This window comes from Grammomys surdaster, unplaced genomic scaffold, assembly GCF_004785775.1.
Source record: "Grammomys surdaster isolate TR1022 unplaced genomic scaffold, NIH_TR_1.0 67, whole genome shotgun sequence".
In the NCBI taxonomy this organism is placed as follows: Eukaryota; Metazoa; Chordata; class Mammalia; order Rodentia; family Muridae; genus Grammomys; species Grammomys surdaster.
The window spans coordinates 19,147,445-19,219,533 of record NW_021604569.1 but is presented as its reverse complement, the minus strand read 5'-3'; the positions used below and the strand labels follow the sequence as shown (position 1 = coordinate 19,219,533).

The 72,089-nt window shown below is 42.3% G+C and overlaps 1 protein-coding gene across 2 annotated transcripts; it reads left to right on the top strand.

Moving 5' to 3' along the window:
• Positions 1-18,878: 18,878 nt before the first annotated feature.
• Positions 18,879-38,710, top strand: Upp1 (uridine phosphorylase 1). Of its 2 annotated transcripts, none has more exons than XM_028777937.1 (9): positions 18,879-19,209; positions 20,401-20,476; positions 28,205-28,269; positions 32,126-32,243; positions 33,852-34,010; positions 35,575-35,689; positions 37,063-37,272; positions 37,517-37,663; positions 38,347-38,710. In XM_028777937.1, exons 3-9 carry the CDS (start codon positions 28,223-28,225, stop codon positions 38,484-38,486), a joined length of 936 nt encoding a protein of 311 aa, XP_028633770.1. In that variant the 5' UTR covers positions 18,879-19,209; positions 20,401-20,476; positions 28,205-28,222; the 3' UTR covers positions 38,487-38,710. The 2 variants fall into 2 exon arrangements, with proteins under 2 accessions (XP_028633770.1, XP_028633780.1); XM_028777947.1 differs by lacking the exon at positions 18,879-19,209 and adding an exon at positions 19,415-19,567.
• Positions 38,711-72,089: the final 33,379 nt, after the last annotated feature.

Below are 72,089 nucleotides of genomic sequence, written 5' to 3'. Positions count from 1 at the left end.
CCCTGTATCAAAAATATAAAGTGTAGAAATGATTGAGAAAGACATGTTGCCTTCTGGCCTCCACGTACACTTACATTTCTACTTTCTATTTCTTTGAAAGTTTACATTCCATTTTAGTATCTTTCTACACCTTGATTCAGAAAGTGTAGATGTACCATTGTTCTTAAAGTGTATCTTGGACACTTTCTAGACATTGCAATGATGGTAACTAGCTAACGCTGAATCTTTTCACATCTCACTTGAAATTTGAACATACCCAGCTAACAAACTGAGCTTAAGGATCGCTTAAGGTAAAGGGAGACCTCCTAAGACTGATCTTCGAACACAATTATATAAGCACACTATAAACTTCAAGTTGTCTGCTGGTACACAAAACACACATTTTTTCCAGACCACTCATTTCTAGAGTTTATTCCACACACTCTACTGAGGGTTGAGGGAACTTCCAGGAAGACTCAGACCAAGAAGAGCTTAATGCAAAACAATCTGAGTTTGAGAAAGTCCATTCAGCGTGAGAAACTAACATGTGTGGGAACAGCGACTGGGAAGTGGGGGGAAAGCAGAGACAGAGTCTACGATGACGCAGGGCATGTAGACTCTGGAGAGCAGCCTCATGAGCTTGTACATAGCTTTTTAGCCAGTTAAGGTATGTTTATGTATTCAAGGGAAAATCAGGATGCAACGGGTGTTGTTCAGCAGAATCTGACTCGCCTGTTCATGAACCTCTGTAGATGAGAAGCAATCCTTCGTGGAGATTTCCGTGAAGACAGGGGAAGCAGCCACTGGCCCTGGGCTTGGATCCTTTGGGTTGTCTCACGGGTATGCCGGGAGCCATGGTGGATCATACACTGTGCATCCATACAGTGGATCAGGATTCTTTAAGGAGTCGCAGAAGCCTATGGCGCCTCGCTCTCCCTCTCACATCTTCTTCCAGCAGGTTTATCGCCACATCCCCCACAGACAAGGACTGGGATAAGAAGGAAACCTGTAGGGCAGAGCAGTGAGAAGGATGCAAGTGTCTGTTCTACTCAGGAGGACTCTAGATGAGTCTCTAAGGACGACCAGCATGAAAGAAGAGAGGTACCCTTGAAGACAGAGAAGGGAAAAAGAGGATGCAGAGAGTTCTGTAGAATAAAAGCAACAAAAAAGGATAGTGACCTCATCCCCACCCCCACTCCCCACTATTATAGTGGTTCTGTGAAGAAACTGTGGATTGTCCTGCACATGAAGACACATCTCAAGCCCACATGATAGGCATAGTGAGGCGCACGGAAGCCTTGAAGGCAGAACACTGAGTCAGAAGGCAGCCCTCTACAGACTAGCTAAGTCAGAAACTAAGTCTGTTCAGGCATTTCTCTTTCCCACTTTTAGAAAATTAAAAATGCATGCAAGCTATATAACTAAAATCAGAAATGACACTTCACCCCACCAAGTGAAGGAAATATTTGGAATTAATGTTTGGAATAAAAAGAGTCGAAAATCATTTAAGAACTAAAGACTATGTTTAAAGATCCACAGGGAAATCAGATTCTAATGAAAATTTAATACTGGGCATTGAACAAGGCAGCAAAACAAGGAGCTGGGAAATGAAATGGAAGACGAGCAAAGGAGAGTGGATTGAACATGTAATTAGATTCCCTGCAGAACAAAAGCCATGGGGGAGGGAAAGAAACAGAACTAATATTTAGCAATTGTAACCTAAAAATTAATCCTTCAGAAATGAAAGACTTGGATCTACACATTTAAAAGGACTCATCATGTACTGGGGAAACTAACCTAACATTTTCATGACATTTTAATTAAATAATAGTATTTTATCATAAAAATTGTGGTTAGTCTCTCTAGGTCAAAATGATCTAATAACTTAAAAGGTCAAAGAAAGTGTTGTGTTATAAGACTCACTAAAAGTAAAACAGGAGCTGCAGAGATGGCTCAGTAGTTAATGTTGTGTTTTATTAAATAAATAAATAAATAAATAGAGAGAGAGAGAGAAAGAGAGAGAGAGAGAAGGAAAAAAGGAAAGAGAGAAAGAAAGAAAGAGAGAAAGCAAGCAAGCAAGCGGGCTGGAGAGATGGCTCAACGCTTAAGAGCATTGGCTGTTTTTCCAGAGGTCCTGAGTTCAGTTCCCAGCAACCACATGGTTCATAACCATCTATAATGCATTCACATATATAAAATAAATATCTTAAAAAATTATTTAAAAAGAAAGAAAGAATCAGGATATGTTTGGTAGAAGCATTGTACGGTGAGGTGGGAGGGGTGCCTCTGTGGGCCCATGATGAGGTATCCCTTCCTTCTGAGGTACCAGTTATAAGACTGGTATAGTTTGGAATAGAGTTTATTTAGGTCATGGGAGGGAGTAGAGACAGAGAAAGGAAGGGAGGGAGAGAAGGATGAAGGGAGAGAGAGTGGCAGAGAGAGAGAGGAAAGGAGAGAGGAGAGGTCCACTAGGAACAGATGGAGAGAGAGAAGGGAGAGGGGATTGGGGAGAGAAGGGACAGAGAAGGTAAGAGAGTGAGTAAGAGAGTAAGAGAGCGAGGAGGAGATAAACAGCCCCTTTTATAGGGGATCAGGCATACCTGGCTGTTGCCAGGTAACTGTGGGCGGAGCCTAGAAGGAATCTCAATGTTCTTGCAGGAGATGCAGTTCAGTTTTCAGCACCTATGTCAGGCAGCTCACAACTACCATAACTCCAGCTTCAGGGAACTCACTGCCCTGTTCTGAACCCTGCAGGCACCTGCACTCATATGCACATACCCACACAGATCTACACATATGCACACATAATTCATTTTTAAAAGGAACAAAAATAGTTATTTAAAAGTAAAAATGGGGGGGAGGGACTGGGCACAATAGCACACACCTTTAATCCCATCACTCAGAAAGTAGAAACAGATGAATCTCTGTGAATTCGAGTCCAGCCTCATTTATATAGTGAGTCCCAGATGACATAGTGAGATCCTGTCAACAACAATAACAACAGCAACAGTAAATACAGAGGATGGGGTGGGGGTTGGGGGAGGCTTGGTCAGTAAAATGTTTGCTGTGTAAGCATGAGGACTTGATGATTGTTTTTGAATAAAATAAATTCATCTTAAAACAAAACAAACAAAAACAAAGAGAGACATTGGAAAAAATAATCCAGGTTCAGTAGTATGCCCTTGTGGGCACAGTCCAGAAAAAGGAGAGACAAGTGTCACTTACTGCCACTTAGCCATTCCTAATCAGGAAGCCTCCAGTTAATGAAAGACCTCATCTCAAAAATCAAGTTGATAAACCAGATGGTGGTGGCACATGCCTTTAATCTCAGCACTGGGAGGCAGAGGCAGGCAGACCCACAGACCTAGTTCTAGGGCAGTGGAGTCACACAGAGAAACCCTGTCTTGAAAAACCCAACAACAGCAACAACAACAACAAACAACAACAACAATGACAACAACAAATCAAGTTGATAGTTCCTGGGTAAAGACATCTGAAGTTGTCCTTTGGCCTCCACATGCACATGAGATACATGTGTGTGTACCCAGGTATATGCATGCATTTATAGACATGTACATATGAATGGTACCAATGGAATAACAGTCATAAGAAACTAATAAAAAGAATATATGATCCAGGAATAAATTCTGCCAAACTGACACTGAGGAATCAGGAGTACAGAAGATCAGCTCCAAACACCTAAAAACAGCCCTTTGTGAAATATCAGAGAACAGAGGGATTTCTAGGTAAGATGATATATTGGAAGCTGCATCTGTATGCTTGGATGAAAAAGGGACAAAAATAGTTCATATTCCTATTTGAGAAAGAACAAAAAAATACAGATGAGTGTACATGGGAGTTTCTTTGCAAAAATGAACAAATAAACAAACACCAAGTAGCAGCCATACAGCACAGCTCAGACAGAGTCAGGGTCATCTGCAAATAAATGCTTGCATGGGTAAATAGAGAGCTGGAGAGAGAAGATCCAGTCTGTGGAAATGCAAGTGGAGCAGGAGGCAGAATAAGAGCTAACTAGAAATGGCTCATGGTTTTTGAAACCTCAAAATCTACACCAAGTGACAAATCTCTTCCAGCAAGACCATACCTCCTAATCCTTCCCAAACAGTTCCACGCACTGGAGACCAAACATTCAAATATATGAACTCATGAGGACCATTCTCATTTAAACCTCCAGAATGGGAGATAATAGTCTCAGGGTCTATTCTTTAGTGAAGTACTCCATCACCTTAGCTCACTGTGTGGGGTTATAGGACGTGCATTGCAGAATCCATGGAGTAAGGTAGCTTGACAGATATAATGGATAAATGACCTCCAGGAAAAAGGGTAAACAAACGCAGGAGGGCCAGCCTTCTTCACACCCTCAAACCTAACACCAGAGACAGGCTTGTAATATGCAGGGTTGTTGAGGAAGGAAGTTGAAATGGTACCTCAAACCAGGCAATTACATCAGAAAGGAGATTTCAGTCAGACACTGTTTTCATCTGGAAGGAAACTGACAGCAGCCCTTCCCACCCATGGAGACTGATGACAATGAAGAGAACTGTGGTGGCTATGCACTTGATTAAAGTCAGATGCTTTCTCAGAAAAGAAATGTAAAAGCATGGGAAAATTCTGAAAGGAAGTTGAAACTCTGAAAACTAAACAGGAATTCTAGAAATGAAAGAACCAGGCAATTAAAGTAAAATCACAACAGAAAGTATTGTCAACAGGTAAGTCCAGGTGGGAAGTGGCGGACAAAAGATGAGAACACTTTCAGACATACATATGGAGTAACTTGGTAAACATGACTGAAGTCTTTGAGTTACTTGCTCATAGCTGAAACAATTGGTAAAAACAAAGGCTGGATATTCCTGCTGAGCCCAAGTGATCCTTGAGGACCAGATACTCAACTGGCCTTAGTAGAAGGGGAGAGGGAGGCAGGGGAGGAAGAATGGAAGAAAGGGAGAAGAGTTAATTTTGGCTAACATCAAGGTCTTAAACACCCAACAGGAAGTAAGAGAAGAATGAAATGACTGGAGTGTTTCTCTAACAATCCAAGAGATTCTCTCTCATATATCAGACCTAAATCTTTATGAGATATTATTTAGACAACTATTTCTCACTAATGATTTTTTTCCATGAGAAAAATACTGCCTAGATAAAAGATTTCAGATGTTGGCTCATTGCAGCTACTGTCTACAGAGAAGAGAAGCAGGACCACTATTGTTTTAACCTACGAATTAAGTGATGACTAAATTTTTTCTTTCTCCCTCTCTAGAAGCCAGCTATGAGGGACCTCATGCTGATTCTACTCACTGCAATAGCTCTCAAAGGGCTTGTAATCAGATCTTGAGTTTATCTGGATACCAGCCATGAAGGTCAAATGAAAACTGAGGGGGAGCCCAGTGGATGGATGCTCTTCTGAGTACATAAAGAAATTCTAATGGATGTTGATCTCACCATTTAAAAAGTATCCTATATGCTGGTTTCTCCTGGTTTCTCTCCTAGAACTCAGCATACTAATAACTCTTGCCTTTATTTCTCCCTCACATCTCTTCCCAGAAACCAGTTAGAACTTCCTTTCTTTTCTATACCCAGCTATTATATAAGTAAAATTGCTGATGTACTCTTGAGGTCTCTTAGACAGGCAGACTGGAGGGATACCCAACTGCCATAGCTGATACCTCAATTAAACTTGCAGTAGTAAGATCAGTCATCACTTAAAGTCCATAACAGCAGTTAGAGTTATCCTCTTTGGGGTTGTGGATGGGGAATAAAAAAATATGAAAATAGGAGATAAAAACTGGAGAGGCAGTTTAGGGTAAAAAGATTGCAATGAAAAGTAACCTGTCTGTTCATATATCTCAGGGTTTCATTGCTGTAAAGAGACACCATGACCATAGCAACTCTTACAAAAGAAAACATTTCATTGGGGCTGACTTACAGTTTCTGAGATTTATTATTATCCATTATAATCCATTATTGTCCATTATTATCTTGACAGGAAACATGGTGGCACACAGACAAATATGGTATAGAGAGCAGAGAGTTCTACATCCTGTTCTGCAGGCAGGAGAAATGGACTATCCCAACCCTGGGCACAGATATAAGACCTCAAAGTCCACCACCACAATGACAAACTTCCTTCAACAAAGCCACACCTACTCCCACAAGGCCATACCTCCTAATAGTACCATTTTCAATGGGCTAAGCACTCAAGCTCATGAATCTATGGAGTCTATACCCATTCAAACCATAATATTCTGCTCCCTGGCCTCCCCCAGAGGCTTGTAGTCATAACATAATGCAAAATGCCTTTAGTCCAACTTCAAAAGTCCCCATAGTCTATTACTGTCTCAACAATATTTAAAAGTCCAAACCTCAAAGTCTCTTCTGAGATGCATGCAATCTCTTAACTATAATTCTCTATGAAATCAAAACTAAAAAGCAGATCATATACTTCCAACATATCAAGGTCCAGCATATACATTATCATTTCAAAATGTAGAGGAGGGAGCACAGTGAGGAAATACTGGACCAAAGCAAGACCAAATACAGCTAGGCAAACTCCAAACTCTGCATCCTTATTGTAGTAATAATTAATCTCAACTGGGGGTGTTTATCCTGCCTTTGATCATTTGGTTCCCAGATAAAAGACACAAAACCTTTACATTTATGATAAGCCTTTAAAGCACTACAGCTGGGCTGATATCTACCCTTTAAGCTATTAGAATCTACTTCCCTATCAATAACTCTGAATTATAATTTGCCATGCTCCATCTGGGCTGCTACTACTCCAACTGGCCAGTCCTCATGGCCATGTTTTCAAGATTCATCTATCCCATGGCATTTTCTCTCTCCACCTTCTCTTTCTCAGACCCCAAGCCAGGTAACTGAAACTCCACCTATTTCTCTTCTGCCCAGCTCTAAGCTATAGGCATCTTTACTGACCAGTCAGGGATAACTTGAGGGGAGGGGGGCATAGAATACTTGGTGTACATGTAGATTTCCTCTTCCTTAAGGCAACCAGGGCCAGTATTTAGCATTGTAATATGTAACAACAGACCAAACCTTAACAATCTCCATGTTTGATCTCAAATTGCTCTTCAGATCTCCAACTCCTTTTAGTGTTGTTGACTGCGACACACTATTTTCTCTTGGGAAGATTCTACTCCCTGTTAGCAACTTTCCTTGACAGGTATTCCATGGCTCTTGCATCTCTAACTTCTTAGGATCTCCAAGCCAATCTAGGCTTCACCTTTACAGCTTCACACAATGCCCTCTCTGGTCCCCCATGCAAGGACACCTCTGCCACATATATGGCATCAGCAACTTTCCTTAGTTGCAGAGGGAAATTTCATATTCTATCCTTGACTCTAAAGTCAGAACCATGTGGCCGAAGCTGCCAAGTTCTGCTGCTTGCTGGGGCTGGACATGGCTACCTTGTTCAATTACAGCTTCAACAGCCTTCTATTTTCAATGGGTTTCTTTACTGCCTAAGCTTGGCTGTCATGAAACTTTGTCTGCAGACCAGGCCAGCTTTAAACTCAGAGGATTGCATGCCTCTGTTGCCTGAGTGCTGGGATTTAAGGCATTGCACTACCATCTCTAGACCTGAGCTTTTTTAAAATTCTTTTTTACAAGATGGAAGCTTAGCTGTGTGGGATCCTGTCCTGATATAACCACTACCTTAATTCCATTTAATATATTTAATCTATTTGTCTCCTTGAACACAGAATTTAGCTCTATTCCACTTCCTGGTGCCCCTTTAAGCCTTGAACCATACATTTTGTGTTTTTCCATTCAAAGTTTGCTGTGTTTCATCAAAACACTCTTCATAAGCGTGAACCACATGACAGAGTTTATACTATGTTGTTTTGAGATTTCCTTTGCCAATGCAATTAATCTAAATCTCTTCACTTTAGCCTTAGGCAGATTCTTTGGACAAGGGCAAGAAACAGCCACATTCTTCACCAAAATATTACTAGAATGATTCCTAGGCAACATACTGAAATTCTCCTCTGAAACCTCTTGAGTCAGACCCCCACAGTTCAAATCATCCTCTACAACACTCTTCCATGTTCCTACTAGTGTGGCCCATTAAGCCCCAGTAAAAACATCCCACTGCTTTCTTAATCCAAAGCCCCAAAATCTGTTCTTCCAAAGAAAAGTATGGTTAGGCCTATCACAGCAATACCCCACTCCTGGTATCAATTTTTATCTTAGTTAGGGTTTCATTGTTGTAAAGAGACACCCTGATCATGGCAACTCTTACAAAAGAAAACATTTAATTGAAGCTGGCTAGTTTCAGAGGTTTAGTCTATTATCATCATGGCAGAAATCATGGTAGCATGCAGGTATAATGTAGAGACAGCTGAGAGTTCTACATCTTGAATCTCAGGCAGCAGAAGGGAACCGTCTCAACATTGTACATATTTTGAGCGTATATATGAGACCTTAAAGCCAGCCTCCACAGTGACACACTTCTTCCCACAAGGCCAGACTTCCTAAGAGTGCCACTCATTGAAATATGTGAGTCTAGGGAGGCCATATCTATCTATCTATCTTTGGCTAAAACCTAGAAATGTCATGGGTTTCTCATCATCTTCATCTTTGTCAGAGACCAGAGATGTCAGAAGTGCTCGGTTGATCTGATCTTTGATCTGTTTTCTCAGTGATTTCTAAGTGACCTGTCTTCAGGTGGGAGTGTTAGACTAGCAGCAATAGCCTAATATGACAAAACTCCATTTGGTCAAGAGAATAGAATCTCTGGACAGAGTGGAGATGTAACATTCCAGTTGGGCCTGAGTAAGGAACATTTCCTTTATGGCATGGTAAAGAGATAGCTTATTGTGTTAGAGACCTTATCCAGAGGCTCATTGAGACTACTCTCACCAAATACTTAGAATATGTGCTCTAGCATTCCTCATAACAGTAATTTACCATCATCTTCAGATAGTGTGTACTGCTTAGTTTGAAAAAAAAAAAAAGAAAACATTTAACAAAGATAAGAAAATTTTGAGAAAAAAAACAGGCTAGCCTGCTATCTTAGTTAGGGTTTTACTGCTGTGAACAAGCACCATAACCAAGGCAATTCTTTTTTTTTTTTTCTTAGTAAATACTTCTTTTTTTTTTGAACATGAAATGCTTTTTTATAGCATGTTTTACAAGGGGAGGGGGTAAGAGGGGCCAGGTGGTGGAAAAGTACAGAATCTTCTTGGCCTGTGCCTTGAAACATTTCATGGTCTATACGGTACACTGCCTTGAATTATGATCTACCTGCTATTCTTCAGAAGATATGGTACACTGCTTGAGTTATGGTCTCCCTGCTATTCTTCAGAAGATATAGTACACTGCTTTGAGTCTATCTGCAGTTGCCAAGCAGGATCTTGCAGTTGCCAAGCTTCAGGGGACATTGTGCAGGTGGGGAAAGGTAGGGGGTGAGGGTAAGGGCGAGGGTCCTGGCTTCTGGCACATCTGGATTAGAACTTCTAACAGCAGGCATCACGCGTGATTCATTTTTACCTGGAAAGAAAAAAGAAGGGGATTCTCAGGGAGATTTCTCTTCCCTGGATGTAAATTGTTATTCATCGTATTTATGGTTGGGCCTGGCTTCAAGGCAATTCTTAATTGGGGCTGGTTTACAGGTTCAGAGGTTCAGTCCATCATCATCAAGGCAGGAGCATGGTAGCACCCAGGTAGGAATGGTACAGAAAGAGCTGAGAGTTCTATATCTTCATCTGAAGACTGCTAGAAGAAGACTCGCTTCTAGGCAGCTAGGACAAGGGTCTTAAAGTCCCTACCCACAATGACACACTTCCTCTAAGAAGGCCATACATACTCCAACAAGGCCATACCTCCTAATAGTGCCACTCCCTGGGCCAAGCATATTCAAATCACCACACATGCCAAAGACCAAAGTTCCATAAATCTCCCTCAGAATTTTAAAATCCTTGTTTTCATGCCTAGCTGTTCAACCCCCGTCAGAAAGGCTAGCATCAAGAAAACAAGACTGTAAATGCTAATGCAGACAAGAGAAAAGAGAAACTATTCATTGCTGAGGGTAGGGGGGGTGATCTGGGGTAATCATGAAACCTAGGGAAGTTCCTCAAAAAAACTAAAAATAGAACTAACTGTCCAACAAAATTACCTATGATGTCCATAACTAAAAGTCAACTGATTCTAGACTAATCAGATCTCCAAAAGATCTTCTTAGAAATATCCAAGTCGTTGACTGGAGTATCAGGTGAACAGGGCAAGAGGGTTGGTTGATGAGCATAATAATCAGCAGATGGATGTGCTTTCCTGTCTGCCTGGACTATGGCCCTTCCCAGAGAGTGGTCAGATGACTAGGAGGAGAGACAGCAGGAGGCCCAGGGAGATAAAAGAAAAGCAGATGCTACAAAGGAACACAATAATAAAGTAGTAGAACCACTACTCTTTTACTTATCATTAGCATTGTTGTTGTGTGCTGTCTGATACTGTTTGAATTCTGGTGTTAATTCTGCTTCCTCAAGAGGGGAAGCCATAGATCACATATTCAAGTGATCTCATGTGAACCTTCTCCCCATTTTAACTAGTCAATACATGTTAGAGCCTGTGACTGGGCGGTGGAGGGAAAAGGTGAGACAGGAGATCTTTGAGACTGGGGGCATGTAGGCAGAGGAAGACAAGAAAGAAGAGGGAGAGGACAGAAAAAGAGGAGGAGGGAGCCATGATGGAGCAGAACCACATGGCCAGGAAAAACTGCAAGTAGCAAAGGGTCTCATAGTTGGGGAATAAGTTAATATAGTGCTAGATCTGCCCAATCTAGGCACATAGCTTATAAATATAATAACTGGATTGTGTGTTCTCTATATGGATTTATTTGGGGTTGGAAATTACTGCAACACATTCTGATAATTATAGTTTAGATCAAGAGATAGATTATTAGAATGAACTAAAACACACACACTAGCTAGGCATGGTGGCACATGGCATTAATCTCAGCACTTGGGAGGCAAAGCAGACAAATCTCTGAGTTTGAGGCCAGCCTGATCTACAGAGTGAGTTCCTGGACAGCCAGGGCTACACAGAGAAATCCTGTCTTGAATAACCAACACATGCATGCATGCATGCATGCATGCACACAAATCTAACAATCCAAATATTTGGTGTTTTTAAGAAACTCCAAATTCAGTAGGAAAATATACAGTGGTCAAATGTGCAGACATAGCTAAAGTAATATTAAAAGTGAAATTCATAGAACTTATTTCCTACATTAGAAACTAAGAAAAGTCTTACATAATTAAGTTTCAATCTTAAGAAACTGCACTAGGATAGTGTAATAAACAGAGTGGGGGAAAAGGGAGGAAATAATAAAAATCAGAGAAGCCAGGCACAGTCTAGTGCTTTTGAGGCTAAGGTAGGAGGACCAAGAATTTGAGGCTCACTTGGGTCCTGTCTTTACAAACATAAAAATCGGATCTTAAGTTAACAAAATTAAAAATAATAACAATAGACAAAATGAAATGTTTGCTTTTCAAAAAATAAGTTAATAAAATTAACAACTATTTAGCAAGACTGGTTAAGAATGAAGAACAAGAAGATGCACATAGCCAATGTAAGCCAAGGGTAAGCCAATGACATACCCTTAAAGAATAAAAAGACCCTAGTTTACTTATGGTTGAAATATTGCTTTTCTGGAAACCAGGCGTCTTACACATGGGCCTTTGGGAGAAATTTATCTAAATTATAGCAAGACTAGTACATAGACATAAATTACTTGAATATAACAATGAACACAGGGAAACAAATTTAAAACAGTACCATTTATAATCAACTTAAGATAATGGACCATTTAGGCATATACACAACAAAACACTTACTGGTTGTGTCTGTTGAAAATTACCAAAGGGAAGTGGAAGAGGGTACAAAAGAGATTTGTATGAAAAGACAGACAAGGTACATTTGCTGTCAGTATAGCAAACGTGTCATTTGTTAACATATTACTCATGATGCTTGTTACAAAGTGTAAAGAGACTATCAAAATTATTATAATTGATGTACAAACCTGTTCCATAAGGTTTTTACAGAGATAAAGAAAGACTAGGAGAGCATAAATTTATAACCAAGGCATAAGCTAGGGGCTCAGGATAGAAAATAAGAGAAAACTGTCAAGACTAAGAGAATTCTGACTAAACTGGATCAAAAGGATTTGAAGTAAAAGAAAGTCCAAAGGGACAAGGCATCAAGGTGAGAGATGAGAATCTAATCAGATATCAAGGGGTTCTTTGGCTGAACTAACTGCATTTGTACATTTTGTGCTACTGTAGCAATACTTAGAGCTGAACACTTTGTAAATAAAAAAGATTTGCCTTTTTCAAGTTTCCATAAGCGTATGGTATCTTTGCTTGGCTTCTCTGAAGTTCTCATGCTGGATGCTATCACAATAGTAGGAAAGCATGAAGAAGAGCAATCATAGTGAAAGAGACACAAGAGACCGTGGTGGACCAGTGAGCTTTGGAGTAGCTTGTTCTTTGCAGACCAAACTGCTCTGTAGACCAGCATCATCCCTCCTGAGGGCATGGCCTTATCCACTTAGGCTCTACATCTCAAAAGTTCCACTACCTTAATATCACTACACTAGAGACTAAGCTTACAGAACATGGACACAAATCATCTCTAAACATAACATCAGTTTGACAGGATTCTTGCTCAAACTGAATGTTGAGGGTAGCTCTGGATCTGCTCATAAAGAGCACTCAAGAAAGCAGAGGTGTTAGGCACCACTGAAACTGACCTATTTGACACAGCTCTTATCAAAACCCTAGTATAGGTTTTGACACTTTGACAATGTCATTATAAAATTTACATGGCTCATGCACTAGAGGAGATTAAAAACAAACTTTAAGGAAGAACTCTTAATCCCACTGGTTGAGAATAAGACCACCATCACATTTTTTGACCCAAATTTGAAGAAAGCTTTAATTAAATAATGGCCAGGATGATGGACAATGAGTCACATTTTGTAGAGTCATATAAAGGCAAACCTATAAGGCTATGTATTTCCCACCAGGTCCAATCAGGGACAATTCTGATGTACTTCTTGCCTGAACACCTCTCCCCTGTATCTAATCAGGGGTAAGCATACATCCTGACCTATTTCTTGCCTATGTACTTCTCACCTACATGTGATCAAGCACATCCAGTGCATTTAGATCAAACAAACTTGTTTAGGGGAATGAATCCTGGTGGCTTGTTATCTCACATTTTTGTGTTATGCATTTCTTAGGCACAGTAATTACAACTTAAAGTACAACTTTGGTTCTCCCAGAGCCAGCTAGGAAAGCCATTCCTCAGAATTAAGGTCTACTGAAAGGGAGGGGGATTGAAAGAATGCAGTATTGAGAATGAGAAGGTAGATAATTTCACTATTGTAGAAAAATCTGCCCCCCATACACATATACATATATAGCTGCATACAAGTGTGCTTATCTAAATTCTGAGTTAGATGCCAAAGAATTCAACAGAGAAAGAACAGCTTTTACCAGCAAATGGTGCTGGATTGTTGCAGGCAAAATAGACAGACAGACTGCAATTTTTAAGCCAGCACACTTAAAAATGGACCATGAACCTAAATGTAAAATATACATCTATTAAAGTCTCAAAAGAATATATGTGGCAAAATTCTCAGAGTTAGGAAAAGCATTCTTAGATTTGATAATGAAAATATAATGAGACAATACAAAATTAGCTCAATACTGCCAGAATGTTTTGCTTTGTTGAAAGTTTGTAAAAAGAGGATACCAAAAAGAAAGAAAGAAAGGAAGAAAGAAAGAAAGAAAGAAAGAAAGAAAGAAAGAAGGAAAGAAAGAAAGAAAGAAAGAGAAGCCACTCACTGGGAGGAAATATTTACAAACAATAGATTAAATGTTGACTTCACATCTAGACTATAGAAAGTATCCCAGAAGGAATAAGGACAACATCTAAAACATGCAATTAGAAAGTGGGAAATAGTGGGAACAAATATTTCACTAGTGGGGAAAACCAAGATGCTATTGAGGATGCCAGGAGATGCCCAGTGTCTGTTCTCTGTTATGGAAGTGCAGACTGAACCCAGGAGAAGACATTGTGGCACAGCCATCAAACGGGATAAAATGGTAATGACCACATGGAATGCTGCTCAGAGGTGGACATGCTGGATGGTTCAGACTTTATTGGTGGGGATGAACCAGCCTGGAACCCCACTGTTAGACTGCGCATGCACTCACTCTAAAAGGCAGCAACCACAATTCTCATTTATCCAAGCACAGTGAGAGTTTATATTCAGACACAAAGCAGGGGTGTAGAGTGTTATGCCAGCATTATGCTTTGTTTGATACAGGGTCTATCTATACAGCCCTGGCTGTTCTGGAACTTACTGTCCATGTAGACCAGGCTGGTCTTGAACTCATTGAGATCTGCCTGCTCTGCCTAAAGAGTGCTGGGTTAAATGTGTGTGCCATTATGCCCTGCTGGCCAGCTTTGCTCTTAATGGTTTAAAACTGAAAACTAACAAAGCTTTTCTTTAACAGCAAGGTACTGGCAACATCCCAATGTGGTTCCTTACACTGTGGAATACTGCTCCCAACTGAAGAGGAAGCTGAGCTCCGTGGGCTCAGCTCTGAAGACAAGCTCTAGTGAATTAAGACACAAGGAAAAAGTCCATTCTAACAAGTTAGGTACACTTCCGTGTATATGTCATTTTCTTTTTAAAGTGACAAGAATTGTCGGGATGTAGGACTGGCAAGTGAACACAGGGTTTAGGTTTGTGGTAGAGGGAGGGGGACTTGGAAGGAAATGGACTGTCGATTAAAGAATGGCTTGAGGGATTCTTTGTAAATGGAACTGAAGACCTCTGCAGAAGGGAGACCCTCACTCAAGTCTCAGAAAGTTGCGACCACCCAGTAATCTGCTTGAGACACCATGAACCGGAGCAATAGCGAGGTTTATTCAGGCATGTGACAGCTAGCTGCTGGTCAATTCGTATGCCCACGCAGGAGCTGAATTGACCCCGACAATTCAGTTTGAGAAACCCCAGTTTGAGAGGGGTTTTTAAGGGGAAAAACCACAAATCAAGGAATGGGGAGGGGGATGAGGGGTTGTTAAGGTGGCATAACGTAAAAATAGCAGAACATTCCAAAGGAACCCAACCTATGTGAGTCAGGATCAGGTGAAAACTCTCTGTACGCTTATCTTTCTCAAGAATGTGGTCCTGCCCTGTTACTTCGGCCTTGCCCTGTCACTGTGGTTCTCAGCTTGGTTCCCAGCTGGCTAACTTGCATTCTAGCCAGTTCCTGTAACTAGCCTGACCACATTCTTAACTTGCTTCATGGCTCTGTTTCTCAGAAAAATTTCCATGTCCTTATAAAGAAAGCCTAAAGAATATTTTATATGTCTAAAAAGGATTCTATATACCCAGTATCTATAATTTTTCACTCTACAGAACTCTTTAGTATCTTGACTGGTGGCATCCCAGATGTGACAAAATTGGGTAGTGTGAAATCTCAGGAAAATTTCAACAAACTGGGTTGGTGTTACTGTCCTGTGACAACTCCTTAAGGTTTGAGAAGTGTTTTTACTAAGAGAAATCAGAGGGAGGCTGAAAGAGATCCCTCTGCATATTATGTCACAATCAAAGGAACTCTAAGAGTTTGAATTTCAAGGGTGGGCAGTGGGCTAAATCCATGTAGGGAAGGCTCTTAGAAGTGACCTTTTAGAATGACTTCTATGAAGTTTTCTAAGCAGGTTTTAGAGAGTTCAGATGGCAATGACAAGCAAACAGAGGCATGTGAGAGCACCTGACCCTGCCACAGGTTGCCTGTCAGTTTACATAGCAAATTTGTTTCCTAAGCTGTTCTCTGAAGCCGGTGAAATGAACAAATTGAAGCCAGATTAGATTATGTTAAAGGCAGGTTTATTTGGAAGCTGCTCTAGGGTGGTCGAGTTCACTGAGCCCTAGGACCAAGACCATGAGAACAAGAGGGGAGATAGAGGAGGGGGGGGGCTTGTGCACAGAGACAGAAGAGAAGAAGAAAAAGAAGAGGATGAGGAAGAGGAGGAGTAGGAAGAAGAGGAGGAGGAAGAGGAGGAGGAAGAGGAGGAGGAAGAGGATGAAGAGGAGGGGGAGGAGGAGGAGGGAGAGAAGGAGGAGGAGGGGAAGGAGGGGGAGGAGGAGGAGACTGAAATGTCTGGATTATATAAGGAGGAGCTCTGGGAAAGGGCAGACAAGCTCCAGGACTACAAAGTTTAGGGTTGGGGGCAGGTAAGGACTGATGGATGCCGGGAGAACCTGGAGGCCAGTTCTGCTTTGATATGTAAAATACACATCTCAATTTCCTGTCCTGGGGTCGCAAACCGAATGCTAACAGAAAATCATCACCAATTCCTCAGTTTAGATCAATATACCTTTGAAAATTTTCTATGATAGAATTGGTGGGAAATTTAACTAACTTGCATTTTAATTTTGCTGTTGTCTTTTGAGACAGGGTTTCTCCAGATAACCTTCACTGTCCTGGAACTCGGTTTAATTGAATTTTAAAGGGCCAGTCATTGCAGGAACAGGAGACTGGGAATTTCAAGTCTCAAGAAGTTGGTAAAAAGCTCCTTCAGGCTTGAGCTCTGAGCCTCTCTGAGCTGGGGGAAGGGACAGGGTGTGACCTCTGAGTGATAAGGTCATCTTACCTCCAGCTGTGGACAGCTGAAGTTACTTGGTGTGACACACACCTACGTGCCCTTCTGCACACAAAGCAGAGGGGCTTTTCCTTTGGCTTCTCAATAACCATAAAAACGCAGGCTGTTACCCATTGTGGCCCCACTGAATGTGGCCAGCTGGCTGTTTGAAAATCAGCTTTCTTCTATTTCTGCCCTCAGTGAAGGGAATTTTAGAAAGTAGCTCATAGGGAGGGGAGGTTTGACCCTGGAATAGTGCTCTAGAAAGCTGCATAGCTACTAGTATCGTCAGAATTTCTAGTTCACTGTATGCTACTTTAGTGATAAGCACGAAGACAGAAATCTGCTTTTTTTTCTTTTAAAGGAAATGTTTTAAAACTGAACATTTAAAAATCTTTTAAAATTTGAACCAGGACTGGATAGAGGGGAGAAGCAAGCCTTTTTTTTCTTCAGTTTTGGCTTCAGACCCCGAGACAGGGGACTGAGGTGCTTATTTTAAGTTTCAAAACAGACATGGCCTCCAGGTTCTCCCCATATCCCTCAGTCCCTATCTGGCACACTCTATCCCAAAGGGTTTTCCCAGACATTTAATAATCCAAACATTTTTTGATTCCCCCTCCCTTCTCTCTCTTCTCTCTCTGTGCTTGCTCAATTTCTCTTTCTTTCCATCCCCCATGGTGACTTCCCTGGCCTTTGTCCTTGGGTGAACTCACCTGAGAGCAGCTTCCCCCAATAAACCTGCATTGAATATTATCTAACCTGTCTTGAGTTGGCTCAAAGTAACTTATCACTTTCTATTTTGCTGGCACTAGAATTACAATGAACAAGAACCGGAATACAGGAGCCTGTAAAATGTGCATATGTAGATTTAGTGGTGGGACTTGAAAACAAAGGGCTCAGAATCTTCTCACACCCATCTTTACACTCAAGGGAGGGACAGCTGCCACCAGCACCTGGCCCAGGAATATGAAAAGAGCAGCAGCTAAGGAAAGACACCCGGTTATTCTCTAAACTAGTATTAGCTTTAGGTGACTATGACATAGTTGGAAGTTGCTCTCCGGTTTTGTTACTTGACAGTAATGGGGCCTTATTCTCTGGTGCTTCTTTGCCTTGGATAAGCCCCCTCCCTTGTTTATGTCAAAATGAAAGACCTTCCCCCCCCCCCCACTCAAGCCAAGAGAACTCAGGCCACCCAAAAGACTCAGAGACACCGATCTTGATGCAACAGCAAGAGGTATATTTCAATCAGTGTGCTGAGGCCAAGACCCCATAACCCACGCAGGGGCAGAGGAGCTTGACCCCCAGCTTGGGGAGAGTAGGGTATTTAAAGGAAAAAAAACACAACCCATGGGGAGTGGGGAGGGGTAACAGTGGAAAGTGCCAGGGTTCAGGGAACAATCATGGGGAAAGTGCCAGCATATGACAGGGTTCGAGGAACAATCATGGGGAAGGATAGGGTTTTTTCCTCAAGGCTCAATCTTATTCAGCCATATCATTCACATCATCTACTCTGTGATTAGCCAAGTTCTTGTTCTTGTAACACAAAGCCCTAGAACTAGCCGAGCTGCTCTCCTGGCTCTTCTTACTGTTAGTCTGCTAGAAGTGAGATTTCTATTAATCCTTCAAAAGCTTAATGGAGGTCCACCAAGACCAAGGCCCTGGAATACCTTGGCTCACAATCTTGAGCCTTGGGTTTTGTTTGTTTGTTTTTTTCTGCCTCACAGAGAGCTGCTGAGGAGGCTCTGTTGTGTGCTAGTTTTGATGAAGGGGGTTTCAGGAGTGGCACAGAATCTAGCAGATACAATTTCGTGTCTACTCTGAGTCTTTTGCAGAGTTTCACGACTGGGAAGCTAGTCTTTGGTACTCTGAGTCTGGTTTCACTTGTAGAGTCTTCGACATAAATGGGAGTGATCTCAGTCTCTTTAGGAGCAGGCTCATAGGCTGCTCCGCCGAGCTCATTCTCAGGATCCCAGGTCCTTGTGAGAGGCAAACAGTGATTGTTGCCCGGCTGTACTCTGCTCCTCCCCCCTCATTCCCAAGCTTTTTTTGTCCTTTCGACAGAGTGCCAGCTCGCTGGGGAAGCCAACTAGGAATTGTGTGAGAAGGGGAGGCCACTGGCAGGCCCGGATGACAGCTGGGGGCGGGGAGTCACAGTGCAGGGCTGGGCAGAGGTGCTTTCTGCCAGATAGCTGTGACTGTATGAATGAGTCATTTCCCCTACTGGGCAAGCGCTCCCCTGGCCTTCCAACAACTTCAGAGGATATCCCTGGATCAGGAAGGACCCAGAAGGGAAGAAAATCAAAACAAAACAGAAACTGGCCTGACATATTGAAAGGACACAGTTTACAACAGCCTAGCTCTGCATTCTTGATCACGTTCACACGGCCATTCATCTCTGGTACATTCCTTCATCATTTCCAGACAAATGGACCTGGACCCTGACACTAGAGGTGACCTTGGGTAGCCATACAGCAGCTTCCAGATCCTATTTTTCGCCAGTGGAACAGAGATAGCAGCTTGGGTGTGATTTCATCTGTGGTAAGGAAGGCTATGGCATTCCAGGGATGGCTCTGGATAACTTAAAATTGTCAGTTATCCCCAAAGGAAAGGAAAGTAGAAGGTGGAGGCTCCCGGGCAACTTTTCCGGGTTTGAGTAGAGGGAATGGAAGCTAGAGAAGGTGTGGACCGGGCGTGTCCGGGCGAGCAGGTCTTTGTGTTATCTGCTGAGCCCTCCCGCGGAGCCAAAGCCAGGCGGTGACCCCTGGGCGGGGCTGCGGGTGACAGACCAAGGGAGGCAAGAGTGCGGTCAGCTAGGTTCTCTTTTCTGGTCCGCTCCCTCCTTTAAAAGGTCTGGCGGGCTGCTTCTCTCTCACAGGTCTCCAACGGGGACTGAGCGGTGAGTGGTCTGCTTTGCAGACTCCTCTCTGGTTTTTCCGACTATAGGTGGGGACTGAAGCTCGGGTCGACTTCGGTGATCGCTACTAAGACCCCGCAGAGAGTGGCTGGAGAGAGGTGAAAGTTGGTAGAGCACAAAGCTCTGGGAGCATCACGCTCGGGATGCTCTGCTAGGTGTGGGCCGGTGACCTCTCTCAGCAGATGAGGTAGCTGGAGCCACACAGGGGGAACATGAAGTCCCCATGTGGTGTGTGTGTGTGTGCGCGCCTGTGTATGTGTGTATGTGCATTTGTGTATGTGAATGAGTGTGTGTGTGTTTGTGTGTATGTCGGAGTGCAAGGCAGTGAGGGTCGCCAAGGTGTGGGTCGGGCTGGTGACAGGTGAGGGGACATAGGTGAGGGATGAGCAAGTGAGGGATGGGCAGGTGAATGGCTCGCAGGCTTTTCTGGTGCTTCCAGCATATCCAATCCCACTCGGAGAAGGGAGAACCAAAACCCTTGCAGAGCCCTGATCATCCAAAGAATGGGAGCTGGAGGCGTTGGGGTCACACTTGTGTCTTTTCACGAAGGACCGAACAAAGTTTCATTTTGATCACTCACACGGATTTCCTTGTAATTGATTTACCAAATGTTATCGCATAAAATATTGGCCCGGAGTTGTTTGGCTGCAGATCAACTGGGAAACTCCCCTCGGGTGTATTAAATGTCACTGATTTGCACGGGTCCTGCCTCACTTTACTGCTCCTTTTCTGTGACAACCTTCGTGCAGACCTGGCAGGGTGATCCCAGGACTCTTCCTGTCCTCCTTCTCACTCTCATCTCTCTCTCACCCCAGGTCTTGGCGAAGTGATTCATTGGTGGTCCCTGACACTCTGGAAGCCTTCCCGTGACTTGGACATCGGTCTCTGACAGTGAGTAACCCACGAAGGCTGAATCTGAGGTAGAAAGAAAGGCTTCCTAGAAAGGCAGTGAAGGGTATTTTAGATGTTGGTTCACACTCCCTCCTCCCAACTTTTCTCCCCCTTTCTCTTTTCTATCCCTTCCTGTCCTTTCTTCCCTTCTTGCTTCAAGTTTGTAGTTCTCTTCGCTGCCTCATTTGTCTCTTGCTGGTGTTATCGGGAAAACAAAATCGAAAACAAAACATTGGGTCCATTCGTAGGCTGTAACCCAGCCCTTTAAAAAAAACGAACAAACAACCATGGTGACTTCCTTGAATGGAGGGCTGTCTTAAGCTGTCTTTGCCTGTAGAGCGATTCCCAGGGTCTGCTGTTGTTGCGCTCTCTCTCAGCTTATGCAGATTGTGCCCCATCTGCATTTTGGGCTAAACCACCGCCCCCTTCTCAGCCAGTTAGCTATTGTTCCTTTTCCCTTCTTCAGTGGCCAAGCAGACCTTCTGGTCTCAGCAAAACCCTCATTACCCCACGTATCTTTAATTCTGCATGCACAAATTAAAATCTTGGTACTGCTATGCTTTCAGCACTGGTAAGCATTCGGTGCTTTATGTTTTCTTTACCTTGGCAGTTTGTAAAAGTATGCTTCTTATAGTAAAAAAGCAAAATAAAAGTCATTTGTAGCAAAAAGAAGACACTTAAGGGTTTCCTTTCTTCTTACAGATAAGCACTGGATAGTTACTTTGCAACCTCTATCTCTTCCCCTTCCCCCTCCATCATACACTAACACACGCATTTGATTTTACATACATTCCATTCCAAGAATTCTAAATCTTTATGGATTGAACTAAATATTCTATTTTTCTGACTTTAATATCTTTTTATTAGGATTTTGTTCTTATTTTATGTGCATTAGTAGTTTACCTGCACGTATGTTTGTGTGAGGGTGTCACATCCCCTGGAACTAAGCTTGTAGACAGTTGTGAGCTGTCATATGGGTGCTGGGAATTGAACCCCGATCCTCTGGAAGAACAGCCAGTGCTCTTAACCACCTGGCGATCTCTCCAGCCTCATGACTAATGTAACATCTTAAAGATTAAACGTTAAAATTTAAAATCTCTTAATGAGTCAGTCTGGCCACAGCAAATAGAGGAATGAGGTGGTATAGAAAGGGAGAGGGCTGCCTTCTGGTGTTCTGTGTAGGCCCCACAGGGCAAGCTAAACAAGCAGGTCCTATCAGTGTGTGGAGCATCGGGTGTCTTGAAGAGGCCGGGTGAATGTCTCCCTCTAAAGATGAAGCTGGAGTGTTACTGTTGGAGGAAATGCTTTCTGAGGTTAGCTTCAGTGTGACATCTTCCTGAGGCACAGAGGTCGAAGTTCACCCATTGAGTAGCTGGTCCAGCCATCTGTTCTGGCAACAACTCTGGGTCAGGACTAAGGCATAGGGACGGCCCCACCCCCACACAATGCCTAGTGCTGCTGCTTCCTCTTAGACTGCCTTTTAAAATTTTTAATTTTTATTTATGTGCACATGTGCGTCTGTCACTTGTGTATGTGCCTGCAGAAGCCTGAAGAAAGCATCAGATAGGTCCACTGGAGCCAGAGTTACAGGTAATCGTGAGCTGCCTGACTTTGGTGCTAGGAACTGAACCTGGGTTCGTTAGCATCATAGGAAGCATTCTTAACCTGAGCCATCTCTCCAGTTCCTTGGATCTTTCTGTATTCCACAGTGGACTTCGATATGGCCAGTCTCTCTCCTGGACATTGACCTTGGTCTTCATCACGGGCTTTTCCTAAATGTTAATTCCCACGTTGTAGACCCCAATTCCCACCTATCCTGTTACGGAGCAAGTATTAGCTAATGTGCAAAGTAGCTAATGCTATGGCAAGAAGACCAAGAACTCTAAGCTCAAATCTGACTCTCAATGGGCTGGTGGTGGAGGAGTCATAAGACTAGAGAGACAAACAGACTGCTCATTATGTGGCAAGGGGTGAGTGTTCCCTTTGAGAGGAGTTGTGTCCTCTGTATGTGGTTTTGAGCTTATGACATCATTAACTGGGCCACCTGGTTTCCTCCAGTTCCACCCATTCTTAAAATAGTTACAAATCCTGAGAACTATTAGCTTAGTGAATGTTCTAGAGGTGTTGTGGCAGGCCACCTGAGTTAAAAAAAAGTTACCTTGGGTGTGTTCAGTCCTCATGTTTCCCAATGCCAACTTTCTTTCCTGTCTCAAGATTCTGTAGGGTCATATCTACAAGTTCTGAGTTCCTGAGTCATGTTACTTCAGATGTGCCATCATTAGCCCCATACATGGGAAACAACACTGTCCTTCGGTCATCATTGCTAGAGATCAGTTAGCCCTTAGGATGCCATCCTTGCCCTGGCTGAACTTAGCATCCTGCTCTCCCTGAGTGTGCTTTTCCTGTGACTGTCCTTTTGTGATTCTTGTTGCTTATCACCCTCATATCCATGTTGGAGTGAAGTGTCAGAAAGAAAACTACATCCTTTTAAACCTAGCTACCCAAAGCCTGCAAATGAGATGAGAAAAGACAGGCTGACAAGAGGGCATAGACTGCTGCTCTCCATGCAAATAATGGAGGAATCAAAGGAGATGGTGACACAGGAGGTGGTTAGAATTTGAAGACTCTACAATTTTAACAGGGATAGAAAGGACCAAGAGGAAGAGGGCTTCCGAGAGGATAACAAAAAGATGCTTTTGGAGAAACAATGTATTTCAACTGTTATGGTTTGGTCCCGGTTTTAGTGAGTTTTGTTGTTGCTGTTTTGTTTTGTTAGACATGAGCTTGCCGCCTCCCCCACACAGGTCTTGGTGTGATTTTGTGAGTTTTGTTGTTGTTGGTTGCTATTCTGTTATTCTGTTCAATATGCTGTTGCCCCCTCCCTCACCCAGGTCTTGGCTTTGCATCATAGCCCAGGTTGACCTTGACTTCATTTTGTCCTCTAGGCTGCTCCCAGACATGAGTAATCTTCCTGCCTCAGCCTCCTGAGTGCTGGGATGACGGTTTCTGTCACTTCCTACCCGGCTCCAAATGGTTTCCAAATGATAATAAAAGCTAACTGGGATTTCAGGAAAAAGACCAGTGGCTGTTTGGATGCAGCCGGGGGAGGTTTTGCTTTTAAACAGAAGGGATTTCAAAAACTCAGGCGCTCAGAATTTTTATGCCACCTTGTAAGTCAGCTGTCTGTTGCTATGACAAAATCCCAAGGTAAATCCAATTGAAAGGAGAAATGGTTTATTTTGGCTTGCTGTTTTAGAAGGTTTTGTCTGTGGTTGTTGTGGCCTGCTGTTTGGGCCTGTGGTGGTACAATCCATCTTGGTGGGAAGACATAATAAAAGCGGCTAGCCAGTTCCTGTCTTGGTGGCCAGGAAACAATAGGGTGGAGAGACCTGGGGGTGGGGTGGGGTGGGGTGGGGTGGGGCAATATCCCCAATGGCCTGACTTCCTTGAACAAGACTCTCACTTAGATTTCTACCACCGTTCACTAGTGCGAAATCAAAGCAACTACTGTAGTAGTTTACTGTTGAACGTCTTCATACGAGTGTAACGTGCAGCTTTCTGACCGCCATTTCCGTTTACAAATAGGACCTTCTCCCTGCCACCTCCAGGAGCTCGAGGGGACATAAATGTCTGAAGATGAGCTCTTGTCTGTGTCTTGGTTGCCTCTTGTGTTGCTAAGCTGTTGGCTGTCTGTAGCAGAGGATCTCTTTTCTGTGGTCTCATGGGGCTTTGTGTTTTGTGTTTCAAGAGTTCTTTCTCTGACACAGACAGCTGGCCTGACAGCATGGCAATGGTAGGGATGAGACCAAATCATATTAGGGACAAGAAAGGTCACAGCCCTAGCTGACTGGCTTTGGCTCCAGCCCACACATCGACAGGACAGAGATGAGCCTTCAGTGTTCTGCCCACGTGAGAAGCAGCTCTCTTCTGGGCTGGGCTAGAGTTTGGTAATTGTCTGTTGGTCAGGGGTGTGGTTTCAAAAGATGTTTTCTTTCTTGGGCTCCAGCATCTTGCCTTGAGGTTTACAAGCTAATGAGTGGTAAATTAATCCAGGAACTGCTGAGGTACTGTCTTGCATAAATGTCCTGTCCTTGTGATTCTGTCTGGGCCTCATGATAAGGCTGAGGGACTATGGGTACCCAGCTGCCCAGAAAGCATAACCCAGGGTAGATTGTGCTAGTCAGCAATAGGCCTATGTTAAGTCCCAATAGGCCTATGTTAAGTCCCAGGATGAAAAAAACACTTGTAACATGTGTCCATGTGTCAAGTTTAGAAGAATTTGATCCAAGAGTTAAGGGAGCTGAAGGGACCGACACAAATATGGGTTCCATGGCTTTTATTTTGAAGTGTGTTTATAGTAGAATGGGCTTTGAGTGTTTCCAAAGTAAATTAGACAAATGTTAGCCCATATATCACTGATCTCTAGCAAGCTAGAGAGAAGCTAAGAATACCTTGCTTGTCTGTGTGACCCCTATCCCACCCTGGGGTGGGGACTGGTAAATTCCAGTTTAACTTAGAACGCATACTGTGTTCTTGTGTTGACAGGTTGTCTGATACCTGTGTGATTCCGGAGACTTCTGAGGGCATTTTATGAATGTTCCTAAGTAACAGTACTTCACCCCTTGTCATTCCTTTGAACTCCACTCTCTTGGTTTGGTTGTGAGTGTTCCCTCTTCTGTAAGCTTTTCTGACCACGTGGCCTGATTGGTGTTTTCTAGCTGTTATTGGTGTGATTTCTATAGGACTGATGGCTAATCTTCGTTATGGATTGTTTTTCAAATCATCTAGGAGAATGGAGAGGCACAGCATCCATTTGGTGTTTCCTGAGAGGATTACTGAGACCACCTTGAGCATGGGTGGCACCATCCCATTGACTTGGAGTCTAGAAGAGGGAAAAGCTGTAGCATCCCCTTTCTCTGCTTCCTGTCTTTACTTGATGTAAACATCTATGCTGTGACCCTTTGCTACCAGAATGCATGGTCTGCATCCTCTCAATTGTGAGCCAAAATGAGTGCTTCCTCCTGAATCAGGCATTTTGGCTGCAGTGATGTAAAGCAGTTGGTAACAGCTTAGGGGCCCGAAGATGATTTGCTGATCTGTTTGCATGTTTCATCCCTACCACCTCTTCTGTAGGCTGGCTGCTAACTAGGATGCATTAAGAATGCATCATATCCCAAGGGCATGCTAATTTACAAATCCCTCTAGCGTCTATATTCTTTTGTACTTCCTCCTTCAAAGAGGTTGGCCTCTGGTCATGCCCTCTTGGCTCTCACCCTTCTCTGCCCTGCACTAGAGCCATTGCCTAGCTTGCTTGGGCAGCCATACATGCTTCAGGTTCACAGTGTCTTGGGTTTTCTTCTTTTCTTAGTCCCTTCCCAGCCATACATGCTCTACAGGGGAAGGAAAATTACTCTTTATGCCTCCTCAAAAAACCAACAAAGATTAAACACGAGAAAAAGGCATGGTGCTTTATTAATATGCAGAAAGATAAGACTGCAGTGAGAAAAATAAATCACAAGCTTGTGTTGACCCAACTGCTTCTTACCATTACCCCAAGGGTAGGAACCTAAGGCAGTTGTGAGAGATTGTGAGTGGTTATGGGAGGGAGGCGCTGAGACAAGCTATTTGGATTGGAAGGAATCTAGGGATAGACATTTCTTCTGAGTTTCACTCAGTTTTATTTTATTTTTTTCTTTTCTGGGACAGGACGACAGTCAGGCTAGAGTAGGGAGGCACCCAGTTCCATTGTGTAGTGAGGGATTCCAGCGAGGCTTTCTGGTTTTCCTTCAGATCAGATTGTGTGTGTTTAAACCACATCACTTTGTTCTCTGAATCCCAGCAGTATTTATTACCCAGTATACTTCTCTGTTGTTATGATAAAACACCATGACCCAGGTAGCTAACTTAAGAGTTTAAAGTTCTAGGGGGTGTAAGAAAACACAATGGCAGGAACACAGGCCAGCCAGCAGGCTTTGAGTAGGCTAGGAGACTGAGAGTTTATATCTTTAACTGCAAACATGAAGCAGATAGAGGGTGAACATGGCATGAGGCTTTTAGTCTCCAAGCCTGTCCCCAATGACATACTTCTTTTGTCTGGGTTTCAGTACCTAGACCACCCCAATCAGCTCCACAAACTAGGGACCAAGTGTTCAAATGCTTGAGACTATGGGGGACGTTTTTCATTAAAGCCACCACACTAGAGATGCTTTTACACTGGACACAGGCTGGATTCCACAGACCCATACACGGCAAGGGTCCAGGCACTAATTGCTGACTGAATTGGTTTACAGAGTTTCACATCCCTCAATTCAGGCTACTCTATTGTGCTTTCTGGGATCTCCCATTCTTACTATCTTACATGCTAATCACGTTACCAAAAGCACCCAGGCAAACACTACCATTAAAATAATAGCTGGGACCAGCACAGTGGCTCGCAAGGAAAGCACTGTTGCTGCCAAACCTGACAACCTGAGACTAACCCCCAAATACATGATGGAAGGAGATCACTTATTCCTACAAGTTGTCCTCTGACACTAACATATAGAATGTCGCATGCCCATCCCCAGTAAATGAAAATAAAAAAATTAAAAGAGTCAATTTTGACCCAGCATCCTGTCCTGAGGGGCAACACAAGGACCACTTCTATCACTACCCACCAGCTCTGTCCTTCATGCATCACTTCTACGAAAAGCTCCCTGCCACACCTTTCTGCCAGTTATAAGTACTCTTTCCCTCCACTGTGCTTGACTTGGGGATGTTGGTATTTTAGGGTGAGGGATGGCACTTTATTCCCAGCATAGGGAAGCAGCTCAGTGATGGAGCACCTGCCTGGCACAGATAACTCCCTGGGTTCCACCTCCAGTATCACCACACCAAAACCAACAGAACTGGCTCCCTTCCTTGGCTCCCCTGGTTGGACAGCAGCAAGCTGGCATTTACTTTACTGAGAATGATCAGTATGTTATGATATGATAGTTATAAATATATTTAGAAGAAAAGGGATCTTTCCGCTTGGGTTCAGAAAATGTCTACGTACAGCCTGCAGTTTTCCTGAGTGGCCTGTGACCCATAGCTCTTCTGAAAGCTCCACTTTCCTAACCTCTCAGATGAGCCCCACGGAAACAACTGTGGCTGTGTATGATGTTTTCCCCTGCAGGCTCAACAGCCAGTCTTGCAGCATCTGCCGCATCAGCTTCAAGTGTTTGCCCTCTGAATAGCCTCCTCTGGAGCTAGTAGCTCTTCCACCTCTGTTCCAATCCCCGTAATCTCTGGTGTCCTTAAACAGGAAGAGGATGTTCAAGATTCCAGAAGGGCAAAGTGGAGGGGTGTGGTTGGTAGGGCCAAAGACATCCTGACTGTTGCTGGAATCGGACCCTAGGAAACTTGATCTTTATTCCTAAACAACTTAAGTGTGAGGTCTACCCTGTGGACTATACACCTCCCTTCCTCTCTCCCTCTCCCTCTCCCTCTCCCCTCTCCCTTTTCCACCCCCCTCCCTTCCCACATCTCCTGACCCTCCCTCTCACCCTCTCCCACTCCCTCTCCCTCTCCCTCTCCCTCTCCCTCTCTCTCACACACACACACAGAGCAAGTATACGTTTCCATAGTATACATGATGTAATTGTGAAGGATTCTGTTTTTATTTTACAGACTTTTCTCATGAGTGATACCTCACCATCCTTGTTCCTTTTGGGTTGATGCTGTTTTGTGTGATGCTTTTCCCCCTAGGTTCTGCTATAGGAGAACATGGCAGCTACAGGAACTGAAACAAAGGACCTTGAAAACCATCACAAGTAAGACTGACCTGGGCTGGGCTGACTTGACTATGCTGTGCTGGTTTTGTTAAGCATCCTCTGATCAACTCACTTTTCCAAGTTCTTTACATGTGTTAATGTGTGATCCTCAGAATAGTGCGTGAGGGCTTTGGAGGGCTTACAAATTCAAGTCTAGGAGCTTCTGTCCTCAACCCTCAGGACATGTGACTCACAAGAGCAGACAGTTTAGTGCTTAGCTATGTGTCTTAACAGCTTTTCCTCTATATATGGCATTTTTCTTTAAGACAAAATCCACTCTGTATCTCCTAGCTCAATCTTTCTTCTGAATCTTGAATGGTTTTCTCCCTTCTTTGTTGTTTTTCATAGTTGAAGTGTGTGCTTTTCATGAGTTCTCTTAGGTTTAGACTTTATTAAAGAGCTAAACATGAATGTCTTTCTCTGACTCTAGTATGTACGTATATGTTCATGCACATCCAATCCAGGGTTTTTAGCATGCTGTGGTGAGCACATATTCTACTCTGAGACACACTTCAGGCATCCTGCATGGGTTTGAAGTCTTTCTACTGAGCCTTTCTAATTTCCTTACCACAGAGTTGTTCACTATCTGCTTGCTGGGGATCTGTGAGGTGGCAGCCATCCAGCTTCAGTGACCGCAGTTGGGGCAAATGATTAGGGTGGCAATAACTTTAAACAGTCTGTTGGAGACTGTTTTAGCTCACGTCCATGTCAGAGTTAATGAATTTTGAAATAATTGCTGTTCTTATGATTATACACTGCTTCCTTCTGCTCTTCCTGGAATTGACAAGTAAGGAAAGGGTTTTCTGTGTGTGGCCGAGTTGTCTTAATCACATCCTGTTGTGTCATTTTGAGGCATAAAGTCAGCCCTTCTGTTTTGTGTCTCATGTTTGACACATCCTGAAGGAGGATATGGTTAAGTGGCTGAAAGATGTGTTATGATGTTTGGGATTTCAGATTGTCCTACAGATCAAAAGTGCTTTCTGGGAAAGTCTAGCTGTACATGCTGTGCATTTGGTCTTACAAGTAAGAAAGGGCTCCTACCCACTAATAAAAAGCCAGTTAGTCTCTCAGGAGAATTGGAATTGGCTCAGGAGAATTGGCTCAGGAGAATTGGATGGGCACATGCTGTGCCTTGGCCAGGTGCTTGCTCTTCCTCAGCATGGTTTCCATAGCACCTTTGCTCAGGGTGTGGTCAGCAGTGGCCCTGCATGTATGACTGAGCTCTAATCTTGTTCATGAAGCAGTCTGCCCACCCACTTCTTACTCCCTTAATGAGAGAGCTCTGACTTTATTTCGAGTCTTATGCTTCTCTTTTGTATAGCAATCTCTTGAAAATTTTCGTATGTTGACTTAATCTGGATACTACTCTAGGGGTATAGAGTGGAATGGGGCTTGAAAAACATGGAAGGGGCACTGAGAGGACCAAGGGAGAAGATGGAGCCTTCAGTGATTGCTGTTGAGGTTGATTACTACCAGAAAGAAAAGCAATAAGGACTGGTTGAAATAAATCAGAACAGGTCTGATTCAACCTTCAGTTTTGTGCGTCTCTGTCTGTCTCTGTCTCTGTATGTCTCTCTCTGTCTCTCTGTCTGTCTCTGTCTCTGTCTCTCTCTCTCCCCCTCCCTCCCTCTTTCCCTCTCTCCCTCTGTGTATGTGTTTGTGTGATAAATAAACAAGACATGGCATGGACTCCAGGAGATTTTGATAATTATAATTAAATTAATTGTATAAGTTCTAAAGACAATATGTAGGTAGCCAGATGCTTTGTATATGTCTGTGATCTCAGTGTTCAGGAGACCAAAACAGGTATATTGAGTTCAAAGCCATTCTGGCCTACAAAATGAAACCTGTCTAAAGAAAAAGAAATAGGAGCTGAGGGAGTGACTTGCTTGCCTCACATGCCAGGAGTTCTGTAACTAGCACTACACAGGACAAGAGTGGTAGTATGCACCTATAATCCAGCACTGAGGAGATAGACTCAGGAATATCAGAAACTCAAGGCTATGTAGCAAGTTTGAGGCTAGTCTGTGATTCAGTGATGTTCTGTCTCCAAAGAAATGAAAGAAATTAAAAATTAGTGAACAAAACAGCTAATTATATTATAAGGAGCATCCCATGAAGGAAGGGGAAGCCCTTAGAGGAATCATATAGGTCCTCCTTACAACAGGGTTAGATATCCATAAACCCATCATGGCATTGACTTAGCATGACAAACCCCAAATCAGCTTGGCAGTATGGTTCTCAGGAAAAATGTTCACACTCAACACACACCATTTTCAAATCATTGTGAAGTCAAGATCACCGGTATTTCTAAATTGCAGTGGTCTCTGGATCATTGCTTTCTCATCTGCTCATGAAGTTAGATTGAAGAGAAAGTGGCACGCAGTTGGTTCTGAGCAGAAAGCCGTAAGGAACAGTAGCTACCATTGCTCCATACTCAAAACGGCCCGCATCTGTCCTCATCCTGCCAAGGAGATACCTATTTGGAAATGAGGAGTCATGTATTGTTGAGGCAGCTGTGTTGGAGGCTGGCTCTGAGGAAGCTTGGCAGGATAGAACAGGAATCATCTAGTCCTGGGGCACTTGTGTTTGTAAATAAACTTCACTGAAGTATAATACCATGGGTTTGCCTTTCTTGTCTATGTTGCTGTCAGGAGACAGTGGCAGACTGTGACAGAAGCTTAACGGCCTATGGCCATATTTGCCATCTGGTCTTCTCTTAAATAAAGCCTGCCAACCTCTCTTTAGAGCAGAATCATGTTGTCCTGTAAAGGTAGTTTGAATCACATACAAAATATTTTAGTTGCCACTCTGAAGAAAAACAAAATGGTAGGAAGTTATATCATGACAATTTTTTAAAAGCAATTTTATTTATTAATTTTTAAAATTTACAATCCATCTGTTGCCCCCTCTCCTGCTCCCCCTCTCCCAGAGTTTCGCATCCCATTCCTCCTCCTTCTGTCCCTGAGAGGATGCTCCCCTACCACCAGGCCTCCCTCCTCCCTGGGGCCTCAAGTCTCTAGAGGATTCGACCCATCTTCTCCCACTGAGGCCAGACCAGGCAGTCCTTTGCTATATTTGTGTCGGGGGCCTCAGACCAGCTCCTGTATGCTGCCTCCTTGGTGGCTCAGTGTCTGGGAGCTCCCAGGGGATATCATGACAATTTTTTTAAAGAAAAAAAAATGCAAGGTTTATTTTATGTTTTGTCTGCATGTATGTATATGCCCACTGAGGCTAGAGGAGGGTAATTGATTCTCTGGAACTGTAGTTAGAGATGGTTGTGAGCTACCATGTGGTTACTGGGAATAGGCGCTGGTCCTCCTACATGAACAAGTGCTCTAAACCACCGGCCATCTCTTCACACCCTTGTGACAATCTTGGTGTCGTAGTTCTGATAAGTGTTAGCTAAAGTAAGGCAGGAAAAAGTAATTATTGGCATCTGCTTGGAAACGTTATCTTTGGCAACAGATAAGACTTTTTTTTCTGTCTGTATTTCCAATAATGAATGTATTACTTTCAAAATAGTCAAGTTTATATACTGACTATAGCCAAGTGGACTAGCAGCTAGCATTCTTTGTATTGGATGATTTATCAATTTGGTCTTTATAATTTTGTAGGCTCTTCTAAGATTTTGCTGTTTGTTTTCAAACAGGGCTCTAGGAGCAAAGCAGAGTTAAAAGGAAGGAGACAGGGAAGTAGGGCCCTTGGCAATGTATGTTATCTTTTTCCCAAGGTGTGCTTGTGCCTCTTCCCCATCACGTGTCTCCCACACCTCATGTAAATGGAGCATATCCATGGTAACACTGGCCATTACACACCCATGCTCTACAAACCTTTCACTTTTTGTTTTTAACAGTGACTGCTTCATCCAACTTTCAAATCCAAACATAGCAACAATGAAGGAAGACGTTCTCTATCATTTCAACCTCAGCACTAGCACACACGATTTCCCTGCTATGTTTGGAGATGTGAAGGTAAAAACTCCAGGCTTTGATTTTAAGGATTGTCTTATGGTCAACTTCCTCTTTGATATGGCTGCGCCTTTTCATAGATGATGGACAGAAGACAAGGACTACATTATATCTATATCAGACTATTGGAAATTGTTACCTTGTGTTTGTATGAACTAGCAAGTAAAGGAGAGAACAAATGTTAACAACTGCAGTGTCTCTTTGTCTCTACTTTGTCTCTTAGAACTTTCATTTGTAAGTGAATGCATGTCAATCTTCTGAGCCATACAAATGGTCTATGTTTATGGTTTCAATTACTTCAAAGATGGAGTCTGGAGTCTGGGGGTAAGGTGGGGTGAAACCTAGACAATGTCTTAAGAGCTATGGCAAAATCCATTTCCTAACACTTAATTGAGAAGAGGGAACTGGGAAGGTGCAGAGTCAGTCTGGAGACTATATGATCCCTGCTTGCAACTGAAGGTGTATATGAATGATACTGTTTTTTAATTGTCTAGGGGCTAATGTTGATGAAGACACTTCCAGTACAAAGCCTTCAGTTCTCAGTGCTCACATATCTTACATTTTTATTAAAGTCCTTTGTTAACATTTGTCTCTAATCAACACCTGTGTGTGCATCCTTACAAGGAACAGTGTGACATTTCAACTCGTTAATGTGATGTGAAAGGACAAGCAGGGTGGTCAGTACATTAACAACTCAGGAGCTGATCCTTCTTTGGGTTGAGAACAATCAGAATCCTATCTTCTGGCTATTTTGCAATTTACAGTTAGTTATTGTTAACTGTAGTTATCATACTACTAGAATAGGACTCTTCAATGTCTAATCCTGATAAAGACGAATTAACTCATGGAATTAAAAACCAACACTGGGCCCCATCTGCCACAGGTAGAACTCAACTTTTGGTAGCAAATAGTGAGCAGCTTTCATGTTTTCTTAATTTGTTCAATTTCTATTTATCCTAATATTGCTTATTTACTTTTTTATTGAAGGCTATGAACATGTCCTTTCATCTTTAGAGATGCATTTTTTTTCTTTTATCTTCAGATTTCATTAAATCAATTTTTATTATTTACTATTCTTTGGTGAAATAAAATTTCTTAGATGACTCTTTGCAAAATGATGGCTTTACTTCTCCACCTACAAAGTCCCAACCCACTACTGGGGCTCTATTCTTTCCCACTCAGTTGACCAAGTGAAAGAGTGTTGGGCCATTTTAACACTGGGTCATAGGACTCTGGTCACATGAGGAGTTTGAAGGACTGTGAGACTCCAACCATCTTAGTTCAAACCCAAACTTTCTTTCCAGCACACTAGTCTACCTGGTATGGAAGACCAACCATATTGGCTGCAGTTGTCTCTTCAAAGTTAGAGAGATTCTGGTCCTGTATGTGTGGCATTGTCCTTTGTGTGCTTGTACTGAGCAGTGACTCTCACTCCAGAGCTACTAAAAACTCATCAGGGAAGTGCATTCCTCAGTCCCCTCAGATACACTTGGTATAGGCCAGACCAGAAAACTTGCTAGGAAGTTCCCAGACGACCCCAAGATTGCTGACCTGAACTCTGCAGACCCCCGATGACAGTGTACTAATGGGCTCCCCATTCTCTGGTTGCAGTTTGTGTGTGTTGGTGGAAGCTCTTCCCGGATGAAGACCTTCATCAAGTATGTAGCTGCAGAGCTGGGCCTTGACCATCCAGGGAAAGAATATCCCAACATCTGTGCAGGCACTGACCGCTACGCCATGTATAAAGCCGGGCCCGTGCTGTCTGTGAGCGTGAGTATTTGCCTTTCACTTGGATATGGTCTCCATGCTCTGCAAAGCCCTGTGCCCCACACTTTTGCATGTGGGAAGAGCTGAACAGCTGGCACCCTAACATTTGTTTACTGTAAATTGCTGGGAGCTTGGTGAGCTCTCGGCAGCTGGGACCTGGGCATGAGTAAGTCCTAGGCTCCAGCCCTTGAGGCTTAGCTTCCTGGAAAGCCTAGGTATACAAAAGCAGATACAAATGCAAATATGTACAGCTGTCCACTCAGTGTGGGTGTGGCAGTTCCCGGGAGGGGCTTCTCTGCTTAGTCCAAGGAAAGAGCCACATACCAGGCATTTGTGCTTCTTTCTATCTCACAGTATCTGACCTACCTACTTTATAACACAGGTTGAATAAGTAATAAAGGTTAGTATAGAAAAATCTTCAGTATCCTATCAATTAGGTGATTTTCTAGCTCTGATTTTGATGGCAACAATATATTTCATTATGACTATATATCATCATAATGAAATATATATTACATATTATCATAATAAAATATATATTATATGTAATATATACATATATATGATAGAAAACAATGATATATTAATAAAGTGAAGAGCTATGAATCAGAAGTGGATTCCCTTCCTGTTAAGATTTGTGTCTTGACGCTATTCAGTTAAATATTCAGGTATATCAGTCATGCAGAATCATCTTATAGCAAAGGCACCTTGTAGAAGCATTTTATGTATCTGACATTCTGGAAGGGCTCCTTTTGCGATAAGGTTCTGCCATAGGGACAGCAGCTGCTCAGGAAGGGGATGGTGTCTGAGGAGATGTGGGTGGGGAAGGGTCTTTGGAAGGCAAGTGGAGTGGTGTTGGATTTCAGAGGCAAGGAGGAAATGGCAGGGGCAGGAGTACAGTCCATAGATTGTCTGATGTCAAGGATTGAAGAACCAGACAGGTATCTTATCTAACTTGGAGAGGGAAGTTGAAAAGTTCAATGGTAAAACCCTTATCCAGTATGGTGGCCTGTGTGCATGACTTCAAATATCATTAAAAAAGAAAGTTTGTTACCTAATGATAGTAGCTACTTCCTTCCTGCTGCTGTACAAGTTGTATGAGTCAAATGAAGTCATGTATAAGTCTTGTTTGTTTGTATTTTGTATTTTAATGTCTGTCTTCTATTTCGCATACTGATTTAATAAGTTGAAGTACACCACATAAAACATGCAGCAATCATCCCCACATGGGCTTTGTTCCAAAGGCCCCAGTGGATGCCTCAAAGCAGAAGGGTATCAAAACCGATAAATATGAATATTCCTTTTACAGACACAAAGCTCTGATGCATTTTAGTGTGTTGGGTATAGCAAAAGAAGGGCAATAATGACAAATAACGCAGAATAATTTTAACTATGATATAGTAGAATTTTTGTGAATGTTCTTTCTCTGTCTCCAAATCTCATCTGTGCAAAGCTTAGTTGACCTTGGGTGACTTGGAATGCAGAGCCCATTGTTTGGAGGGACTTCTCCATGCATTGACAAGGGAACGGTGTGGGGCTCAGCCTCTGCGTTTCTCTCTGGTTTCAGCACGGCATGGGCATTCCTTCCATCGGGATCATGTTGCATGAGCTCATCAAGATGTTGTACCATGCCAAGTGCTCCAACATCACCATCATCCGCATTGGCACTTCAGGCGGGATAGGTGAGGACTGAGGAGGGATTCTGGCCCTTTGTGTGGAGGGGCCAGAGCCCAGATCTGACCAGCTCCAGTGTGGTGTGGTTAAAGGCCTTCCTTTCTGCCTGTCTTCTCATCAAAGTGTATATGGGGTGTGGGGTGGGGTATAAAACTAACAAATAGGTCCTGAAATTAGCTCAAAGGTTCCTAATCATTGACCAAAAAAAAAAAAAAAATTCCAAACAAACAAACGAACAACCTAAGAAGCAGAGAGAATTTGAAGACTGCAAAACAAAAGACTGATGAACTGTGTAATGTTATAAAGACAAGGTCTGCTTGGCCTCGTGATTATGCTCAGCTGAATGAAGCCTTCTTCCTTCCAGAGTCTAGTGATGGCACAGGTTTCATCAAGTATGAGAGATGGCAAGTCCTGCGAGCTCAACCGCTCATCCACCATTAATTTCAGTAAATGTGTCAATCCATTCCTTATGGCAGAGCCACAGTCATTTCTCACTGGTCTCACCTGCTCGAGTCTCTTTATTTCCTTCACTGTGACAACTATATTTTATTGTGGCTTTCGGCAGTAAGGGTTTTGTGTATGTGTGCGTGCGTTCATTGGTTGGTCAATGACATACCCTAGCAGTAAGTAAAAGTCTCTGAAGCAGTTTTATAATAAGGGTTGCCATAAGAGCAGGTTTCTAGTGATTCTTGTTCCTACCAGGAAGATGATAGGAATCAATAAACATTGATAGGAAGCTGTATTGGCTCCAGGGATATATGGCCTTAGATTTCAGCATCCAGGTCCCTACATTATCCTTAGGAGGTAGGATTCCAAACTCCCTAACAGTGGCCATATTGCATAAGAGAATAAAAACCCAAGAGAAAAGAAAAGCAGGCTATTACCCTTATAAACATGCAGATCCTCTGTGAGCAGGCACAATGGAGATGGCTGTTACTGATTGGAGGAGAAGCAGGCTAGTCAGGAGTTGGAAAAGCTCCGGGCTGTGTTTGGGGAACACGGTGGGGTTTCTATACTTTGACCTGCTTTTGTGTCTGGTTGAAAGTTTACAAAATAAAGATATACTCTGGAACGATTAAAGTAACACGGACACTTAGTTGATGGTATGCTAGTCAGTGGCAATGCCTTGAAGATAGAAACACTGGATAAAGGCTGCCCAGACCCTGATGGGATTGCTGTTCTTTGCTTATCTCTGCTTTCAGCAATGATTCTATACAAATTCCCACTCAGGAAAAGCTTAGTAGGAGAAGGGATGGATGACGTGGAGCATATGCCAGGTGCCTCAGTACTTGGCTTTGCCTATGGATCCTATTGGTTGTGCCTGTGTTCTGCTGTGCTGCTTTGTCACCCTGTGTAACTGTGATCTGTGCATCTTTCTCAGGTCTGGAGCCTGGCTCTGTCGTCATCACGCAGCAGGCAGTGGATGAGTGCTTCAAGCCAGAGTTTGAGCAGATTGTTCTGGGAAAGCGGGTGATTCGCAACACTAACTTGGACGCGCAGCTGGTACAGGAGTTGGTGCAGTGTTCCTCAGACCTGAATGAGTTCCCCACTGTTGTGGGCAACACCATGTGCACCTTGGACTTCTATGAGGGTGAGAGGAAGTGAGGGTATGTCTGGTACAGGGATCCCTCGCCTACCCCAGGCCTGTTGTGTTGATGTGGTGATATCTCTGGTGCGGCATCCGCCTGTGGATACTGACTCATTCACAGTATTTCTGTGATGGCTGAAACAGTGAGTGGGCCCCCTCTGCCCTGGATCTTAATGGCATGTATAGCATGGTGTATAAGTGTAGTAGGCTTTAACTATGTGTGTGTGGTTCTCTTCATGTGCTTCAGGACAAGGCCGTCTGGATGGTGCCCTCTGCTCCTACACAGAGAAGGACAAACAGGCCTATCTTCGTGCAGCCCATGCTGCAGGTGTCCGGAATATCGAGATGGAATCATCAGTGTTTGCCACCATGTGCGGTGCCTGTGGCCTGAGAGGTGAGCTGATACGGGATGGACTTGCTGCACTTTCTCTGTCTCTTTTGCTGGCCCATCATGGACGGGTCCTCCTGAGAGTACCCCAATCTTGAAATCTCGCTTTTGTCTCCCTTGGTTAGCTTCTGATTACGGTGTCATCCCAGTAGTCCTGCTACACATACAATGTCTTGATTGTCATGTAGAAAAACACAGGATCTTCAGTGTTCTTGCAGACTCCATTGAGAGGGGGTCAGAAAGATGGTGATGGGATTTCTTGCTGCCCAAGAAGCTGCTCCAGTCCTGCCAACAGCTTGGCTTTCTGAAGGGCTAATCCACACTGTTGTCTAGTCCTGAACATCCTTCCAGTTCAACATTACCCACTCAGAACTGCCTGTGCTCCTTGGTCTAGGACAACATATGCCCTTAGTCCTGCACAGGGTAACCAAGTGCTGGCCCTGAAACCAACTGGGAGTTTTTTGAGACCCAAAGGCAAAGGCATAGGTGATATAGTTGGGCACTGCCAGAGTTGCTGGAAGGTACGCCTTTTATGCCGTTTCACTCCATCTACAGCCCTCCCGTCCCTAGCCTGCACACTGCTGGTTTCCTGAGGTATCTTACAGGCTGACCCTTGGCTCCGGGCCTTCCTCCTTGGTGAACTAAGGAAGGTGTCCACCCTGCATTAATGAGGCTTTTGTTCTTCGCAGCGGCTGTGGTGTGTGTCACCCTTCTGGACCGTCTGCAAGGGGACCAGATCAACACTCCCCATGATGTGCTTGTGGAATACCAGCAGAGGCCACAGCGGCTGGTGGGCCACTTTATCAAGAAGAGCCTGGGGAGGACCTGAGCCCTGTGCCTTTCTGCTCAGGAGAAGCCTCTGCAACTCTTGGGCAATAAATTGATTTTTTCATAACACACCGTGTGATTTGGAGTGCACTTTGCAGCAGAATGTATGGAACTGGGCTTCATTTGCCAGTAAGAAATCCGAGTAAGACACACAGATGATTCTCTTACACATCATTGCAACATTTTCAGGACCATTCTAAATAAATGAATACTTTCAGACTTTTATTTCAAAGGTGGTCAGATTTCATGTCACTAAAGTAAGTAATTTGGCAGTTGTACTGTAAAACAGATTTCCATTGGTATTTTTAAAATTCTATAGTCATCCCTTGATAGCTGCAGATAGAAGTCAAGAGTGACTTTGTTGTCAGGGGGAAAGCCTAGGAGAGCCATTTCAGAACCTGGATCATAACTTTCCAGTGGGATTGTGGGTTTTGGTGACACAGATCTCACTCCCCCCACCTCCATTTCCAAAAGTATTGATGGGCAAGCTCCAGGTGGACCCAGGCAGTGCTATACCTCCCTCTGCTGTCCAATCAAGGTAGTGCAAGCTGTCTAACCAGAAATAAAAAGACTTGACACACCCTGGCTAGTTTTGGGGTGGTACAGCTATACAAGGACCAGGCCAATGCCAGGCTTGCTGAGTGGAAGCATCTTATTTGCATCTGACAAGCACCAGTATGCACCAGTATGCCTCTGCTGACACAGCTGAGCTTGTGGAACTACTTGGGTTGCTGGAGTCTCTGAACCTTGTAAACACTGTCAAACATGTCTCTGAATCTCTTCACATGCCACTAAAGATTAGGTCTCTTCCCTACACTGGTCTGTCCCACCCTGGCCATTTACTTTGTCAACTGAGGCTGCCTTCCTATTACCTCTCACTCTGTTCCAAGTACTGACAATAAGACTTTCCTGAAGGAGAAATGACAACAGGGTATCTTCCCAAAGCAAGTTTCACCGAATTAAGAATGTGGCTGGGATTTTGTCCTGATGGACCAGTTCTTCCACATTTATAAATTCTGAGGGCTCTACTCTGTCTTGGGACATCCTTTAGAGGTGGGCTCAGAGAGTGGCACTTACCCCCAACCAAGTCAAAACTGCTAATCATCTTGCAGATAGAAATATAAGAATGTTACCATGACACTCCAGAGTTTACTCCAGAAACCATGACATCTGTCCCCATGTCTCCATGATGTGGAAGCCCACTATTTCCTATGTCCCTTCCCTTCCCCTATGCATCCCAGACCCATAACAGTAATCATGTCACCCACCAGAAATGAATGGAGTGATAGTGTGTTCTTATACATGATCTTTGCCCCACATCCTAATAGCCAGATTTAACCTGTGTAAATGTGTGATTTGGTAATTTACCTCTCATCCTGAGCCTGCTGCCTTCACTGTTTGGAGAAATCTTGGATGGCTCAGAAGATAATGGGAAACAATGTTCACAGTAGCAATGCCCTCCATGGAAAAGCTGGGAGCAGTGGCAACCTCCCATGTGGCTAAGAGCAGCTGTGTATCATTTGATGTCCTTAGGTGATGCAACATGTCAAGTCTGAATGCATAAGGCTCCCCTCTTCATATAAAATGACCTCAGACAATAAGACCACATTGCTGTGTTCATCATCATTTCACTTTTAGAAATGTCAGAAACAGGCAAAATTACCATGATACACATTGTGCGATAAAACTAGAGGCAAGACACCTCATGAGAGATGGAAAAACCATCCCTGGGAATCTCCTTTGTGGGGGAGGTGGGTTGTCCCTGAGAGGTTCTTGGCCCTCTAGAGCATCAGACAAGCTCTGTTTTTCACATGAGAATTTGCACACGTGAGGTCCTGTTTTGACATTTTTATACATACTTATATGATCGTGATAAACAAGCCCTTGCCATATGTATCACAACCGAGGCTTCAAGCTTTGTTTATAAAATAAGCCACGGAGAGTCAGCAGCCATCACTGTGGTACCTGTCTTCATTAAGTATTTTCCAGTTACTAAAGGTAGAAGTTTCTGACCAATCCTTATACAGTGGGTGCAATGCTGTGGATCAAGTGTTTTTATTTTTATTAAGTTGGTAACTAATATAGGCCACAAAATTGTGACTTGGAACATCCATGACCAATCCTGCCTCAACCTCTTCTAATTTTCATTATCCCCAAATATCAATGACACTGAGGGTTCAGGTGGATGAAGTCTCAGTATTTGCATAAGGTCCAAACTGCTTTTTACATACTTAGGTACCTTCAGGCACTCAGATGTGTGTTATAGTATGAGGACATGTATATACAGGTGCATAAAGATGTTCACATTGGCTTTATGCCATGCACACACCTGTGCCAACATGTAAATGCACATTTGTATATGGATACATGAATCTCCCCAACAGAAGAATAGAATTCAGTTCTCTAAAGTTCATACAGTAAGGAGGATAGAGCAGGACTCTCAGCCCCTTTGGAGCCTTCTGACACATTCAGTGGTGTGTCACAGCAAAGCTTCATGAAAAGCACATGAAACAATCTGCCAGTGAGAGGTTGCACCACTGTCTGAGTGAAAACTCAAAGGTATCCAGGGATGGATGCTGCACACGTGGAATCCTGCTCTCCTTTATCCAGTTACAAGAGTGAAGACCAGTGATAACTTTGGGGCTTGAGGTATTGCTCAGTAACAGAGTATTTCCTATACTTTATAGAACTACTATGCTATAGGGCAAGTTCAAGACTCTGGAGTTTGTATACACACACATACACACCCCAATAATGTAAACTTCAATATCTCCCGGCAAGGTGACTGATCTACATCCCCTTGAGAACTCCTGAGTTAGGTGGAAGGGATGGGGAGTATGACTTTCCTGTCTAAGGTAAAAAGACTGAACTCTTACTGTTTGTGGTGGAAGCTTCTATGTCAACTTGACACAAACTAAAGTCTCAAGAAAATGTCTGTATAAGATGGAAGTCTAAGGAAGCCTGTAGGACATTTTTTAAAAACAGTGATTGATGGGGGAAGACCATTGTGGATGGTGCCATCCTTGGGTTGGTGGTCCTGGGTTCTGCAGGAAAGCAGGCTGAGCAAGCCAGTAAACAGTACTCCTCCATGGCCTCTGGATCAACTCTTGCCACTAGGTTCCTGCCCTGTTCCTATCATGTCTTCCTTCAATAAAGGACTACAGTGTAGAAATGGAAGCCAGAAAACCCTCCTCTTTCCTGTGGTGGTTTCAATGGAAGTGGCCCCTAAAGAATCAATGTGTTTGAGTGCTTGGTCCATAGGGAGTGGCACTATTAGGAGGTGTGGCCTTGTTGGAGCAGGTAAAGCCTTGTTGGAGAAAGTGTGTCACTGAGGGGGCAGGCTTTGAGGTCACATATGCTCAGTTATGTCCAGTGTGGCAGATAATCTCCTACTGCTGTCTATGAATCAAGATGTAGAACCCTCAGCTCTGTCTCCAGCACCATGTCTGCCTCGAAGCTGCCATGCTTCTCACCATGACAACAATGGACTAAACCTCTGAACTGTAAGCCAGCCCCAATGAAATGTTTTCCTTTATAAGAGTTGCCTTGGTTATATTGTCTCTTCACAGTATTAAATATAAACCCTAACTAAGATACTCCCGAAATTGCTTTGGTCATGGTGTTTCTTGAGTCTTGCATCTTAGTCAAGCTCACAGCAATAGTGACCCTGACTAAGACACTGCTGTTTCTGAAAAGCTTGCGTGGGCACAAGTCACTCACTGCCTGGAAGCAAGTGTACTCATTAGGAGTATCCTGGTGCTGGTTGAATGGGAGGAACAGTCAGAGTTAGGGGAGTCCACAGGGAGCAAACTCATGTCTTTGCTGTTTGTGGAGTCAGGGCATGGACATTGTGCAGTTGGCTGAGTCCTCACATGAAAGTCACAGTGGCTCAGATGCAGACAGTGGTTGTGTACTTGGAAGTGGTTATCCATAAGGACTAGAACTGTCAAGGGCTTTGGTGGGAACAGAGTTGGATGCTGGGATAGGTTCATGCAAAGTCAGCACAGGACCCTTTCTGAAGTACCCTGGGTCTCTTGTGGTGTCCTATGGTAGCCATGGGAGGACCCTGGGTCTCTGGTATCCTGTGACAGCCATGAGAGGACCATGAAGGTGGAGGGATCCAGGCACATGTCCTTTACTTCAATTCATCTCTTCTTCCCTAGGATTTCCTACAGATAGATCCATTGAACTGCAGGGAGGCCTCAGGCAGGGGCTGGTACTTGTGAAAGGCTTGTGGTAAGGGTCCAGTTTGTTCTTAGAGAACTGAGCTAGATGTCTATGTTCTCTGGGACCCATTCTAGCTCCTGTTGTCCTCCTGGGTTTGTGATCCTCTGACAACTGTCACTGGCTTCTAAGGGCCAGGTCTCCATGTTCCTACTGTACAGCTTGCCAGGAACAGAGCAGTGCCATCTTATTTGGTGTACCCTGGGTTGAGTCCCTTGTCACACTGCTGAGGATGCCCTGTGCTAAGTGGGGTTCTGACAGGGACAGGTTGCAGAATGGCATGGCTCAGGAGAGGTACCCAGTACTTGAGAGAGGTGGAGGTGTCCAGATGAGGGCACTGGGAGTTCCATGTGTCATCCAAGAGTCAGCTGGGAATAAGACAATCAGAAGAGGTGGTGACAGAAGACAAAAGAGTATGCATGACACTGGTTGTCACTTCATGATACTGAGTAGTAAGGTGGTAGGTGACAATTCCCAGACAATAGTGAGGCATGAGAAAATACCCATTCCTCCTGGGGGTCTTTTGCTAGGTCCCTCAAAGGATAGGGTTATTGGTTATCCTAATAGCTAAGATGAAGACAAGCTGAAACCACAGACTGTGGCCTGAAAGATGTAAAGTGAACAGGATATATTTGTGTCACAATCTTGGGTACAACCAGGGCAGCATTGGGTTCAGGGAAGTGGAACCCCTGAAAACCCACAGTCTATATCACACAGCCCAGCTCTTTCCTGTTTGTGACAGTGTTTCTCCAGCTCTACCCCATAAATTTGTGAATACTGCCTTTAGTGGAGGGCAAGTATCTCAGGGCACTCAACAAAGCATAGTACATCACTGTGGGATGTCTTATGGTTCTGGTGCTACAAGTTCAAGATCAAGGTACTTGCAGTGTTGGCCTGGTAGATGGCCTCTTTCCCCTAGGTACACCTGTGTCCTTGGCTTATAGATGGAGACCTTTTGATATTAGTGTACCTGTGACCTCATTGATAAAATAAGATCAGGAATACTTTTAGAGTCATCAGTATTAAATCTTATGTGGTGTCCTTGTGTGATGGAGAGACAGAGCATGGAGACCAAATCCAAGTGAAAGACAAGTACTCATGCTCACAGACAGCACAGGCCCAGCTTTATACATGGTGTAGCGGTCAGTGCCTGCACAGATATTGGGATATTCTTTCCCTGGATGGTCAAGGCCCAGCTCTACAGCCACATACTTGATGAAGGTCTTCATCCAGGAAGAACTTCCACTAACACATACAAACTACAACCAGAAAATGAGGACCACATTAGTACACTGTGTCATCGGGGGTCTGCAAAGTTCACCAACAATCTTGGGGTCTCCTGGGAACTGGAGACATGAAAGCTGTGATGGGTGTGAGAGAAGGCAGTTGGTAGAGAAGCAGGTTCTTACCCATAGTATTGGTAAGGTGGTGTGCTGCAGTCTGGAACTTGCACAGACTTAGCCCCTGAATAAGCTGTCCAGACAAATGATTGCTCTGGCTCTGACCATTGACAAGATGTTTGAGATAAAGAATGGTCCATTTACTGGATTGGACCTCCTCAAAAGACCTTCATGGTCTGGGCTTCTCTTGGAGGCCGTACTGGTCAGTGGTCTGTGCTTTGGTGGAGGACAATGTACTTCCAGTGGAGGTACAAGGTGGTGATCCTTGTCTGCTGCTGGAGACCAAGTGGATGTTCTTGGTCTGACCTGTTACCAGAAAGCATGTGAAAGCCTCAGATCTGTGCTCCCACTGACTGCTCTTTCAGTGTTATGGGTGATTGCAGATGTATGTGCAATTAAGAAGAGGAACATAAAAGGCTTCTGTGACAACCCTACCCCACCAACTGACTCTACCTCCATCTTCCCTACACACCCCCACACCCCAGCCAAAAAATGTAGAGGAAGCCCTCAAGGAGAACGAGATAGATAGATAGATAGATAGATAGATAGATAGATAGATAGATAGATAGATTAGATAGAGGAGATCAGTGTGCTGAGGTAGAGGTCTCCACAGCTCTACAATTGCTGACTTCTGACTGGGGTACAGGTAGAGAAAGACTTAGTCTTCCTCGGTGGGCTGGCCACTAGCAGTTTGAACATGCTTCATGGAGTATGTAGAGAATACAAAGTGGACTTGTTTGGTTTTTTTCTCTTTTCATTTCCTTCTCTTTTGGTTAGGGGAGAGGTCATAGGGAAGGAATGGGCATGGGACAACTGGGAGGTGAAGACAATTGGCGTGCATGATGTGAAATTTCCAAATAATTATTAAGTAAAAATATTATGGTTTAAAAAACAGTCCTGTGTGGTAGCACTCTTCTTGGATATAATGGTCAAAACAGGATATGTTATCTCAACTAGATGCTTAGTATTATTAAGTTATAAATTCAACCTATAAATAAAATGTCATAAAAATAAACTTATTGATTCACATCAAACATAGTAGTAAAAAAACAGGTTCTGTAGGTATAACTCAGTTTGTGTTATGCATAACTAGCATGCATAATGCTCTGGGTTTGATCCTTTGTGCCACATGAACAACATGCATTTAGTTTCAGCACATGGGCAGTAGAAGCAGGGGGATCAGGAATGCAAAGTCATTCCTCAGATGTACAGTGAGTATTGTGCCTGTCTAGAATACTCAGGAAACAACCAGCCAACCAACCAACCAACCAGCCAACCAACCAACCAACCAACCAACCCAAAACAAACCCAAGGAAGGATCATATGGTGAATATGCTATGCCAGAAAGAGACAGATTTGTGTCTTTCCACAGTCAGAATGTATTGAATAACAATGAATTCAACAGTGGAGCAGTTAAGAGAAGATTTTTATTTATCTTTATTTTATGTGTTTGAATGCTACACGTATGTATGTGTACCATGTACATACCTTATGCTCATGGAGACCAGAAGAGAGCACTGGATTCCATGGAACTGGAGTTATAGGCATCTGTGAGCTGCCAGATGGGTGTCAGGAACTTAGGTGCTTTGCATGTGCAGTAAGTGTTCTTAACCATGGAGTCTCTTCAGACTGTGGCTGCAGCACTCTTAATTGCAGTAACTTGTCAGATAATCCTGCCTCTTTTGGTAACCTGGTGAGGCAAAGGCAAGTCCTTTTATTCTAATCTTACCTACTAATATCAGCTGTCACATAACACAGTAAATTCTGTTTGTCTATATATGTGTGCATGTTAAAGAAGCAAAATCAGAGTTCAAAAATTTTTATCAGTGGAAAGTGTTAAGTAGAGTCTTTGTTGATAAGATAATGAACCCACTACCAGCTTGGAGCAGGAATGGTGGGCTCAGGTCTAAACAGGTGAATAAGTGGATGGGTAGACCAGTAGGCCACATCAACAGCAAGGAACTGAGGTGAGCTGAAACTTTAGGGACAGTAAGGATTTCTGTGATTCTTCATAGACAGACAGACAGACACACACACACACACACACATACACACAGACACACAGACACACACAGACACACACACACAGACACAGACACACACACACACTGGTTATCAGATAGTAGGTCCATGTGGGACTACTGTCATTCTGATGCATACAGGTATCCATCACTTTATGGGGTCCAGGTAAGGAAGTTCTACCATTTCTTGGTGTCTGGTATGTTTAATCATTTTACTCATGAGAAAATTTCTTCTCTTTCCTCAAAATGGAGTCAAAAGCTACACTGTAAATGGAGTCTCTCAGGGCAAGGCACAGCCTGAAGGGCATTGTTTCACACAATCTGGAGTAACTCAGATCACAATGAATCCCAACAAACAACATTTACCTGTTTTGTATCCTTACTTTTGTAATTTTTTCAGGCATTCGTCACCTGAAATGTTAGTGTCAAACTGTCTACATAAGATGAATAATAGCTTTACTTAACATCTCATGCGATATTAAGGAACAATTCAGTCATAATGTTAAGAGTTCAATACATCAAATAAATAGGAATGTTTTAAAGTGAACTTTAAAAAGAATTATATTTTGCAACTGCTTAGGACCAGTTTCCAGGTGACCTCCTCCTCCTCCTCCTCCTCCTCCTCCTCCTCCTCCTCTTTTTTTTTTCTTTTTTTTGTAATTTGAAACTTCCAGTGTACTAAACAGAGGAGTAAATCTTCTTAAGTGTCGGGGTCACTGCTAACTGAGATAAATTACTTAACATTAACTACCAGCTGCAAGTTTAGAATACATTTTTGAACACTTGTGTACTCTGTTTTAATATGGTATAGGGAAGCCAAATGTATTTGGGTCTTCCAATAAGCACGAGAAGTTGTAATAGGCATGGAGTAGTGTGCAAAGTAGTGTGCAAAGAAGATGTGTTTTCATTAGGAAAGATGGTGAAGTTGTTGTTTGCAGAAAAAGAAAATAGGTTTGTAGGGCTGGAGAGATGGCTCAGTGGTTAAGAGCACCAACTGCTCATCCAAAGGTCCTGAGTGCAATTCCCACCAACCACATGGTGGCTCACAACCATCTGTAATGGGGTCTGGTGCCCTCTTCTGGTGTGTCTGAAGATAGTGATGGTGCTGTACTCATATGCATTAAATAAATAAATAAATAAATAAATAAATAAATAAATCTTTAAAAAAAGAAAATAGGTTTGTTCTAAAATAGAATAACTGGTTGTTTCAGAACAAGAAACAAGGAAAGAATAGGATACTGTCCTAGTTTGGGTTTTACTGCTGTGAACAGACACCATCACCAAAGCAACTCTTATAAAAGACAACATTAAATTGGGACTGGCTTACATGTTCAGAGGTTCAGTCCATTATCATCAAGGTGGGAGCATGACAGTGTCCAGGCAGGCATGACACTGAGAGAGCTGAGAATTCTACATCTTCATCCTAAGGAAGTCAGGAGCAGACTGTCCTCAGACAGCTAGGAGGAGTGTCTCAAAGCCCACCCCAACAATGACACACTTTCTCCAACAAGGCCACACGTCCTAATAGTGCCACTCCCTATGCCAAACATATTCAAACCACCACAGAAACCAAAACAAACCTGGTTAATATATAAAAAAATGTTTTAGAGAGCTAGAAGGTGTAGTGGTTTGAATATGCTTGGTCCTGAGAGTGCCACTATTAGGAGTTGTGGCCTTGATAGAGTGGGTGTGGCTTTGTAGGAGGAAGTGTGTCACTGTGGGGATGAGCTTTTGAGACCCTCCTTCTAGACATATGGGAGACAATCTGTTCTTGCTTACCTTTGGATTAAGATGTAGAATTCTCAGCTCCAGTGTCATGCCTACTTGGATGCTGCCATTCTTCCTGCTATGATGATAATGGATTAAACCTCTGAAACTTCTGGCCAGCCCCAATTAAATGTTTTCATTTATAAGAGTTGCATTGGTCATGGTGTCTTTTCACAACAATGCAAATCCTAAGACAGAAGTTTTTACACAAAAAAGGAGTTGAGCAAGTGCTCAAGAGCAGTATTTGCTTATATGTTAAAAACAACACAAGAAGCAATGTCTTAGCTATTGCTCTTTCCCTCTGAGACTCACAGTGAATTTGGCCTGCCTACTGTGGAGGTGTTGAGATGTGGACATGTTCATAGGTGATTAGGTTGCTGGGAGAGATTTAGTGCTCTCCCATGGAACCAGGTTAATTTTCATTGTTATTGGAATTATTAGGGTCAGAGCCTGTGGCCTGGCACCTTTAATAAGCCAGGCTCAGCCACTTGTCCTCAATATGCATTAGTGCAAAGCAGAAAAAGATTTATTGACTGTGGCCTACTGCATCTCATTACTAAGGTTGTAGTCTACAATGTCTGGACAGCTTTCCTGAGCTTGGCACAAAATGGAGGACTCCCTTTTCTTAGTGGGGCTTCCTCTTTTCCACTTGATCTGGGGAGCCTGACTCCCAATCTTCTACCTGAGGAATGTCACAAAGTTCTTGGTGAAATTACAGGTTCAACTTCCTGGAATAGCTATTCATGCAAATGGGGTATCCCAGAACCTTAAACCTCAGCCAATAAAACTTTTTCCTAAGACGAACCCCCTTCCCACTCTCCAAGATTCATGTATATAGCCCTTGGTTCACCCCAAGTAAAGTATATGATCACAAGCTGTTTCATTGAATGTCATCTAATAGAGATGTTTTATTGAATATTGTGTGAAAGAGCTGAAGCACTGAAGAGCTATAACAGAAATCTTTGGAGAAGACACCCTCCTCCCCCCATGACATTCACTCTTACCCTGTGTGCCCAGACACCCTAAGGGAAGAGAATCCAGGTCCACTCCATTCCTCCACACCTGGTGTGCTGCAGTGCCTGTATACCCCCAAAGAAGGAAGCAACAAAAGGAACCACAGTGGCCAAGTGGGAAGAGGAACATGAGATCCAGTAATCTCATCCCTCAGCTCTCTTCAGGGTCCTTAGGTGAGGGTAAGGTTTAACTAGAAGGCAAAGTATGTTCAACTAGGCAGTGCCAGTCAAGGTGTGGTCTTGCCTATCATCATGGTGTAGGCCCCAACTCCTTCCTCCCAGGTCCTTTGAAAACTTGTCTACAATATATAAATTCTCTTTCTAGGAGACAGGATCTCCTTCTTGCTAACATTATGATCCAGGCTTTTCCTTCTCCCAGCATGAGGATTCCTTGAGAAATTTTAATTCCTGGGGGGGGGAGGGGTCTATTATTTCAGTAACTTGATTGCCAGATGAGAGGCACAATTTTCTCTTAGACTATCTTCATTCCTGCTGGGAGGGCTATATCTCAGTATACAGGCACTGCAGCACACCAGGTGTGGAGGAATGGAGTGGACCTGGATTCTCTTCCCTTAGAGTGTCTGGGCACACAGGGTAAGAGTGAATGTCATGGGGGGAGGAGGGTGTGGGGTCTCATACTCTTCAGTTGGAATATTTACATGGGAGCAGGTTGGGATAAAACCAGCCACCCACTGTCACATGCTTTGCTTCTTTATCACAGGACTACGTCTCTCTGACATCTACCATGCGACAAAACAACACATAATTCTTTTATAAATTGTCAAATATCATGCATTTTGGCTAGCAACAGAAGTCTATCCAAGACATTAAACCCTACCATCAAAATCTATACTGATTATCTTATGTTTCTGGTCTGTTTTTAATAAAGAATTGGAAACATATTCTTCTTCATGGTTTAACCTTTGTGCAACTTGCCAAGGAAACAAAACTTTTGTTAATACACACACACACACACACACACACACACACACACACACACACACACACGCGCGTCTGGTCAACATTGAAGAGTTAGATTTTGATCTTATCTGTATAATCTGTCTTTCCTTTGTCCCATAACTATATATGACCCTATTACATCATCAGAACCTATTTGTTTTGGATAACATCTACATTGCTTTTCTCATCAAGTGACAGGAAGCAATGCAAGGTAGGAAAGCTTTATTTTGACTCGAAGTTCAAGGATACAGCCTAGAGTCCTGGCAGGTTAGTCACCGCAGGAACAACCTAATCCATATTGAGATGAGAACAGGAGATGGAAGCTGGCTAGCAACCTCAACAAAGTGTCTTCGACCAGAAGCTGAAAACATCTTTGGCTTTTGGGCTAGAGTGATGGCTCAGGTTTAGAGCACTTTCTGCTCTTGCAGAGGACCTGAGTTTTCAGTGCCCACATTTGGCAGCTTACAACCATCTATAACTCTAGCCCTATGGAGGATCTGATATCTTTGGGCTCTGTGGGCTCTCACTCTCATGTGCACCCCAACACAGATAATTAAAAATAAAATAAGCATTTAAAGAAGAAACTCTAGGAAAGGGACCTGATTTCTATGAGTGTTTTTCCCTCTAAATGAGCAGCCATTTCTAGAGTCTCCATGTAAGGATGTTTGGAAGTGTATCATGATCGGGCCAGCTGGATGACCAGCTCATTTCCTTCCTCATGCCTTATGCCAATGTCTGCCACAAATCCTACTAAAAGTTCCTACACTAGCAGTTTAACGGTGTCCCATTCCTGGGACTGGCTTTTTCTCCATAAAGGGGGAGCTCTCCTTTCTATTAAGCTCATAACCGGGAGTCTGTAATAAATCTCCTTTCTAAATGTTCCTTCCTATTGTCCACCAATCCTATTTTTTGAATTCATGAAACAAGAATGTAGAGAGGGAACACTAACTTGGTGGAAGTTTTGGGTTACTCTGAATATCTGGTATTCTAATTCTAATTTAACCTGCATTAAAGCCCACCTGGTTCAAGAGTGACAGCCTCCATCAACTCAACAATTCCTGTATTGAGTCCACACTCAGGAAGCAGAAAGAGATGAATGCTGAGTCCAGGTTCTTCCTCCCTTTTATGCAGTTCAGGACCCTAGCCCATAGAGTGTGTGTGTAGGGGGTCTTCCCAACTTAATTAACCTAATATAGAAAACTCCTTCTCACACATGTCCATGTTACCTGAGCCTGAAGATCTTACTGACAGATGCCTCTACAGAAATAAACCAGGAGACAGAATGGTGGAGGAGATGGTTTATTCAGGTTTGGGCTTGGGAAAGCACAGAGAGTATGAGCCTCATGGGAAAGCAATCCCTGAACACCCATTAAAAGAGGAATCATCTTTGGGGTGTCTCTGGAATGATAGGTTGAAGATGCCCACATCAGAAAGATAAGGCACAGATCCTTTCTAGATTTATTTTTATTTTCTCCCTGTAATTTGTAGTGTGCCCTGTTAGACACAGAGGTTTTATTTCTCCCATGGTGAACCTAAATCTTATCAAGTTGACAATTGAAGTTAATGTTCATAACATCTCAAAATCCAAATATCCAGTTCTGGATGGCGTGCTCTCCCCTTTTAAACTTTGAATGGACACTGATATTTCCCAGAAGGCTCTGGGAAACTCTTAAAACATATTTTCTTGTTTTTGAAAGGAGAGCTGTTAACGAGTTAGGTTTATGTGATATGTTGAATTTCTTGAGACACTGCTGAATAAGAAGTGGCACTCCCTCTTCTTCACGTAACATCTGCATGCATGTGCTAGTAACATAACTGTTTCATAAATGTGTGAGGTGCATGGAGTCTTGAAGAGTCCCTATCTGCTGAAGACTGGTTTGACATAATGCCCCCAATCTGAGGATTGGGGGATTCCCCATCTGTAAGAGACACCAAGCTGGAGTGTACCGAGGAAGAGAGACAGAGCCGTCTCAGGGTTTGAGTTTTATAGTGATCTTTGTGTAGATTCTTTGCTAGCTCTTGTAACATTAATTTAATGGATAGTAAAACATCAAGGCATAGCTTCTTCAAATCTTCCTTATGATTATAACTTGTGGAAATCTGGAATTATTTTCCTTTAAAGATTGGCTTATATCCAGATCCTGCTTCATAGGAGAAAACACATACCTAGTGTGTTTCTGGCCATGAACTCATGCCCGGGGATCTCACAGGCCAGAGCGGTGAACCTATTACTATTATTCTGCTAAATGGAAGTAGTATCAACTCCTCTCCAAACTCATATCTCTCTACCCATAAATCAACGCTGCTCTCAGACCATATAAGAGAAATTTCTTTGTATACTGGTCAGAGACCAGAGAATACGTGTCAGTGTCAAATGGGACATTTATATCACATCCATCCCCAAGGCTCAGGGACCACCACAGAAGAGAGGACAGAAAGATTGTTAGAACAATCTGAGAGGACAGGAGTGGAACAGTGTCCCCTTGTCAAGTCAGGATCACCGTATTCATGAACTCATATCTGCTGTGGTTGTCTGCCCAAGATCAAGCCAGTCAGCATCCCTGTATAGAGGGGGAAGGGACTCCTGAGTCCTCACCTCTAATGGACAAGTTATATACCGGTGATGGCTTTTGGAGGGAGAGAATCAGTTTCCTTTAAGTGTGTGGCTCTTGGTAGGTTAGCCATGCTACACTGAATGACATTGTAGACAGGAGTATATGGGAAGCAGAAATCGGGCTTGGTTGGTTGTTAAGACTCCAAAAGAGAGGGTGTTAAATTGGGGATACGGAGGTGGGGGTGAACTTGGGAGGAGGAAAGGGAGGAGGAAAGGGAGAAAGAGAGGGAGGGGTGTGAATATGATCACAACTCATTGTGTAAAATTCTCAAAGCGTTAATTAAAATACTTTAAAAATTAAAAAAAAAACCTTTGAAAATTAGCTTATGTGCAGGACCAATAGGATTTCCTACTGAGTAAAGGCATTTCCTGCCAATCCTGATGACATGAATTTCATCTCTGGGACTCACATGGTTAAAATAAAGAACCAACTCCTACAGTTGACTGCCCTATCCACATGGTGGCAGGCATCCACATGCACACATAATAAAAACATGTTAAGATGGTAAACATATTGCTCTCCTGAGTTCTTTCTTCCAGACCACTGGTCAATTGTCTTCACACTTTAAGTAGACCATGAAAAAGCAAAATGGAGCAGACCATGGAGTCTCTGCTTGTCACTGGTCATTTCTAAGTAGCTCTGACCAGCACCCCTGCTTTGGAAACTGCCAACAAACAGGTTAGAACTCGTTAGAACTCCTCATCTGTGAAATTGGAATTGAAATTAAACTACAGAGGCAACCTAATTAATGGTCATAGGCAAATAACTTGGTGAGGGCTTGGAGCAAGGACTTCAAGTCATTTAATGTGCGAGCCTTTCAAAATGTTGCTGGTTAGCCTAATGCAAAAACTTGGAAGAACAAAGACAGTTCCAGAGTCTATATCCAATCATTGCTGTTTAAGACAAGGAATTTATATTTTCATATTTTCAGAGTACACAGATTGCAAAGAGGCTTTGTCTGACGGGATGTAGGTTTAATCCTATTATTTATTTATTTATTTATTTTTTTGGTGGCTCAGAGTAGAAGCTTGAATAACAGGAATGAGTAATGGATCACTGTTATCCATTCATTTCTCCCTTCTTTTACTAGGGAGACTTTGGCTAAGTAAATGCTACCACAGCCTTATTAATGCAGTAAAGACCATCTGCCACAGGTCAGTCATTTTAGCAAGGGGAACAATGTTTGCTTGAAGGTTTATTTCCCCTTGAAGAATCCAAAGGAAGTAAATTCTTTCCACCCGAGGCTGTCAGAGGCTCTAGAACGACAGGCTGGGGAGGGTCTCCACCCATGAGGGACACCTCTGCAGTGCGCTGGGAAAGGGGAGGCAGAGTTCTTTTCAGGTTTAAATCTTGCAGTGACTTTTGATGTAGTGCCTTTGCTGGGTTCTTTTCACCTCCATTTCATGGGAATCAAGTGTCAAGCATCTCCGTAGAAATCTCTTTTATGATGATGGCTTATGGAATGGGCAGTCATATTACAATTCAGGGCAGTTTGGACCTAGGATTCTGGCAACTGGGTGAGGTGGCGCAAGACCAAAAAGAGCAATGAAAGTATGGGAAAACTTCCTGTGTGTACTTCCAAGATCAGCTCCACATGATCCACAAGCAATTAGATGGGATGACCAAATATGACCATGTTCTGTGTCTATGCTCTATGTACGTGGATGGTGCTATGAGCTGTGAATGGTATTCTGGGTAATAGATTATTATTGTACTTTCTCCTAGAGGTCATGGACTTGATAAAGAGATTAAGTTTATGGTCCATGAGGAGGTTTATGATAAGTTTATGATGAAGCTCACTGGTACACCTTGTTTAGCGTGCACAAGGCTCTGACTCAACATGTAGCATCAAAAGAGAAAATGAAAGAAAACTTATGACCCATGATCCCTGATAAGAATAGGGCTGTCTTTCTCAGGAAGAATTGAGCTGCCATTTCTAAAAGGGTTCAGCAGTGCTTTGATGACTTTGTCACAATGATGCTGTAGGAAGCATCTCAAGACACCTGATCGTCTTTGATGTTTTCTCATGATTCCAAGTAGAAGGTATTGCCATAAATATCCTAGAGAAGACAGAGATCTTTTGTTGTTGTTTTGTTTGCTCTTATATATAAAATATAGGCTTGTCTTTCAATTAAAAGATTAAAATGCTATCTATGCAACTATGGGTGACCAGTGTATGTTCACAAAATATGGAGGACAATTGAGCTAAAGATAGTAAGTGAACACAGGAGAATGTCTTGTTCTCCATCTACTAATCTAAAATTAGGGCTTAGTTTACAGAGATGAAAGACATCTTTCCCTCCTCTTGCCTAGAAGGCAAAAGAGGCTTAACATTGAAGGTAGTTTTAGACTGTTACAGGTCTGAAAATCTACCAGAGGTTCTGTCAACAGCTTTTAACACCTTTTCTTTATGTTGAACCACAGTGACCCAGAGTGCTTTTCTGAATGTTGTTTTGCTCTAAAAATGTGTTATTCCTTCTTGGAGAGACTCTGAGCTGAAATTCAAGGCCCTTCTTTTTATAATTACTAATTTTCTGGGAGTATGCCTGGTGCTTAAGAAAATACATTAATTAATACCTTTTGATTTTTCCCTTGTTAATCCTTAAAAACAAAGCAAAACAAAAGATGAATTTATCCCATCAAAAGACCCATGAAGAGTGGAAAGGGAAAATATTTTTTTTTGTACATGTTATAATGGGACAAAAACTCCAATAGGATATAGATATGGAAAAATCAATGAGGCCCCATATATTCCCTCTTGGTACTTAGCTGACTTATCAGAGATGGGACTTCAGGCTCTCTGGATTTCATTCCAGAGATGTGCTTATGTGTGTACAACATTCTTTTCAGCACAAGTGAGAACCAGCACCATACACTATAACATCTTATCTTATGTTTCTGTCATCTTCCAAGCAGACAGGTGTGACTTGCAACAAATTAGTCACCAAAAACATTCCTTTGTAGTATGTGAGGGCCGGGTCTCACGGAGAATTTAACTTATCAGTAAAAATGAGAGTTGATGGAGAAGAAAATAACTCCTGACATTCCTGTTGATATTTAGCCAATAAGACTTGAGAGGGACCATGTAGCTCTTTATAAAGTGACATTTGTATTGGAGAACAGCCTTATATATGTTTAATATTTTTAATTCACCTGTGTATGTGACACATGGGTCTTGGCATGTGTGGATGGAGGTCACAAGATAACTCATAGGAGTCGGTTCTTTCCTTCCACCATGTGGGTTCTGGGGGTTGAATTCAGGTCATCAAGCCTGGCTTTTAAAAAACACATAGGAATGTTTACAAAGTGTTTGACACCTTTATTTTTAGGGATAATGCTATCTTCCCCCGTGAGCTTGCACAAATTCTTTTCTTTGTTTTTTTTTCCAGAAGTCATTTTTGTATCAATAAGCCTTTTTAATTCTTGGAAAGTTGTATACATTTATATAATGTATATTGGTCATGTCTATCCATCCTTACCTCTGTCCAATTTACCCTAGTGTCTCCACCCCATTATCTCCCTTCCTAATACATGTTGCATTTTACTGTTACTAATAATCCTCTGAGTCTAACTCGTGCTGCCTATATGCACGTTGGTGGGTTGATATCTACTGAGCAACCAGCCAGCTACTAACTTCCCAAAGGAGAGAGACTCTCTATCCCTCACTAACCTTCAGCTACGGTTGGTACCTTGAGACCCTCTTTCCCATCTACACTAAGATTTTAACTGGCTTCATCCTGTGAAGGTCTGGTGCAGGCAACTACAGCTGCTGTGAGTTGATGTGTGCAACAGTCACATCATGTCTGAAAGTCAGCATTTTATAGGTTTTCTCCTGCCCTATTTTATATTCCCTCAGCTGCCTGTTCCAGGAAAGTCCCTGAGCTTTGGACAGTAGAACACTGATACAGAAGACTCACCCACAACAGAGCATTCACTGTTATCATGCTAGACGTATTGACCAGTTGTGAGTCTCTGCATTAACCTCTACCCACTACCAAAAACAAACAATCAACAACAACAACAACAACAGCAAAAAGCTTCTCTGACCAAAGTGGAAGGCAGCATTAGCATGTGGGTAGAAACTCAAATATTTAAAATGTAATTTGACAGCATGAGCATTTAGCAAAAAATAAATAAACAAACAAGAGTAGGTATTTCCCAGTTGTCAGAACATGGTCCAGGAACGGAGTTATATGAAGAGAATTCTGAGTGTTTATGAGAAAATGTTAGGAAAACAAGACAAGAGTCTTGTGTCCTCAGTTTCTTCAAAAACTTAGACTTGTTTTTAGAGTGTGTTTTCATGCTCCCCCCAAGTGTAGAGGCTTGGAGTGAGTTTACTTCTGTTTATTTAATACAACTGGTTATTGTTATTTGTTTACATGCTTTTATGGAAAAATATGGTTTTACTATGTGTGGTTTGTCCTTGGGATTATACACTCTACTCCTGATTTTTTCTTAATCCTCAGAGCATAAACTGCCTGGTACTCTGAATAAAGTTGGCTGTTGCATGAGACTTTAGTCTGTCTCATTTATTGGCTTCATTCTTCCAGGCCTCACCGTGTCTAGAATAGTAAACAAGTGGGGCCAAGAATCAGGGAGATGACATCAGCTATGAGACAAGAGAGTGGGGACCTCACAGAAGGAAGTGTGTGAGAAGAAGAATGGTCCAGAGACCAGGGACCGCTTGGCCTTATGTTGAGCTTGAGCATTTTTTTTTCTTAAGAAAAGAAGAGAATAAGTATCAAAATCACAGCTCTTAGGTTGCTTGCAAGTTATTCATGATTATAACCCCTGATTTCCAGAAGAAGAAACTTCAGATGAAGAAGTATGGGGCAGATTTAATGTTGAAAAGGTTTATAAACAATGGAGGATAAACATCACTATTCAATTTTGGGTCACTTGAGCATTACTTTGGGCAGTTAGCAAAAATATTTAAGGAAGATAAAGAGGATATTAATTATGAGGAAAAGATGACTAATTTCTTGCCTGAGATCAATTGGACAATAAAACTTGAAATTGGCAAAAGAGGCAAACATGGTAATGTTCCCTATCGAGGCAAAATTGAAAGCGAGAGCAGAAATGCTGCTGATGATTCAGCTCCTTTCCTAAGGCCTCCTTCATCCATATCCTCCATTGCCAGAAAAGGCTCTGAAGCCTGGAGCGAGGAATTTGATATCAACCTAATTTTGAATTATTTCCTCTTTCTGATGAGGATTTAGGAGAGCCTATGAAGAAGTCTATGAAGCAAGCTAAGGCACAGCAAGGAAAAGGAATTTGTTTACATCTAATTATGCACTAACCCGTCTGATTAAGTCTAGAAGGAGAGACAGCGCTGGACCGTCCTCCCATATTATCTCCAGAGACAAGAACTGCAGCTGTTTGTATCTCAACCAAGAGAGGCATTTGTGTATCCTGTGGCTTCTTCAGTGCTTTTAAACTTACTGTTTTTTTTCCCACTAAATTGTCTGCTGTAAGTGTTATAGCACAGGAGGATAAACCTTTGGAATGGATTCATTTTTACTATGAGGGTCATTAAATTCTAACTGCTTATCTTATTCTTCTTGCTCAATTAATAAATCAGGGAGGATCCAATTTAAGCAATTAAGGATTTGATCCTTGTTGTATTATATTACCCTTAATGAACAAGCAGTTTAAAAGTGTATAACAGAACTCTATGGATTGTCAAATTTCACTCTTAGGTTACTATGGAAGGATAGAAAAATCATTATCCAGCTGGTAAGCTGTGGGAGTTTTCTCATACGAACTGAATTTGTATTTACAAAAATTGTTCAACCTTCTCCCATTTTATAGATAGATACTTATTTTATTGATGGCTCATCTAATGATATAGGAGAGATTCATGGTCCAGATATTCATCAATCTATCAAAACTTTCTTTTCCTCAGCCCTATAGGTGAAATTGTTTTGATTCATCTGTTATCATTAAGTCATAAATCCTTAAATATTGTTTTAGATTCTTCTTATGTTATAGGATTATTTCCAGCAAGAGACTCATACACATGTACATTCTAAGCCCCTAGTTTTATTTCAGAAGGAAATAAGCAAGTTAATGCATTGAAGGGCTTTATTTTTACTTCTCCAGAAAAAGGTTGGGAAGAAGTGTGTATATGACATTGTAGATGGATCCACTGAAACATTATGGATTCTTCTTTGGCTCCTCTGGCTCTGGGTTATCAAGGACAATAGAAGAGGGCAAGTCACCAGAAAGATAACAAATATGCAGCTAAAGGGCAAAAGGAGACATTCACCACATCATCAGAGGTCAAGTATGCCTACCCAGGGCCAAGTTAAGGTCCTATGTATCAAGGGAGAAATTATTCTATGAAACATTGAGTCCTGTGTCACCTGAAAATCTCTTTCTGGCAATGCTACCTGTTTTACCAGTGGATCTACAGTGAGTGGCTCTCAACACATGTGTTACTTTATACTCCTCATCCTTCTTTGCTTCAACCTGCAGATTGGATGGATGGATCCAGCTCCTGTTATCGTTACCAATGACTCTGTGTTTATTACTGGACCTTTGGACTCTAATAAATGCCCATGACTTGACCTTGTGACTGTAATAGACTCATTCATTCAGCTGGAGAAAGAACCAGATTTAATTTTTCCTTGTGATTTAAATTACTTTCCATTGCATAGGACATCTAAGCATCTATTTCTATTAAAGGCAAATGTAGGTTTGTAAATGTTATATTACACAAGATATCCAAACTACTAATCATATGAGTCTTTTTTCAAGTGATTTTTCTCCCTCTATATTTTTTTCTGATTAATATAATAATGTAATCAAAAGTACTGGGCATAGTTTAGATTGCTGTTCTTAGTGGCAGGCACACAACACTTTCACTGTTCTAATATTGTAGTTTGCTTGCTTATAGTATATTTCTGCATCAAATGATAATTAGATTTATCTACAACATCTCAATTAAAAACCATTCTGGATTCCTCCTATTAAAAAATTTAAAAAAGAGTGAGAAGTCAGAACATGGCCCAAGAATGGAGGCATAAGAGAAGAATGCTGAGTGCTTGTGAAAAGCCTCCAAGAAAACAAGACCAGAGCCTTGTAACCTCATTTTCTTCAAAAACATAGAATTGTTTTTAGAACGTAGTTTTGATGTTCTTTCCAGGTGTAGAGGGTAGGAGTGAGTTTACTTAAGGTTATTGATTGTAACTGGCTTTTGTTATTTGTTTATATGCCTCTATGAAAAAATATTTTTTAAAAATTATGTTTGGGTTGTCCTTGTAATTATATACCCTGCTCATGTGATTCATCTTAACTCTGCTACTCTGAATAAAGTTGGCTATTGCATGAGATTTTAGTCTGCCTCATTTATTGGTGCTATTCTTTTAGATCCCACAGCCACTAGAGTGGTAAACACCCAGGGCCTAGTATTTCTTCAGTCGATAGCTTCTGATCAGTTTCAGAGTATCTGGTGTGAAATCTCTCCTGTGAAGCAGGACTAGATGGCAATCAGAAATTGATTGGTTACCCCCATAACCACTATGCTGTTATTGCATCAGTGGGCATATCTTTCCATCAGTTCCTTATTATACCATTCAGTGTTGACTTCTGGTGAGATCATCTATTCTTTTTCTTTCTCAGCAGACGGTGTATCACTTTCTGGCACTATGTAAGACAGCCATCAGGGAGAGTTTCCTGGTGAGTTTAGGGTTGATTTCTCTACATATTGTATTCAGTGATTGATGTCTTCTGTAATAGGATCACACAACCTAGTTTTGGTGTGCAACCAAGAGCAATTACAATAGTTTGTATTGTTTCGGGTGCCTCTTGTGCTTCCCTGAACAAGAAAACATAGGGAAGTGTCCTGTGCCTTGAAATGAGATTTTCATTTAATAGCTTATGTACTCTGGGAGCAGTGTTGTCAATTCATGCAAGATACATGTTTCTTTTTTTAAAATGATATTAACCTTTATGTGTGTGGGACACTCATGCCATAGGACATGTGGAGGCTAGAGAACAATTTGTTTAAGTTTGTTTCTTTTCCTTCTATCAGGTGGGTTCCAAGGATCAAAACTCAGATTTTGAGGCTTGGTGGCAAGCTTGTACCTACCTAGCCATCTCACTGGTCCAATTATAGACATTTTATCTAACCAGGGGACTGATCATAGGCTTCCATTGAGATTTGCTAGACTCTTAGCCAAATATGGCTTAATTCTACCTACAACTTGAGAATTAGCTAAGAAGATAGGAAATCTCTATAACCATTTAGTTTCCTTAAAAAAAAAAAGTAAAATAAGAGGCATTACAGAGATGAAGGAAATGAGCCCCAGATAGGACCACATCATTTTATCTAAAACCCTTCATTTGAAATATTCTTGGGGAAAAATGATTAATTTCTTGGAAATGAGGCAGAAAGGTGGGGTGACATAACCTATCCATGTCATGTGGAGGAGACAACACAAACACCCTCCAAGGGTAATGTATTTAGCTTGACTCTGTTTTCTGTTTAATGTTTTTGGTTAAGCTTCCTGATAGAATGCAGTTACTTGTTACCTTGAGGATATGTTCCAGTTGTGTCTCAAATACCTTTTGCTCAGTAGGAGAGCTAAAATGAAAGGTCACTATTTATGGTCTATGGCACATGACCAAGGTCAAATGTAAATCCAGGAATCTTGACCTTCTAAAGGCACTCTGCCTTTATAAATTCTCTTTGAACTGGCTACGACCATCTTACTGCTATAATTAACTAGCAGAATATACTGCTTAATACATATTTATTCTACACACAGGAAAGTCTTAATTGTGCTTATTTAATTTATTTTCATGCCATAAAACTATAGAGATTTGTTCTAACAGAAGTTTGGAGTCCAGAACCCCAAATCAATTATCAACAGGGCTTCATGCTCAGAAGGTTCCAGAGAGGAGTCCTTTGAGTCTCCCAATATCTAGCACCCCCAGTCATTCTCTTATGGCCATATAATTCTAACCTCTACTTCCATGTTCTCATTTTTCTTTCTCCTTTTTGGTTTAAACCTTTTGATTGAAAATTACACATTGACAACACTTCTTATAATGCTAATATAGTACATATATATCACTGATAGGCCATGGGTGTAGATATGAGGCCATCCCCATGGAACCACAATGATTATGTACATAGACTTGTTATTGCTAGAAAAAGAGATCACCACAACTTTATTGTTAAAATTGGTTGAATTTATGAATTTTAAAAAATAGGTTCATCCACCAGGCTGCTCCCTGAAGTTTCTGTTTAGAGTTCAATGTAGAGGAATGGTGGCCACGTGCTTGAACTCCATCTATGCTCTTGCCTCTAGATGACAGAATGAACATGCTAACTACTGGTAACCTTTATGCTAAAGGCATCCAGGGGCTCCATCTTGTACCACCTCAGTACTACTTCATTTGTATTAGAAGTGGGCTATTGTGATCAACAAAAGGTTCTCATTCATTTAGGAAATACCAAACTCCTTGACAAAGAATTGGGGATTAACAACAAGAACAACAACACACACACACACTATTTTTCTTATGTAACAATACTATATAGTTTTATTTTTTTATAGTTTTATAATATTAATAAATCTAGGTATCCCAGGCAAAGTCAGTGGTCATTACATTTATTCAAAAAAAATCATATATTATTGAAAGTAATCTGAAACTCTGTGTATTCCTGTCAATTTTGCTAAGCTTCTATCTAACTCTTATCGTGTGTTTAATAGAGGTGATGGATGTAGATTTGGCATCTCTTGTCATACTCTCTGCTTTACATCAAATCTCAGAATTTAATTTTGAATTATAAACATGTGGCCTACCTCACACTACAGTCTTCAGAATTAGATAGGGTAATGTATTTGAAATGCATCGAATGCCACACTGCACCAAAGAACTGGTAGATATAACTTTCATAAGTTGTCAGTGTGAACTCCCTCTGCAGAGGACTTCCTCAATCCTAGGCTCCCACCTGTGAGTGATGTCTACAGAGAGGTTTGGAGCACCCACTCTATGGTCTTCTTTCCTTTTCTCCTTCATCTCTCCTTCCCTCTCACCTCATCCCATCTTCTCCCTTTTTTCCCCACATTTGGTATTACACTATAATATACTTTTTTTTTTTTTACCAACATCTGAGTTTGTAACTTTTTAGAAATTTGAAGGTGAGTAAACAGTGACATATCTCTAAGGTTCTTAAGACTGTAAGAACTGGAATAGTTTTTAGTCTTACAAACATTTTATAATAGTAGAGGGGGTTTCTAATATAAAGAATCCCCTTTACATCCAGTGGAAACAAAACATGTTGTATGAAGAGTAAGCCACAGAATGGGAGAGAAATCTTTACTATCTATAAACCAGCAGAGGATTAATAAATAGAATATATTTAAAACTAAAAAATCCTAAACATAAAAGCCAAAGACCCCCCCTTCAAAGAAGCCAAAGACCCAACCAATAAATGGACAATGAAATGAGCAGATAGTTCATCCATGCTTATGATACAATAAGTTAAAGTATTCTACAGAAGTCTGGTTAAGGAATCAGCCTAGCTGACTGTCAACAGATGAATGGATAGAGAATTGTCATGTATATATACAATAGAGTTTTACTTGATCATAAAGGAAAGCAATATTATGCAATTTGCAGAAGAATCAATAATGTTAAGTGAAATAAGCCAGATTCAGAAAGTTTCTCTCATTTGTGGATCCTGGATTGTATACAGACATAGAAAAGCATTTATAGGCAAAGCTTAAATGCAGGAGGGAGAATGGGGAGTGTGTGTGTGTGTATCACCACCATCAAAATACTTAGTATATTTGAAATACATTCTCTTTATGAAACCCACCACTATGTTCAATGAAAACCCATGAATACAAATTAAGTTAGAAGTGTTATAATTAGAATGCAAAAAAATATAATTTTTATAATAAACATGTCACTTAAAAATGTAGGCTAGGCATGGTGACACATATTTGTAATCCTAACACCCTATTATCTAAGTCAGGGTGATCATGAGTTCAAGGCCAGCATGGCCTATGTGGTGAATTCTAGGTCAGCCTGAGCTACATAGTGAGACTGCGTCAAAACAAACACACATACACAAACAAACAAAAACAACCACCTCCAGGCAACACAGCCGGTAACGCAGTATGGTTACTTTAAATGTTCTGAAGAGAGGGTCACTAAACGAATTGTGTAGCTCGATAATAAAAATACATCCTTAAAGAGGTTTCACATTCCTTAAGATACACCAGAAAATGAAGGCGCTTGTTCAGCCTCCACTGAGTCTTTTTTTTTTTTTTTACTTCAAAAGATGCCTATCAGCTTTCTGTGTCATAAGATCAGAAAGCTACGTGGAGACTCAAACTAGAGACTTAATCAGCTTGGCCCTGGCTTTCCGTAGGCTTTCCACATTTTCTCCAAGATGACTTGTTCTTCTTAATGGGTGAGTCCTACCTCTTTTTCAGCGATCTGTGGGTATCAAGGCAGTGTACCCAAGAGTCCTGAGTAGACCAGGTTTCTGTGGACCACTGAGTTGATAGGAACACTCTATCAACAGGCTGGGAGGGAAGGAGTGTGCACCAGGAGCCTATTGTTTGCTCTCTGCCTTCTGCTGGTGAGTTCTCAGAGCCTCGGTTTATTCAAGGTTTGATGAAATGAGACAAGTCTTCCTGATCTATCTGCCCTTTGGGATCATGGTGGGAATCGACGAAGAAGGCAGAAAAAAAAGTTTGTTGAAAGGACCTTGATGATAGTGGCCCATGCTGAGCTTCACTGATGTGTCTCCAGGCTCTTGGAGCGACATGAGCTCATTTCAAGAACGCCTCACACCATGGATGCTCAAGTCTCCCAGCTGTTAGTGCAGAGTCTAAGAAAAGAGCATCTTCCTATACAGTACTCCTAACATGGAGATCTGCGTGTGGCAAATGGATGAGGCTGTGGTCCCATTGTAACAGGGTGCTGGTGGTCATCCTCTCAACCGCTGAGCTAGCTCCCTGGGATAGACAAAGAATCGAGTCTGGGAAAAACATAAAAAAAATGAGCCACAGATAAAAACCAACAGTAACAGCTTTGTCCATTTGGGAGGACCTCAAGGCTTCAAGTTTGGGAAACAAACTCAGGGTTGGTATTTTATTGTTCCCCGAGTCCCCCCTTTCCCCTATAGATCCTGTTTAGACATCCAGTCCCTTGTTCCCCCACCATTTTGCCTCACAGTATCTTCTGAGACTAGGAAGCCACCACCAGATGGCAGGATTTCCTTTACATATTTACCTGTGTTCCCCTAACTCCGTCAGCCAGGACCTTGCAAAAGACAGTTCTATTTGCTGTCACCGCAGATGACATCTGTTGTTTCTAAACCCCAAGCAGTCCCACTCTGGATGACTTGCTTGGTGATAATTTTCTTCCTTTGGAATCCTTTGTCTTATGATGGGAAAATACTGTCCCTGAAGAAAAGCATTTCCTCCAATGCCATGGTTCTATGATAATTTTGCCTTTGGAGTCAGGTTGCATGACTCGCATGTCATCCTACTGGCAGCACAGTGCTCTACAGGAGCATAAACTCATTTAAGGATCAGGAAAGGGCTGGTCTAGTTAACTCAAACCAGAAGTTCCAGAAATAGAAACATAAGCATCACCCAAGAACTTATTAAGACATCAAAGCCTCAGGCTCCGATGTTTGATAGAAGTAGAAAGTCTGTGCCGGCTGTAGAAACCTCTGGGTATATCTGTGAAAACACTCCCTAGGAAGCCTCACGAAGGAGGGAAGACATACTCTGAAACTGGTGGTATCAGTCCATGTGCTGGGATCCTGAACTAAGTAGGAAAGAAAAAGAGAAAGCGTAAGGGTCCACATCCATCTCATCTCCCCAATCTCCAACTTCCTGACTGTGAGAAGATGCAATGTGAGCAGCTACCTCAAGCTTCATGTCTTCTGCAGCCAGCCAGGCCTTCCTCTCCATGGTGGATCGAACCTTGCCCACCTGTAAGCTGAAATGAGCCCTTCCTTGCTAACATAGTGTATCAGGCATCTGGTCACACTAATAAAAGGAATAAATACAGTCCAGCTCGTTCTTGGCTCACAAAGGAGTTTCCACCCTGACTCAGGATTGCTGCCCCTCACTGTTGATGAGTGCTATCCTGAGAACATAATTTGCTCTTGCCTCATGCAGAGACTCTCTTCCTAGTGTGAAGGGCTTGGGTAGTGTTGTTTTTAATGAGTTTGTTCTCAGAGCAATGACTAGCTACTGTGAGAGTTGGTTATTATATTGTGAGCTGGACTCTCCTTCACCCTGCTGTCCAATGTTCCTTTGTACTTGCCTGCTTCTCCCCTTGCTGCTTCACCCCAGTGATAGAGCAGGAGAAAGCTCTCACCATGAACTGAAAAAAAAATCCCAGCCTCTAACATACCAGTAAAAAAACAACCAGTCGACTAACCAAACAAACCCCTTTTTTCTTTATAATTTTCCCAGCTTCAGATGATTTGTTATAATAACAGAAAATGGACCAGGACATTTAGCTTCATAGTGAACAAGTTTGTATCTCACATTACAAGGAATTCAGGTGGAGGGTGTGTCTAGTATCAGTGTGTAATTGGATAAGGATTCAATTTCACTTCTCTGTGGTTCTTTCCACTTTGTCTTTCTTTGTGGGTTGGCCTCATCTTTGTGTTGGTACATTGCTATGGCTGTTTCAGGAGTCGCATCCAAAGACTTATTAGAGGTCTTGTTTAAGAGCCAGAGAAAGCTTTCATGAAGCCACAATGGGATACTCCATCTTGTGTCTATTGGTAGATACAAGCCACATGAGATCTCTAAGCTCGTTCTGTGGGACAGAGTTGAGGCAATAGATATAGAAAATAGCTGAGTTTTGCCTTTTAAGGTGGGGATTGGGTCTTCTGAAATTCCCATGAGTAACATTCAGACACCAGAACAGAATAGTCCTGATACTCAGCCAGCAAGTCTCATATTTGTTAGTTTTACATGATGCAATTCATAGTTTTGATGTATAGATGTATGGTCTTTCTGGATTTCTTTTTCTTTTTTTGAAGTATAGATATATAAGAAGTTGCAAAGAGTGATTCCCATGAAACCTCCATGTAGGGTTTCTAGTTAGCCATTCCCAGTGCAAACATCACCATGATATGCAGCCTGTGCTCTTCACCGTGTGTAGATGCTTGTCTTGTTATCTAAGTTTGGAGACATCCCACCACCAAGACCTCCAGCACGCTGTTCCATATAGTCATGCATAACCTTCTATATCGCTACTTCTACTCAACTACTAATATGCTCCTCATCTCTGTACTCTGTCCTTTTGAGGGTGGTAAATGGAATCATGGGATATGCTTTTCATTGTTGTGTAATGTTCTGTGCTATGAACATGGGATACTGTGGTAAGCCATTTTCTTACTGAAGGGCATTTTGACTACTTACACTTTAGAATTACTGTTAGTAAAACTACTGAACATTCTTATACAGGACTTCATGTGAACAAGTTTTAATTTCTGTACAAAATGTGCAGGTTTATGATAGCTGGATTATATGGGAAAGTATGTGGTCAGTTTTTAAAGAAAACATCAACTTCTGAAGCCAATTTGCTACCTCAATCATCAGGAATGAGAGAGAGAATTTCTTTGACTCTTTCCCAGCATTTGGTATTTTCCTTAATGGTGGTTTTAATGGTTATCCTAAGATCGGTATAATTACACCCAATTTTGATTTTAATCTATGTTTCCCTGAAGGCTGCTGTTCAGTTACACTTTGTAGGGGGCTGTACACTTGGACTGGGCTCCCACACTCACTAAGACCAACATATCAAACCATAGTGGAATGAATTCAGAGTGTGAAAGCCCTTTAGGCAGGTAAATGGTTGGACTATAAACATTTAAGGAGATTGACTTAGCTTTAGTCAGTTTGTTTCCTGGGACTCATTTTTATTCCTGTAGGTGCCTCTGGTCATGTGGTTGATGGTCTCAGAAGCTGCACTCCGTCTGAAGGCTGCCTGACTGGGGCATTGTTTGATTTTGCTTTGCCCAAATAAACTCTCACAATTGTAACTAGCCTATGTAATGTTCCTTTAATACTGGTGGTGCTGGGTACATTCTCATTTGCTCTCATAGGAATTTATTTCTTTTTATCTCTGTTCACATGTTTGCCCGCTTTCCCAACTGGGTGGTTTTTCCTATTTTGAGTTTTGAATGCTGTTTATGCATTCAAAGTCTGAGTTCTGACTCGAGTTTGCAAGTACATTCTCCCAGGCTTTGTTCTGTGGTTTCATTCCCTTGGGGTCTTTCTGAGAGTAAATGGTTTTAATTTTGATAAACTACAGGTTTCTCACTCATGGTTATTTTCCATGTTCCAACCTTCTGGCAGTCAGTATTTTCTACACCAACACCTTATTTTCTCCCCTTCTCATCCTCTCATCCGTTACAGGTTTCTGCAGCTTAGTTTATGGCTTCAATCTTTTGTCTTTGTTATTCACGCCAGCTTTCTCTCTCTCTCTCTCTCTCTCTCTCTCTCTCTCTCTCTCTCTCTCCCTCTCTCTCTCCCTCTCTCTCTCTCTCCCTCTCTCCTCCCCCTCCTCTTTCTCTCATTTTGTTTTACTTTTGTTTTCTGAGACAAGATTTCTTAGTTTCTGTTCTATTGCTGTAAAGAGACACCGTGGCCAAGGCGACTTTTGAAAGAAAGCATTTAATTGGAGGCTGGCTTACAGTTTCAGAGGGTGGGTCCATGACCATTATGGCACGGGGCATGGCAGCAGGCAAGTGGGAACAGTATTGGAGCAGTAGCTGAGAGCAGGCAGAGAGGGAGAGCGAGGACCTTGTGTGGATTTTTGAAACCTCAAAGCTCATCCTCAGTGACAGACCTCCTACAACAGGGCCACACTTCTTAATCCTTTGTGGAAAAAGATTCACCAACTGGGGACCAAGTATTCAAATACATAAGACTATGGTGACCGTCCTTATTGAAACCACCACACTACACTACACTACACTACACTACACTACACTACACTACACTACACTACACTACACTGTGGAACTCTGATCAGCACGGAACTCACTATGCAGAGCAGGCTGGTTGTGAACTTGCAGTTATTCCTGCAAGTCTCTGCCTCCCCAGTGCTAAGATTGCAAGCATCACCGCCATGCAGGTTCACTTCCTCTTCAGTATTTTCACTGATCTTTGGAGTTTTATCTTTGGAAGTTTTATTTCATATCCATCCTGCGATTGTTTCTCTGGTAAAAATTTGAATTCCTATTTTTTGTATTTCAGCTTTTAATTTCAAACTTAGGTCTTTTTTATGGCTACTAATTCTTTGTCAAGAATAACTCTCTGATCAGTTTTCCCATTTCTGACTGGAACATGGTTGCGTTTTCATGACAGCACTTCCCTAGTGATGCCAACATCTGAATTGTTTGGAGACTGCTACAGCTGTTTGCTCTTTCCCATGAAAGCTTCAGAAAATGCCTTTCTTAACTCTGACTGTTGTATAATTATGACTTCTAGTTTGTATATTTCAATGTAATATAAGACTATGGGCCCTGCTAAATTCTTCTGGAGAGTTCTGATTTGGGTTTAAAAGTTAATTCAGACAAGTTCACTCTGTAAGTCCTGGCCTACCCTCTCTGGACCGTGCATACAGGGTTAACATTTCAAAACTATTTCAGGGCAGCACTAAAAGCCATCCTTGGTCCAGTCAGGTCTTAGACAGTATTCTGCCTGGTAGTCTGCTCCCAAAGCATTTGTTCTGGGAATTCATGGTCTTTACGTGGATCAATAGCTCTAGGCTGGTCAAGCAATCTGTAGATAGATACAGAGGATCTTTCTTCTTCTCTTCGCTCTGACATTTCTTTCATGATCACTGTTTCAGGTTTTCTACCTAGGGCTGGGGCTCTGCCTCTCTGTACTGTATTTTTTATGCCGGATTCTGCTTCAGGCCATGAGTACAAGACACTGAATCTGTAGATTTGCTAACCACAGCTGTTAACACTGTGAACCATTCAGAATTAGTCTTGGGAGACAGAGTAGGGCCTTTGATTATAGGATCTCTTTGGTGGATTTGCTCTTTCCTTTCAGTCTATCTGCCTGATTTCAGAGTTCCTAAATAGTTTATTTTTATATTCTTTCCATACAATTTAAAAAAAAATAAAGGCTTACTCTATGTTAACAAGTCTTAAATCGCCGGGCGGTGGTGGCGCACGCCTTTAATCCCAGCACTTGGGAGGCAGAGGCAGGCGGATTTCTGAGTTCGAGGCCAGCCTGGTCTACAGAGTGAGTTCCAGGACAGCCCGGACTATAAAGAGAAACCCTGTCTCGAAAAACCAAAAAAAAAAAAAAAAAAAAAAAAAAAAAAAAAAAAACAAGTCTTAAATCCCAGTCTTTAAGTAAAATATTATGTTCTAAATGCAAAATAGAATAATTAAAATAGCAATTATTTAATTAAAATATATCATGTAGGCATCTAGAAAAAAAAAACCTGTCTCATGTACAGATACAAGACACTGTTTGGAGAAAGTGATTGAGAAGATCATCTAAGACCAAACCCTGTACCTACCTCTTTTTTAAGATAGTACTTGAACTACATAGCCATCAAATGGCACAATGGGAATCTGAGCACATGGAAAGCTGGTACTCTATTTCCACCTAAGCTCTTGGAGAAGCCAGAGAGTCCATGACATCATGGCTTTGGTATGGGAGAGGTAACATTAGGAAGTTAAGGTAGAGATAGAGCATGAGAGCTAGAGAGTAAGAGAGAATAACCTCTTACTCTCTAAGAGAGTAAGAGAAAAACCTCAGTGATGTTTTCTGCATCACTGAGACTGAGAGAGGGATCTTAGGGTTCAGATGAAAGGTTATAGTAACAAAGGGCATTATGGTCCTGGAGATACCAAACCCAAATACAGGCATTTCAGAGAGGCACAGCATCAAGGCACCGTGTCAAGGACTGCTTAGGACAGTCCACCATAGTACATCAGTGAGGGAGGGATCTTGGAGCCATTACTGTAGGGGCTGTATGTGGCTCCAGGAGCAGATAAGAAGCCAGTTAAGGCTGGGCCTTATAAAGTCTAGAAGCTAGAAATACAAGGAGCATCAGGCAGTGGAAAGTGAGGTGAGCAGACTGAGAAAGCAGGAAGAGAAGCAAGAAGAATTAGTGAGGAAAAGCAAGTATCGTGCTGAAGGCATTCATGAAGGGTCTTGTTTGGCTTGGATTCCACATTTAGGATCATGGGAGTCACATAAGAAGTATCAGTGAAGCAGTGGACATAAAAGATTGTGAAGGGCCTAAGGATGGTGGGGTAAAAGCTGTGGACAGAGAATTAGGCATCGGCACTGAATGATTTTGGTATTAATATGTGAAGATTACACCAGTAGCCAGTGGATCCAGCTTTTACTTGATGGCAGCCACCCTAGCATACGGGTGCTTGTGAAAATGATTCATTAGAGAGAGGGTAAACCAGCGATGCTGTCAAGGGCAAGAGCCATTGCTGGCATACAGGCTGGAAGCTCTCAGTACCTGGGAATAAGGTGGCCAAATCTGCTTGTCTGGAAGGGAGGAGTATCTGAATAAAGAAGAGGAAAAGGAAAGAAATAGAGTGGATACAGAAGAAACCACTGGTCCATTTGGTGGCTAAGTTGTGTCAAAGTTTTCTTCTAACTCTATTTTCCTAATAAAGTCCTAAGCCATAGTTTAAGTATCAGTAAAGTAAAATGTGCTCTACCTACCTACCCACCTACTTACCTACCTACCTACCTACCTACTTACCACCTACCTACATACCTACTTCTCTAATGAGATGCATTTAAACATAGTTTGAAACTCATAAGACATTCTATGAAGGATTGTTGTTTGAAACCTTACTGAAGCTGTTTTCTTTTTTGAGGTATCAACATATGTTCCCTGAGGTCTGCAGATTCTGAAATGTTGATTTGAGAGTTGTGGTCCTTACTGCTCTAGCCTGACAGCACTTGTTGCTGGGAAAACTCTCTTCCGTGACTCTGACCCTGAAAGATGCTTAGTTTTCATTGTTAATGTGACTGGATTTAGAATTGTTGTGGAGCCACACTCCTGGGTGTGTCTATGGGAGTGTTTCCTGAGAAGCTAAGTGAGTGGTAAAGACAGACCCTAAGTGTGAGCAGCAGCATCCATGGACTGGGAGTGCATATAAAGAAGAAACGGTTGAGCACAGCATTTATCCAACTGTGACTTGGGACTATGTGTACACTACCACCAGCAGCTGTCTTGTGCTGTGGATGACTCCCCTCTCATGAGTGTCTGCATCCTTTATAAGCCTTAAGCCCAAATAAACCCTCTCTTTTAAACCGCCTTTGTAAAGTATTTGGCTACAGCAATGAGTAAAGGAATTAATACCGACAGGTACGTTTGTGTCCATGGCTAACTTGACTTCCATACTCTCTTTTTAAATTAGACCTAGCTCCCCCAGACAATGGCATGAATAGACATGGTACCTGGTAGTGGCACCTGATAAAGCATAGTTCAGCTCAGACAGAGGATGCAAGAAGCATTCGTTAGACAGAGAATATAAAGGGGAATTTTAGAAATTTCCTATAGTGTCCTTAAATCTAGGCTATAGGTGGATCATTTTCCTCTCCATA

Coding starts and splice junctions, on each gene's coding strand:
- Upp1 (XM_028777937.1), top strand. CDS start 28,223: ATGGCAGCTACAGGAACTGAAACAAAGGACCTTGAAAACCATCACAA. Junction 28,270..32,125: donor GACCTTGAAAACCATCACAA/GTAAGACTGACC, acceptor TGTTTTTAACAG/TGACTGCTTCATCCAACTTT. Junction 37,664..38,346: donor CGGTGCCTGTGGCCTGAGAG/GTGAGCTGATAC, acceptor TGTTCTTCGCAG/CGGCTGTGGTGTGTGTCACC.